Source organism: Lutra lutra, chromosome 11, assembly GCF_902655055.1.
Source record: "Lutra lutra chromosome 11, mLutLut1.2, whole genome shotgun sequence".
Lineage (NCBI taxonomy): Eukaryota > Metazoa > Chordata > Mammalia > Carnivora > Mustelidae > Lutra > Lutra lutra.
The window spans coordinates 16,429,333-16,490,280 of record NC_062288.1 but is presented as its reverse complement, the minus strand read 5'-3'; the positions used below and the strand labels follow the sequence as shown (position 1 = coordinate 16,490,280).

General features: G+C 44.4%; 2 protein-coding genes across 2 annotated transcripts; one reads left to right on the top strand and one right to left on the bottom strand.

Annotated features, from left to right (window-relative positions):
- Window positions 1-606: 606 nt before the first annotated feature.
- On the bottom strand, window positions 607-12,968 carry SFRP4 (secreted frizzled related protein 4). Its single transcript, XM_047695771.1, has 6 exons — window positions 12,130-12,968; window positions 10,777-10,857; window positions 10,613-10,678; window positions 7,767-7,965; window positions 5,223-5,286; window positions 607-3,238 (listed from the first exon to the last, which is right to left on the bottom strand). The coding sequence occupies exons 1-6, from the start codon at window positions 12,608-12,610 to the stop codon at window positions 3,053-3,055; spliced, it is 1,077 nt and encodes a 358-aa protein (XP_047551727.1). The 5' UTR covers window positions 12,611-12,968; the 3' UTR covers window positions 607-3,052.
- Window positions 12,969-16,841: 3,873 nt separating this feature from the next.
- On the top strand, window positions 16,842-39,896 carry EPDR1 (ependymin related 1). Its single transcript, XM_047695651.1, has 3 exons — window positions 16,842-17,408; window positions 36,795-37,003; window positions 38,337-39,896. Exons 1-3 carry the CDS (start codon window positions 17,110-17,112, stop codon window positions 38,531-38,533), a joined length of 705 nt encoding a protein of 234 aa, XP_047551607.1. The 5' UTR covers window positions 16,842-17,109; the 3' UTR covers window positions 38,534-39,896.
- Window positions 39,897-60,948: the final 21,052 nt, after the last annotated feature.

Below are 60,948 nucleotides of genomic sequence, written 5' to 3'. Positions count from 1 at the left end.
CTGAGGGGAAATCTATTGGCATGTCTGCTACACCCTGATTCTTTGGTGTCTCTAGCTGACCAGTTATATTAATAAATTTGATTCATTAAAAAATTGAGGAGGTTGTACAGGCTTTCCTCAGAAGTCTCTATCTTATCTATCATCTGTCTGTCCTCTCTACCCTCTTTGAGGGGCTTCATCACTGAGCCTCCAGCTTCTGAGCGTTTCCAGCATTGAGAGTGTTGTCAGGGATGGTTCACAGATGAAGAGAGAGCTTTGCCCAAGGCGACATCCAGTTCCCAGCTAAAATTTATACAGAAATACTGACAGGGTGAAACAGTCTTAGGATTTGGAAAGCCAGCATTTTCGCCCATTTATGGCCCCACACCCTGATGGATAATTGACACTATAATCAAGAACTTTCCTTGGTGGGCATATCCCTTGGCCCAGCAATGCTATTTAAACTGACTTACCCCAAAGAACTAATTCAGGCTGTGCACAGATATGAGTTATCAAGACATCGATTCAGTTATTCAGTACGTTTAGTTAAGAAACACCATGAATCCCTAATAACATCGGGGTTTGTCGAGTAAAGCACACCATAGAAAACAACAGAGCCATTATAAATGAGGTGGCATCAGCTTTATTGACACGAGAACTAGTCTGAATAAGAGGCTGAGTGGAGAAGAAAGGTTAATCAACAGTATGCATAATAAGCTCTTGGGTTTTTTCCCTCCTCAAATCATTATATAAATGCATAGGAAACATGTGGAAAATTGTATACCAAAATACAGTGATTACCTCTGCATAGCCATGCATAGGATTAGCTAGGATTTTAATTTCACTCTTTTTACTTTATGCATTTATTAAATACTTTATAGAAAATACATGTTTACCATCTTAATGAAAGGCCAACACAATTATAGAAAAAAAATGCATTTGTCCTTAATTATGAGATTTGCTGACCCACATATTGCAAAATGTTATTTTTTTCTCACTAAATAACCCAACGCTCAAACAAGTCTCATTTCAATGTTTCAGCTTTCCTTTCCATATATTTTTATTTAACTCCTCTCACATGTATTTCGATAGAGAAAATATTGAAGGGAGAGAAAGAAATTTTTGGTTCTCACACAAAGGCCACCATCATCCTTGACATGTTACTCTCAATGTGGGCTGATGTTCATTTTTGACTTTATCAAAATAAATAAACCAAGTGGCCTGGTTCATCTTTTGTCAATTAAGCAAGTGGATATATGTGCGCAGTTACATATTGTCTAACGTATAAACGTGCTTAGTTAAGAATTGTGTAAGGTGTTAATGTTCCTAATGAAGTACTACATTTCGTCTAACATTCAGTACATGATTTCAGTTAAATATTTAAAGTAAACAGTGTAGCCCTCTTCAAACTCTTAATCCCTTCAGTATTGTACTTAAAGTGTTGACTTTTTCTTACATATGTGTTTTGTCTCCACTTCCGTGGAAAGTTCCATTTCCAATTCCCCTCCCCGGAGAATCCCTACAAGGCTGAGGAGGTAGGCTAGGCTGCCAATGCGTCATAACAGCCTCAGGTGGGTTTCTTTGGTGTGGTGCTACGCTGAACCTTCTCCAGCTTTCCTTAAGGGCCAGAAAAGTTTGACCTTTAATGGAGCAGCAACATACACCGAGTATACTGTTGGTACCCTTGTGTGGGTGCCTCTCCTGGACTCCTTTAACTCCACCACCCTGCAGTGGTGACAACGGAGAGGGCAGCCCATGCCTGCATTCTTATTAACCCCATTTCTCCACTTTCTCCTGTGTTTACGCAACCCCCTCTCTTCTGTGTCCCGATGACATGAGAGGAGATTGTGTGTCTAATGATCTTGTGTGAGCACGACATGTCACTTCATGCCTTCTCTGGGAAGCAGGGACATTGGGAAAGCTAAATGAGATATTTTACTTCAGCTTTCAGATTGTTCCTCCACTTCCTCGAATGGAGAAGTGACTGTAGTTGCCTTTCCGAGCACAGAGCTGGTGTGTGGCTGGGGTACCAGCATCGGCTGAGAACCAGGGACTTTGGAGTCCGGCCCCCAATCCCCTGCCCCACCCCTGCTCCCGCATCGGGCCCACAGCACCTTTGCAAGCACCGGCTATCTGCAGACAGAATATTTTCTCAAGCTTGGCATCAAGGTACCTGAGATGTCCTGGGAGATGACATGAGCACCACATCCACGGATGTGAAATTCTTGGGGGTTGAGTCACTGGTACATAAATCATAATAGGAGAAATGAACTCTTGTTTCTGGTGCCTCATAAGCATTGCTAATGAGAAGCATCATGAAAGTGAATTCAGCACCTTTCCACCCACGGCATGGCAGCCGGGAAACAAAGATCCAGATGCACTGCGCCTGCCTTTCCCTTTTATTGACTGAGTTATCATTATTATTTTTTTAGTTTCCAAAGTTGGTGGCTAAAAATGAGCTAAAAGCATTCTTTGTAAAAAAAAAATACAATTTTCCACATTCTGCTTTTCTAGATTGTTCAAAAATTCCCTTTCATCACAATGAAATGAAATTCTTCCTCAAACAGCAAACACATAAGGCTCTTTTGGACATTCATTCCTTCTGCTTCCCTCCTTAGAATCATTGTATTTCCAATCCCATCTTAAAATACCACGAACCTTCTAACAACAAAAGTCAAAACGAAATAAAACATACTGTAAAAAAAAATGGGTATTTTGTTTGTGATATGGCATTTATTTTACAATGCACATATTAGGTCGAATGTAAGAACCAAAGCGTCTTTCCCCCACACAGAGCTCTCCCAGAGTAGGCACCGTGAAGGCCACTCTGCATGCCGCGAGAAGCTTTGTCCACCCGCGTTCAGCTTTCATATACCTTCCACACCAAAGGACATACCTACCACTACGGTTTCTGGTGGCTTGAAAAGAAAAATGGAAGCAGATCATTAAGAAAAATGCCGCAAGATGTGTCTATGGGGAGCGCTGCAGTTGTTAAGGCAAGGGGAGCGGGCCCTTTCCCAGGCTGGGCGGTGCCTGGCCTCATCCTGGGAGGCAGTTCCAGAAAGCAGCAGGCTCACACTCTTTTTGGGTTTGTTCTCTTTTGGGCACTCCTAGCTTTAATGGTCTTCTTGGGGGTGGCCGGTTTGGGAGCGGGCGGCTTTCCCTTTGGTTTTGGGGTGTTGCTACGACTGGTCCGCCCGGCTGTTCGCTTCTTGTCCTGAACAGTCCTGCGCTGTTCCTGCAGCCTCTCTTCCCACTGCTGGGAAACAATGTGCAAACATGACCATCATGTACACCTCACTGCGTAATGCTGCTGAATGGATGTCAGAACTGATGCCACTGTTTTCCCTGTAATAGCTGCGTCATGACAACAGAGATTGAGATTGCCACCCCGCCTTGCTGAGCACTTAGCATACACCAGAGGATCTGAAAAGCACTCAGGATGGGATAAAGTCCTGATACCCATTCATTTGACGGAAACTCCCAACAGCCCTGCTAGGTGGACACCATGGTCATGACCAGGAAACAGGCGCGCAGAGCTCCTTTGCAGCCGCCACACAGCTGACAAATGCCAGAGCTGGGATTCAAATTCACCAGTCTGACCCCAGGGCCTAAGTCCCCAGGCCATGCTACTTTTGTCCCATCGCCCTACAACAAGACATTCCTGTCCAGCAAGGCCTTCTAAAGAGGCTGGGACATGGCTGAGAGCAGAAGTCTATCCAGCCCCACCAGGAAGGCCAGGGGGGTCTCTTAGTGCATTTATGGGTGGGCTCACCTAATTCTCCTCCACCCAAAAGAAGACAGAAGCCCACCCACCTCTAGTCATCCACTCAAGCGTTAGCCACCCGGACCCGATGAGAGATGAGACTTTCTGGAGAGTTGTTTCCTTGACAAGAAAAGGACTTTCTGCTTTTAATATAAAGAAATACTATTCATTTAAACAGCAGCATGGAAGAAAACCTGAAAAAGTGAGTCCATTTGAATAGACAATGCCTTTTATTATAACCTAATGCCCCTGATTGGTTAGACTATATTTCATTCAGCAAAGAGTTTGAGCAAGACCACAGGCTGGGTATCATCTGAGGCACTAGAAATGCAGGGAAAGGAGAGACACGGTCCCCACCCTCCCAGGGCACAATTCTAGTCTGTTCTGGAATAATCAGCTCATCACATCTGCTGTTATGCGGTGCTTCAAATTCTCACGGAAGCATATTAGAATATTTGCGGCAAAAGTGAACGGCCCAAAGAGCTAGGATTCCTGAAAGCTTGCTTTCCTCTCCGGTCCTTATGGTGGAAGTGCTTTCTACACTGATACTTCTACTCTACTGTAGTCTTGGAAACTGGATCATGCTAGAATTTTCTGTCAAGGCTAAGTGCCCTTCTGAGCAGCTCCTGAGTTTTTCACTCAGATGTGACTGTCATGTTATTCCGAAATGCACGGAGTGGGAGAGGCTGTGTTCAAACTACCTTCTCCATAAGCCGGTATTAATGTAACCTTTTCACTTGCAAACTGAGAGGCCACAGGCCATTCTAACACCTTTTGCGAACCTGAAAACACAAATTCTCCTAGATATATCTAAACGTATTTTCAGGAGAGGGGATGCTTTAACCGTTTCCAACCAATGACCTGATTTCTTTAGTTCTGGTGTGATCTCGTACCTCTGGGCAAAAAAATTATTTTAACCCCTTTAATTGAATTACCAATATTTCAATTAATTAATTAATATGTTACCACTAAAATCATGGATTTGGCTACAAAATGATTACAATTTGTAGATAATTGATTTTGACAAACATCATTATAAATATCTTAAATACAGGGAAAGATTATGCTTTGTACAGAGATAGCATGAATTTTAGAATTGCGTATTCACACCCTTATGTGTCTATGTCTGTTTTAAGCCCTCTGGATGTTAATTCTGGTCAAGTACCTGACTGATTTTGCTAATAGTTAAATGAAATACCATAAAGAAAATTTTTAAAAAACCACCTAATTGAATCTGGAAATAACCAGTCGATCACTACTGAATGCAACCAAATCCCCTTTGAGGCTGAAGAGAGGTTCATGCTACAACTTCTAAGTCAGAATAGCTGTGCTCTTTACTTATTCAAAAGATAAATAGCACTGCTATTGCAGGCTCCCCTTAGAGTCTGGAGATGGAAGAATGTGAAGAATCCCCCAGCTTAGATAATTTCTTCACATGCCCTTAACCCCATTCTGTAGTGTTGCCAATTATACTTACTATGGATCTTTTACTGAGTTGATCTCTCCATTTTTCAACTAAACAGTTTTCGAGAAGCATCATCCTGAGAAAAAGAAATTGATCTTGAGCAATTCTGATTATGAAAGGAAAAAGTTGAAAACTACAAAAAACCTTAAAAAACCAAAATTCTTTATAACCCTTAACTCTACAATCCACATAACCACCATTCATATTTTACTAGCATTTCCTTTTATTCTTCCTTGTACCTATACATATATTTGAATCACACTGTATATTTAGATCAGACTGTACATTTTTACCATTCTATTTACACATTTTCTCACATAATTAGAATAATTTAAAAATACAGCTTTAATAACCATAAAATATTTCAACAATGATATGCATAATACACTGGGCCTGTCTCTGCTATTGAACCTCCATTTGCTTAGCTACTATTGCCAGCATTGTGTTGAATGTCCTTATGTATATATGTGTATGTGTATGTGTGTGTGTGTGTGTGTGTGCGCGCGCGCGCACGCACGTGTGTGTGCACTGACTTATTATTGCCTTAGGCCAGATTTCTGAAAGTAGAATTATTGGGTCAAAGACTATGTCTTTTTCCAAAGCTTTCCATGCACAGCGCCAAACTGTTTTCAGAACGGTTGAACTTTCATTCCAATTATTTTTTAATTTGGATTGCAGAATTAAAGAGGTAAATGTATTTACAAATTGTATTTCTTCTGGAACTTGTCTGTATAGATTTGTGTACACATTATTTATATATTGTAGTCTTAATGTATTAAATATGAACTCTTTATAGAGGAAGGTTACTATTCCTTTGTCATAATTATTGCAAGTATTTTTCTTAATATTTATTGTCCTTTTTGGGTGATTTGTATGTCCATGATATTATGTCATCAAAAGTATGTATTGACATTTTTCCCTTGTAATTTCTTCTAATTAATTTCATGTTTGCAAAGTACTTTGTCTTTCAGATTTTGCATATCTATTCACCTAATTTTATCCTCTATAGTTACATTTTAAAAATATCTCTTTAATCCATTTGAAATTTATTTTATAGTACAGCTTAAAGTGAAAATAGGTACTAGTTTTCCAAATAAAAATACTTGCAACATTTACTAAATAATATATTCATGTCCAATTGATTTGCCTTATCTCCTTCATAAGTTATTTCGTGTATTAGAATCTGTTTCAAGTCTGCTTCCTCTGTGTTATTTACCTACATGTGTACTCCTGCCCCACATGGCTTTAGCAAGTGTAGCTTTGTACCAGTTTTCTGTTTCTCCTAAGGCAGGTCTCCTTTCAAAAGGTATTTTCAATCATTTCCTTTACATGCCCTTGCCCGTTTTGTTCTTCCAAATGATCATCAGCATTATTTGTGAAGACATAACTCCCAGTCATTCAAAAGTCTTTTTACTGGTATTTTCATCAGAATTACATTAAGTCTACAAGCAAATAGAAAGGATGACAGGAAAGCGGTTATTTAATTCATTTATAATCCATTCATCTGTCCTAATAGGATTTAATGATGAGCGGTCCGGAACGTTCCCAGAATGGCATCTCATCCTGCAGCAGATACAAACACCTGGGCAAGAGACGAGCCCAGAAACATTCAGTTAACCCTCATTCACTTAGCTTCTTTAGAGAGACAAGCTATCGAGCCAAGAACAGCTTTAAAGCCAAGAACACAAGGTGGCACAGGCGGTGTGAGGAGGGTACCCAAGTACTGATAAGATACAGATTGAGGAAGTAGTCAAGTGAGGTCAGTTTCAAAAGGGATTTTGGAGAGATAGTCCATAGCTGTATCCAGAGGAAACCGATGAGCATTAATGACAGGGAATCAAAGGGAAGACAGGTTCTATAAAAAAGGAGTCACTTTGTTGGAGATATAGCCTGCAGCAGGTTATGGAGTCCTTCCTGGAACCTGGTCTGCAGAGTTCGAATTTTCCATTACAAGAAATATACCAATATATAAAAAGATGTGAAGGAAAGAGAGGTAGGGAGGCACACTTCCAGCTAGAGATAAGTGTATATGTGTGTGTGAGTGTGACTGTGTATGTGGGTGTGTGTGTAATGGTTTATCAAACAAATATTGTACATTTATATTTCATATAAGGAAAATGTGGACCTGTCATCTCAAATGGCCAATGTTACTAGATCTGTAAGTTATTAAAGAGCTTTTAAGAAATATTCATGATTTGCCACTCTAAGATTGATTCAAGGTTTGAGAAGAACTGTTTTAACTCATAGCAATTTTTCTGCTAAATTTTTGAAGTTGCTTAATGAATTCCAAAATTGATTTTTAAGGATTCCATTCAAATACTCCTATTTCGATTTTTTTCCTTCATGCCATGACAAAGTCAATGATATTTAGGATACACGATATGGCAACAGTGGCATCTATTAAAATGATTTATTTATTTATTTATTTGGTTGTCTTTTTAAAAAGAACTACGGGTGCCCCACTGCCCCCCCCCCCTTTTAAATAAACCATCCCTGCTAAACGAGATTCACGTTTCTAGAAGTAGTGTGCAGTTGCTTCTGCCCCTTCGTGCCTACCTGGAGCGCCACTCGTAACACATGATGAGAACGTCTTGGTGGGGCAGGATGTGAGGACACTGGCAGGAAGAATTTGTGATGAGCGGGACCTGCATTCGCGGGATGGGGGACAAGGACTTGAAGATCTCTTTCACGTCCACCACGGTGGTCACTTCGTTACAGCCACTCCTCTGCACAGCTTTTATCTTGGCGTGAATGACTGCAATTTAAGAAAAGTGATAGAAGCATTTGATGGCGCCTTTGGAGACAAAGAAGGATGGTGTCTTTGAGCCAACTCCTGAGCCTCTCTTAAAGAATCCCTCCTGTAATTATGGTCATGTCCAAGCTGCCCAGACGCAGGCAAGGAGCCCACACAATCACACTGTCTGCATTGTCTTTCAAGTCCCAAATCCCGCGGCGGGATGCAAGAGTGCAGGGACCAGCGGGCTCTGTCTGGGCTCTGCCTCCAGCTGGGTGACTGCTCAGATCGGGCTGCAGCTAGGACGTGAATAGAGATTCTCATGCATTGTTCCCAGGCTTAAAATCTTACAGTTAGTCTCGTTTGTTTGCTCAAGTCATATCTGGAAATTCATGTCAGGAACGTGAATGAAAATCTCACAGGAATGAGTATTTGTTGATCCTCTGCCTTGTGAGGATCTAAAGTGAAGATCATGTGTGTGAGTTCAGAAGCCGCTTTTTCAAAGACGGATTACGAGAGAGAGAGAGAGAGAGAGCATGAAGGGGGAGCAACAGAGAGAGAGGAGAGAGAATCTCAGGCAGACTCCCCACTGAGCCCAAGATCATGAGATCATGACCGAGCAGAAATCAAGAGTCAGACTCTCAACGGACTGAGCCATCCAGGCGCCCCTCAGAAGCCACTTGAAAGTTTGTTTGGTGCAACCATCAGTCTGATGCTTGAACTTCCTCTCTTCCAAAGGAAGTTATTAAAGTCATAACATTTCTGAACTGGAAGGAGTCTCTGAAGATCACCGCTCTCTATCCTTTAATTGTGCTGACTGTCAAAGCCAGGTCTGTGGTGAGCGGAAGTCTAACTCTTATTACAGATGGCTGTTAACATCACTGTCCCTGATCAAACTTTAAATTCTGGCTCTTTTGGTTCCTTGCTATTACTGCCTTCCACGGAATTGTAACCAGCCTAGCATGGCTCTGTCTTGGATTCCGTCCTAGAAAGCTGGTTTATGAAGAAGCCAAAGGACTTAAATAGAAAATGGTTTCATCATCAAAGTAGTTCAGGGAGAACAGCAAGACAGTGAAACTCGGGTAAGTAAGGAGGGCTTGTTCGTGTCAGATGAGGGACAAAGTAGATTAGATTAAGACAAAACCTACAAAGAACAGTTTTAAACAACAATAATGAAAGCTAGTGGAAAAGATCATTGCTTTTTTGTTTGTTTGTTCAGTTGAGTTACCCACATTGGCTGCGTATAATCTCAAATCTTACAATTCAAATAAGAGTTATTTTTTTCAGACTTTTATGTGGCCATGCTCTTCCTATTTACACATATAATATATCGCATAAAGTTCACGACTTAAAATTTCAGTCTGAATTACAGAAAACAAAGTTAACAAATAAAATGACCCTTTTGCCAAAACAGTTCCTGTTATTTCAGCAGAAGTAATTTAAGAGATGCAAAGGAACATAAAGGAGTCCAAACAGATATTTTAAAAGAACCTATTTGGGGGGAGACTGGTTGGCTCAGTTGTTAAGCATCTGCCTTCGGCTCAGGTCATGATCCCAGGATCCTGGGATCGAGTCCTGCATCGGGCTCCCTGCTCCATGGAAAACCTGTTTCTCCCTCTCCCACTCCCCTGCTTGTGTTCTCTCTCTCTCTGTCAAATAAATAAATAAATAAGATCTTTTTAAAAGGGAACCTATTTTTAATTAAATTTACTTTTAAATGATAATAGAATTAAATTTACTTAAAAAATTAAAAATAGCCTGATTCATCGAACAACGTGCTGACTGGTCTTTCCAGTAAGAGAACTATTTTTTAACTTCTTAATTTTATTTTATTTTCTTCAGTGTTCCAAGATTCCCTGTTTATGCACCACACCCAGTTGCTCCATGCAATACGTGCCCTCCTTAATACCCACCACCAGGGTCAACCATCCCCCCACCCCCTCCCTTCCAAAATCCTCAGTTTGTTTCTCAGAGTCAATAGTCTCTCATCCTTCATCTCCCCTTCCAACTTCCCCCAATCACCTTTCCTTTCCTTCTCCTAATGTCCTCCATGTTATTTCTATACTCCACAAGTAAGTGAAACCGTATAATTGACTTTCTCTGCTTGACTTATTTCACTCAGCATAATCTCCTCCAGTCCCGTCCATGTTGATGCAAAAGTTGGGTATTCATCCTTTCTGATGGCTGCATAATATTTCATTGTATATACAGACCACATGAGAAGAGGACATTTAAACTATGTCATTACTTGTACATATTTCCTCGCAATGCCTTTAAGATGTTAAATACTTACAGGTGTTTATAAGTAAAAAGAAACATGGGTGGGTCTTAGTTCCTGGGCCCCTGGGCCTCAGATAATGCAACCCATGGATCACGCACCCATCCTTCAGGAAACCTCGGGAAGAGAACAGGTCAGGTGGGCTGGCCTGGCTGATTGGCCCATCTCCCCAAGACAAGTAGGAACTTGATGGCAAATTTGCACTCTGACCCACATCACTGTTCCCCCTGAGTAAGCTACTTTGGTTTTTCTTAATTTACCCAGAAGAGCAAGGCACTTGACAGTTGTCTTTGTGCCATGGAGAACCCACGGAACCACTTGGTCATCATCTTTGTGGCTGGCGTTGTAACGTGCCAAGTCCCCAAGCGAACGGCTGCGTCAGTGACTTACCGTAGCTGTAGTTTTTGCTCAGATATGTCGCCAGAGTGGGCTTCACCTTCTTGCACTTGCACCGGTCTGAAGGAGATGAAAGAGAGACAAGAAGTTGGAAAAAGTGTCCCAAAAACCACTCTGGGGAGGAGACAAAGAGGGAACCTCAAGGAGAAAGAACTCACCAGGGCTTAGGCGTTTACAGTCCACGTCCAGAGGCCTTTCCTGAACCATCATGTCTGGCGTGATGTCTATCCACTTAACATCTGAAACACACACAGAGCCGCACGGGTGTGGTCAGTGACTTAGCCTGTTCACCCAGCTGGAATAAAGAACCATCTGGAAGACACACACTAGCATAGCATCACAAAAGAATAATATTACATTGTAAAAGTGGCATGTGATTTTCAGCTCTCTCTTTCATACAGACATTCCTGGGCTTAGGAAAGAAGACTTTTGAGTTAAATTTTTTGCCCATCGAGCAAACTGATGTGAATGTGCGTCCATTTGACTTGGCTGATACACACAGCTAACTTCCCTTCCAAATGCATTTTAAAATGTTGGTTTTTCCGAGTTGACAGTTGACCCTAATCAAAATATCCAGAATATTTCCAAATCACCACCTCTCCTTTTGCAGTGCAGAAACAGTCCACAGCTAAATAACCCCCCCCCCAAAAGCATAACCTTCTATCATTTACATAATGTAAGCAATAAATTTTTTTTTCCTGAAGCTTTGAATTAGAGAGGAGTTTGGATTTTCTCTTCACTTTACTTCTCCTTCATGTGTTGGGCAATACTCTGAGCTAGAACCTCAGAAACTACACTAAGGCAACACCATAATATCTTTAAATGTGCAGGAAGCTCTGTCAGGGATAAAGGCATGGAAAATATTCTTAGATTTCATTTCAAGAAATGGACTTAAGCTTGCTCCTTCATCCTAGAAAAGCAGCAAAATGACAAAATAAAAAAAAGGGGGGGGAAGCAAAAGTTGATATCCAGTTAACTAAGAGGTCACAGACATTGACCATGAAACAGACATCACAATTTTTCAGAACGACTAAATTTACAAAGGGTACTCCTGGTGGGGAGTGATGACCAGTACTGTTTTTTTCCTTAAGAGTTTTCAAGAGCTAACGCTAACTAGAGAATTTCCGTGGGACCATTTGCAGGATTCAAGGATACACGCCAAGTGCTTAACTCCGGCCCAGACCCATCCTATGCCCCCACCTATACGCGTATTTGCTGCCTCTGTTCTCTCACTGTCAATGACAATGCCCTCTATGGTTCTCTCTACAAACACCTCCTCACCCCGCACACACACATAGTCTATGGACGTGGTGTTCTTCAGTTCCCGAAATTCCCCCAGGGAAACCAGACTTTACCCCAAAGTCAGGTCACCAGCCCTTCCCACCTCCTCCAACCCTCGGAAGCAGGACGGGGGACTGACTGCCCAGCCACTGGCATCGGGAGAACCGGGCGCCCGGTTCTCATGCAGCAAGAATGCCCCTCGCCCCCTCGGTCCTTCCCGAAGGCCTCACCCTCGGGGAGGTCGGTGACGATGGCTTCCGGTGAGATGCACACGCCGCGATCGTAGACGGGCAGCTCGTCGCAGGCCAGGCTCTCGGGCCAGCTGTGGTTGTACATCTTCATGAGGGGCTCACAGTCGTCGCGCGCGCGCTGGCACACCGACTTGCACGGCTTGATGGGGTCGTGCAGGAACTCCAGCGTGCAGATGGGCGCGTACATGGCGCAGAGGAAGAAGCGCAGCACCGAGCTGCAGTTCACGTCCACCAGCTCCTCGTACTGCTCGATGGCCAGGATGGCGTTCTCCTGCGTGCTGTGGTGCAGGTGGTTGGGCATCCGCGTGATGTTCCAGGGCATGTGCCGGCACATGGGGATGCGCACCGCCTCGCAGGGCGCGCCGCGCACGCAGAGCGCCAGGCGCAGCCCCAGGCACAGCGCCGCCAGGACGGAGAGCAGCATGGCACTGCCCCGGCGCGCCGCCGCCCCGACAGGCATAAGGGGCCCCTGGCTTGCTAACCCCCTAGTCTGTCGCCCTCCCTTCCCCGGGGAGGAAGTCCTTCGGGGGCACGGGAGAGGCTCTACGCCCTCGCTGCCGTCGGTAGCGGTGCGGGGCCGCGGGGGCCGGCGGGGGATATCCGGCGTCCGGCGCACCGAGCTCGAGCAGCGCCAGCCCTCAGCCTGCGGGGCGCGGACCCGCCCGGGCAGCTCCAGTCCCGGACCCGGCAGCTCCGAGCGCAGCCGGCCTCGGCCATTGCGGGACCCTATTTATCCCGACACTTCCCCTGACGTGGGCCCGGAACGCTCCCTTGGCAGCTGCGGGCGCGGCGCGGGCTCCCCCTCGGCCGCCCCACCCCCCAGCCCTCTCTTTGCCGGAGCGGTGACATCATCTCCTCCGGGCCGCAGCCGCGGGCTGGAATCCTGCATTTCCCCAAAGTCCCTCCTTTTTTGTCTGGCCAGTCCTTTTTCTTCGCACCAAGAGATAGTCTCTGGCAGTCGTTTTGGACACCGGATCCAGGAGCGTGCAGGAGAGGATTTCAGGAGGGAGGAAGACGCTATCTGGGTAAAAGCTGAACTTTGCGCCCTCTCTGCCACATAGGTTCCCCAAGTACAGAGTTGGAGGGAAACGGGAACTTGGACGGCCCTTTAATTCTGAACATGCTTTCTGTCTCCAGTAGGGGGCACGAGAGGCGCGGAGCGGCGAGACTACTGTGAGGCGCTGGACGGACAAGTTACATAAACACATCCTCCCCCGCGCCCCCCACCAGTTGCACAGAGTTGGGTTTTGTTATTGTTGTGACTAGAAGACATGAGTTTGGGCTCAGGATTTTCCAGAATGGCATTTGGTCTGTACCTGCTCCAGGAACAGAACTGTCTGAAGATGCAATAATAGCATCTTCTAGTTGAGGAATGTTTTCCATCCGCCAACATTCCTCTTCCTTTTTCTCACTCCCTATTCCTCTCCCCAGCGTGAGTGCAACCCAGGAGAAAACACAGAGCGCCGGACTGCACAATCTGAAAGACTTTTTTTCCCTTTTCATGCCAAGTGACTTCCAACCCAGCAGCCTAGAATTTGATTTTTTTTTTTTTTAAGATTTTATTTGTCAGAGAAAGAGAGTGCAAGTGAACACAAGCAGGGGGAGCAGCAGGCAGTGGGAGAAGCAGGCTTCCTGCTGAGCAGGGAGCCCAATGTGGGACTGGATCCCAGGACCCTGGGATCATGACCTGAGCTGAAGGCAGATGCTTAACAGAATGAGCCACTCAGGTGTCCCTAGAATCTTAATTTTTCATGTGCTTGAAACATCTGGTGTGCATCTGGTGTGCTTGAATGTTAATCTTTAAAAACATAGTTCAGGGGCACCTGGGTGGCTCAGTGGGTTAAAACCTCTACCTTTGGCTTAGGTCATGATCTCAGGGTCCTGGGATCAAGCCCCCCATCGAGCCCCCCATCGGGCTTTCTGCTCAGCAGGGAGCCTGCTCCCCCCCGCCCCCCGCCCTGCCCGCCTCTCTGCTACTTGTGATCTCTGTCAAGGAAATAAAGAAACTCTTTTAAAAAAAAAAACAAAACATAGTTTAGGGGCTCCTGGGTGGTTGAGTCAGTTAAGTGGCTGCCTTCGGCTCAGGTCATGCTCTGGGGTTCCTGGGTTGGAGCCCTGCATCAGGGTCCTTGTTCAGCCTCGAGTCTCCTTTTCCCTCTGCTGCTCCCCCTGCTTATGCTCTCTCTCTTTCAAATAAATAAATAAAATCTTTTTAAAATTTATTTGAAAGAGAGATCACAAGCAGATAGAGAGGCAGGCAGAGAGAGAGAGAGGGAGAAGCAGGCTCCCTGCGAGCAGAGAGCCCAATACAGCGCTGGATCCCAGGACCCTGAGATCATGACGTGAGCCAAAGGCAGAAGCCCAACCCACTGAGCCACCCAAAAGCCCCTAAATAAAATCTTTTAAAAAACCATAAAAACATATTTCAATTAGAAATCTGAACATACGGCAGATAGATTTTTTCATTTTTGTTTTGTTTTTGCTTTTTGTTTTTATTATTATTATTTTTTACCTCCAAAGCTTAAACTTACAAGGTTAGTTTAGTTTTGACTCTGACCAGAACTAAGAATTAAAATAGCCCAAGGAACAAAAAATAGAGCTGGCATTTTATTGGGGATTTACAATGGGCTGGGATGGTGCTAAGCTCTTTAAATGCACCATCTTTTTTTTTTTTTTTTAGGAAATGTGAATTAAACATGGTAAGTTAAGAGGACAAATGACACAAATAAATTTCAGGATTTATCCAAGGAGTCAGGTTCTATTTAGGGGACTCCCAGAGCAGCCAAACACAGCCATGCCAACGCAGAGAGATAGTTCCAGTTTCAGACAGGTCTCGAGCTCCCAGGATGCCAAACCAGGCCAATGAAATATCATGCAAAGGGGATAACCCAGATGACATCCTCAGCCATTTCCAGCAGTCAAACCCAATGAGTCTAAACCCCCTGGCTGAGTGAAAAATATTTGCAGCCCCAATTCCTACAGGGGAAGAAAATACAGTTTTGAGAAACAGCGGAACCCCGGCTCCTTTTCTCTGTGAGTTGTTTGAAGAGGCAAACTTGGAGAGGGCTGTCCCTGGTGCAGCCAGCTGGAACCTGCTGCATCTGTCCCAGCAAGTACCAAGTCACAACGCTGTGGGCATTGCCCTGATGTTCCCCAGGGCATGTCCTTTAAGTAGGGGTGAGGAGAATGTAAGAGGCTCTCTGTGAAGCTCTTTGGCCCCCTCCGAGAGGGCCCCTGGGAGCCAGTCTTTAGTGGTTCTACTTGGGATGCGGCAGCAGTGAAGGAATCATCAGCAGGTTCTATCAACTGGCCTCTGTCTTCAGGCCCTGCCTTACCACTCAATCTGTTACCCTGTACTTGACATTGATTCGCCCTGCCAGGTTTCTCAACCTCCGAGCTCCCGGCCCTGGGGCTAGATAATTCTTTATTGGCTCCTGTGCATTATGGGAAGTTTAGTAGCATCTCTGACCTCCTCCTACTAGATGCCGGTGGTGGCTTAATCCCCACCCATTATGACAATCAAAAATGTCTCCAGATATTGCCAAGGGTCTCCCCTGCTGTTCTCCCCTATGGCTTCAGTTACCACCTAGATGCCGATGGCTTCCCAAACCAGCCCTCTAGCCCTGCTGCTTTCTGGAAGTGCTTATCCAACTCTCCCTGGGGTGTTTCCATCTGTGTATCCCACAGGCATCTCCGAGTCAACCAGTCCTAAACTGCTTTGTCTTCTTTCCTCATTCAGGACTGAGCTCCCACTGGCCCAAACCCAAAAGCTCTTCCTCCATCGGTACAGTCCCCATCTCTGCTCCACCCTCTCCTGCTGCCACCGTCTCAGTGCAGATGTCACTGTCCCTCATCTGGATAATAACAGCATCTCCCTCCTCCTTCTCCCTGTCCATTCTCCACACTCACACCTGACAGATCGTCGTAAGGCTTAAGCCTGATGGTGCCCCTCCCTGGCTTTCAAGGCCCTGAGTCATCTGGCTCCAGATGACTCTCCTTAAAAGTGCTACACCCACTTTCCCTTGTCCCCATGTCCTTCACCCAGGCATGTTCTCTCCCCCTTTCATCTGGCCCGCTTCTTCATTCATGAAACACACATCAACTGAAAAGGTGCTATACGTTTGGAAAGCAGGAGTCCTTCTTGTTTTTAAGTAGCTTCTTTTTTCTTGATTCTATATGGTACATCCTAATATTACAAAACATAAACCATAAACCCAATTAATTTACCTACCTCTAGGGTTGCGGTGTTGTCAGGTGATGGGTGAGGGTAACACTGTCGCTTCAAGTGTGGCCTCAAGTGTGTCGCTTTAAGTGTGTCCCTGAGTCCTATGCCCAAGGGCAAGGGCTTGTCCTCTAGTCCCCTGGCTCTATACTAGGACTGGGGGCTTGAAAATGGTCATGATGAATGATTGATATCATTTCTTCAGGAAGGGACCCTCTTTCAATTTCTAATTTGGAGGAATTTGTTTTGACAAACGGGCAAGCTGTGGGGGCACAGCAAGTGCAGGAGCATGGCCTTGCCGACCTTGAACTTGAATTGGTCTCCTAGCATTTGGTCGCCTGCTGCACGCTTCACTTAGTGGAGAAACATACTCCTTCTCACCGTCCAGCTCCCCCCTCCCCCCTTTAAAACGCGGATGCCCTTCAGGATGCTAGTGGCACCGCTGCCACTGCATTTCCTGTTGGCAGCAGAGAGCAAGTGAAAACAGAAGCCGCAGCGGGCAGCGGCCCAGGCAGAAATAGCTCCCGCGATTCACCCGAGCCTTCCCAGGCCCCGGTCCCGGCTCCCGCACCTCGCGCGCCCTCGTCCCGACCGCCGTGGAGGCGGCGGCGGGAGGCAGCGGGCTCGCCGAGACCGTACTCCCGCACCCCGCGGAAGGCTGCGCGGCGCCCGCGCGGTTCAGCGCCCCCTGCGGTCGGCGCGGGCTCTCGGCGGGGCAGCGATCGCGGCGGTCGGCGATGTCAGGGCGCGCTCGGCTCGGCGTGGCCCGGGAGGCCCTGGGCGCCTGGCTGCTGGGCGGCCTCTGCTTCTGGGCGCTGGGCGGCCTCTGCGGCCTGGGGGCGGCGGCGCCGGGGGCGGGGGTCGGGGGCGCCCCGGGGACTCCGCGCCCATGCCAGGCGCCGCAGCAGTGGGAGGGCCGCCAGGTTCTGTACCGGCAGAGCAGCGGGCGCAACAGCCGCGCCCTGCTCTCCTACGACGGGCTCAACCAGCGCGTGCGGGTGCTGGACGAGCGAAAGGCGCTGATCCCCTGCAAGAGGTACGCGGGCCGCGGGGTGGGCGGCCCGGCCGGCTTGGCGGGGCGAGGTCGCGGGGGCGACGTGGGGCCGCCCGCAATCCAACTGCTGGCGGCGCCTCCCCGTTACCGAAGAGAAACGTCGCGGGGAGGGTGGCCGGGGGCAGCCCGGTCGGGGGCTGGGTGGAGGGCTGGGCCCCCTGCACGCTGAGATCCTCAGCGGGGTGATGGCCGGTGAAGAAGGAACTCGGCAGGGGCGGGACCGCATCCCGGAGACCCCCGGGCCCAGGTTCGCCAGGGTCCAGTCCGCACGCTGCTGAGTCAGGCCCTCGGCGCTGGGAGCCCCCTTCATCCATGGGCATCTCATCTACACCATCTCATCTCTTCCAGGAACCATCTGCGCGGAGGCACGCAGAATGTATATATTTTAAGAATTCTTGTTGCATTTTTAAATAGGACAACACTGCGAAAGGTGTGGGGAATCAAGGAAAATATCGCCCACAAACTCATCACCCTGTTACAACTATTGACATTTTGGTCTACTTCCTTAAAGTTTTTAAAGCAAGTGTGACATATTGTGATCAAAAAACATCATCTTTGTTTATATACCCCATCTCTTATGCGTTCTTAATCGCCATCTTATTGGTTGGCCCCCAACCTATTTTTAATAGCTACACAACTATGCCATTTTCTTAAACCACTTGTCTCACAATTCACCTTTCCACATCTGCTACGAGAAAGGATGACCTCTTTCTGAGACCTGGTTTTTATTTCGGGATCACCACCTGTCAGCTGCACTGCTTTCCTGTGGACATTCCTACGTGTGCTCCTCTGGGGGTTATGCCTCCCTCTCTGGGTGACATTTGTGTGATTGGGACGTGCCCTGTGATGTCCATGGTTTAAGGGTCCGGTGAGCAGTAAGACCAGGGGCAAATTTTGATGTCATTTCACCTAAAAGCGTTTGTTGGAGTGTTAGGCATCTTGAAGAAAGTACTGAAGGGACAGAACCTTTCAAAGCAGTGTATTTGAGAATGGAAGCTAATGCATTTCCAAGAGTAAAATGTGTGTGCGGAGGAGGGCTGGAGCAGCCAAGTCATCATGGCTGCCTGGGAGGCTCTCTAAGGCCTCTAAAGAGCATTATGGTTCTGCCTCAAAGGACAGAGTAAGAACAGTAAACAACAACCAGTGTTTGAGCACTTACTATATACTGGGCATAGAGCTGACTAATTTCCACATATTACATGAAAATTTCACAACAGCATGACAGTGGAGGTTTTATGATCTCTGTTTCACAGAGAATCTGAAGTCCGGGGATATTCAACATTTTTTTTTCCCAGACCACACAGCTGGGACTTGAAGCTGGGTGGCTTCTGACACCTGTGCAGTTAACCATGCTCTCACGCATTCATCATGCATTTTTTTCACGGCAAGCACTTTGTGTAAACAGAGCGGGTCTTGGGCCGCAGGGAGGTCACAGTCTGAGGGTGGAGTCACATGAAGGAAAATTCCCACCCAGCGAGATGAAGGGTATGCTGAGTGTGACAAGAACATTTCACACAGGCAGCTAACCCAGGCTTCCTGGAGGCACTGAAGCAGGAGCTAGTCCCCAAGCCTTGCTCCAGTGACTGGAGGAGGGAAGGCTGCTCAGGGGGGATTCGGATCCATCACAGGACATCCTGGAGCACACAGGGCTGGGTGTATTCCAAGACCTGCAGACCAGTTGCTGTTAGGACTGAAGCATAGAGGACATGGAGAGGTTGGGCTCCACTGAAGGATTTTCAAACAGTGAAAGGTTATGAATGGATTACAGTATGGTTGTGAATAAAAGACCAAGAGACATGACCTGGGAGACGTGTGGAGGTCCAGGAGAAGGATGGGTAGTGACCATGGTCATGGTGAGAAGCGGACTCGGTTAGTGCATAAATCGAACACATTGATGGTGGAGGTGAGGGGAGGGAAGGGTCAAGGAGAGGCCCCCATTTTTGGCTTCTGGTGGCATGGAATGTTTAGTGACGCAGTTCACTGAGATAGAGTTGGTTTTTTGCACTTCTGATTGTGGGTAAACTGCTAATCTTTCTGTGCACTGGTGTGAAGGCTGGTGCCGGGGTGGATTGATGACCGGCCATGGACTGCAATGGCTCTGAGCCCACGGCTGAAGCGGAGGAGTATGGCCAGGAGAAGTGCAAGGGTCCATCCCCCAGAGGTCCTATTCTCACAGTGTAAGAGGTAAAGTGTTAGAGACGGACAAATCCGAGTCTGAGTGCAGAATCTTAGTGTGGGTCTTAGGATAAATTGCTGAAGCTTTAGTTTCCTCATTTACAACATGAAAATGCTAATAGTGTGTGATGGGTTGGATGGCAGTGGGGATTCAGTGAGTTCAAGTATGTAAAGCACATAGTGCAGGGTCTGATGCCTCGAATGTGCTCAGCGAATGGCTGCAGTTGTCCCCATGGCCACCACCGTCCTCACCATCCTGGTGAACTTACTGTGGCCCAGAGACTTGCTGCCAGCCAGTCTGTGGGCTCAGAAACTAGACTGGGCAGGGCACTCGGGGCCCTGCCTTTGGGAGCTGACTCGGAGGAAGCAGGCTTAACAGCTAAAGTGTGTATTTCAGCGAGTCCTGGGGCTGGCATGGCAGCCAGGATTTTCAGATCCACAAGACCAGATCATCCTTTCCCTGTCGGCTAAACTATGCGGGCAGCCAAATTATAATCAGGAGGTGGTGAGCAAAGAGTTGGAGCAAAGTCACTGAATCCAATGATTGCTTGCTCGAGGCCAGGCAGTATGCTCAAAGTTGAGCTTTCCATCATGAGTAAGACAGGCTAGCCCGGGGGAATGGGGTGAGATTCAGTGATGCGCTCATTTTTCACCAGAAAGATGCCTTGTTGCTGGTTCTGTTACCCCAACCCTGTGGGTCCAGACTCCCTCCACTCTGCACCAAGGCTTGGTGAGTAGGTTCAAGCTGTCTTAGCAACCCTTCTTCATCTATGACTCTGCAATCAATTCGTATAGTCTTTATATATGTGCATTATGTCTTTGGTGGGGTCACAGCCAAGTCTTGCTGGCCTAGAACTTTTTTGTCCCCATGTGGTTGGTGATTTCTCATTTCTTTGTCCTGACCTATCAAGTGTTGATTTCACAGTTCAGATTCTAGAAGGCAGTTTTATTCCCCTTCTTCTCAGTTTCTTGGCAAGATGCTGTCTCACAGTCCCATCTCTGGCCCTCACTCAGAGGTAGAAAAGAATGTTTAGTGCATAAATGCATTTTTAAGCTCTTTAAATGTAGATTTGCTGGAACTAACGTGGAAACATTTTCAGGTATCAGCAGTCTGGCCAAAAAACCAGATGTTATTTGAAGAAAATATGGATGGGTTGTCTCTTCATATTTATTAGTAAGTTGAGAAGTAAGTTTTAGAATTGGATCAACTTCTTACGATTTTTATTTTGCATCCAGATTGTTATGGAAAATCCCACTGATAGTTACTGTGGAATGACTAGGACTTTCCAGGCTCTCTTTTCCCTGAGATGATGGAAAAGATTAAACAATTTTACAAGCTTCAGATAAGACAGCCTTAGCAGAGAATGGGGAATATTAGTAATTGATACTATTTTGTTTTCTGGTTCCAACTATCTTTCCTGACTCCTTGAGTAAACTCACAAGTATTACATTTGGAAGACTGAGGAAAAGCAAAAAAAATATTTTCATATTCTTGCGAACATGTTGAACTTTGTGGGAGAAACAATACTGAATGAATTTTGAGAGGCCACCAGTAATTTCTTGCTCCCACTTACAAAATGGTGGCTTGGGGGTTGGAATTAATGGTGCTACTGACATAGAGAAGGTGCATGGGGACATTAGGGATAATATCTTAGAAGACTGATCAATTCCCAGTCCTACATGTTCGGGGATTTGGGGGGGTAAAAGGTGAAAAGAAAAAATGGGCTTTAAATGGCATGACAGGTGGTTTCTCAGTTCAAATTCTGACCAGATCATGTCTGTCTCAGTTTTCTGTGGGCATTCTATTTCTTGGAGAACAGAATATCATTTCTATTCTGCATTTTTGGAGAAAGCCACCGAGTGTAATGGCGAGAGCACAGACATGCAGTGAGTGAGTCATCAGACGTCACACATGGCTTCTAGTCCCGGCTTCACCACAGCAAGATTCTAACTTCTCAGCCTATCCGGTTTTTATCTTTGGATTTAATTTTAATGATCTACCCTGTTTATACTAAATAGCCTTTAAGCCTTCTTCCTTAAAGATGAAATGATACCACGGATGTGTTCATTGTTTCTCCCATTTCTACCATGAGGTAATGAACTTAACATGGATTCTACGTTTTTTTTCTCAGCATGTGCCTTTGTGTAGATAAAATCAAAATGCTTTTTCTGCCTTCTCCTTTTCATCTAAACTTCTGCTCCTGGGCAGAGAAACGAGGGGCCACCTTTAAGCTCTCTGGCTGCAGACTCAGAAGGCTCTGGTCTGTGGGGGGGTGGGGCAGTGGGGGAATATTCCAGGGCATGGATAGCATTGCTTACCTAGTTCCTGCACCTATCTGCTGTGGAAGATTAATTCCAACGGCTGTTATCACACTAGGCAACTTCAACCATCATTGTGTTTGAAGAGCAGGATAAGGGTGTTTTCCCCTCCAAATGTAGAGTTTTATTTTGCTGTGAAGCTATCGGACTCTTACAGAAAGTCAGGACCCAGCCGTCGCCCATCCCATCGCCCCCCTCCGAATCATTGGAGGGAGAGTTGCCAACTTGATATCCCCGCCGTCCCCAGAGATGTGGGCGTGCATTTCTTGCAAAGAGGGCTATTCCCTGGCACGAGAGCAACAGGGCCACAAAAACCCGGAAATTAACAACATGGATTCATTTCTACCATCTGAAACTCGGGTATCTTTCAAGTTCTGCCAGTTGTTCATTTATGTTCTCTATAGCGAAAGGACCCAGTTTACATTCAAGCACTGCGTTTAGGTGTCCTGACTTTTCCGTGTTTTTCTGGCTGAAACGGTTCCTCCGTCTTCCTTGCATTTGGATACTTTGGATGATTACAAACCAGTGATTTGGTAGAATGTGCCTTGATCTGGGTTTGTTTAACGTCTCCTTACGATGAGATTCTGGTTATTCACCTGTGGTAGGAATACCACAGAGGTAGTACTCTGTTCCTGCTACATTGCGATGTCCACCGTCATCACCTGGGTAACTAACTGACGGCTGCAAGGTTTTTTTGGTGTGAAGTGACACTTTTTAACTCTGTAATGAATGCGTATTTTGTAGGGAGGTGTTTTGGTTTTTTTTTTTTTTTCCCTTAGAGAGGGAGGGAGAGAATCTTAAGCAGGCTCCATGCCTAGTGGGTCGCCTGACTTGGGGCTCAACCCCAGGACCCTGAGATCATGACCTGAGCTGAAATCAAGAGTCAGGTGCTCAACTGACTGAGCTACCCAGGTGGCTCCCCTGTAGGGAGATATTTTATTTTTTATTATTTTTAGAAGATTTTATTTTTCTTTATTGGACAGCAATAGAGAGAGTGAGAGAAATCACAAGCACAGGGAGCAGCAGAGGGAGAGGGAGAAGCAGACTCCTCACTGAGCAGGGAGCCTGATACAGGACTCGATCCCAGGACCCCAAGTTCATGACCTGAGCTGAAGGTGAACATTTAACTGACTGAGCCACCCAGGCTCCCTGGTAGAGAGATCTTTTAAAACCATGTACACATCCCAGTTTTCATGACACTCAGTTTATTCATTTATTTATATCAGCAAGGACTCAAGGATTCTCACTGTATTGCATTTGTTCTATTTGTTTTGATGTTCACACTGTCCCAGATCTGGCCAGTGGGGACATCTTAAAGTTGGCTCTTATGTTCTTTAAACATGTATCTCTTATTCTCTGAGCACTTCAATGCTTTTTGCCGCAGTAAGATGTTCCAAAATCATCTATACTCTCTCTGCTAGAGTCTCAGAATGAACCATTTCTGAACCTGGAGCTCTGGTTACTTTTACTGGAGACTAATATTTGGAAGCCAAGATCTCTGCTCTAGTTGTGCTCATGGCTACTAGTGGTGTGACTCCCAGATCCTCTCAGTGGACAAAACAAGGGTATGACATAGGTTTGAACACACACACACACAGAGTTACTTACTCATATGCATACACACAAATTTACGTTTGCATACATTGCTAAGCTTCTAATTCTGATCCATATACATATTTACACCAGAAACTCCAATTCCATTCCACCTGCACAGGGTTCATTTTAGGAGGTCTCTTCTCAGAGAAAACTGGCTCCATTATTGGTTGCCATAGATAACCAGCTCTGCATCACTGTGATGTGCCCTCCCTACATGGGTGGTCCCCTCTCCCCACTTGGGCTCCGTGCCCTGGGCTAATAGACCATGCAGATGCCTACCTTGCGTGGCCCTATCTAGTGATTTTAGATTACACTGTTGAGTGAGAGGAAAGGGCAGATCAGGTTATGTTTTTTTGTATGTTTTTCTTCTTTTGGATTTCTCAGGGTTATATCGTTGTAAATCCTCAGAATCCATCTATGTGGCTGGGGGAGGTAAATTAGTATGAACTGCTCAACAAATTATTTATTTATTTATAAGATTTTATTTATTTATTTGAGAGAGTGTGCATACACAAGAGATCACAGGCAAGGGGAAGGGGCAGAAGGAGAGGGAGAAGCAGACTCCCTGCTGAGCAGGGAGCATGATGTGGGGCTCATCCCAGGACCCCGAGTTCATGACCTGAGCCAAAAGCAGATGCTTAACCCACTGAGCCACCCAGGCACCCCGCCACAAATTTATTTAATCACAACCCTGTTTTGCGTGGACTGGGCTTACATTTTAAGAAATCACAACTTTCAGAATTTTAGGAGAATGTCTCCTTTTTGCCTTTACTCCCTCCCCTTGATCTCTGATGGCTAGAGCCAGCATTTTCTTTTATTATTAGCTCAGGAAGTCTGACTGCTGGTGGCCTTTTGATCCCCGAAAGTGAATCATGCTGATTTGCAAAATTGAGTTTTTCTTCAAGAAAGAGATTTTCTTGGAAGCCCATAAAGTTTGCTTTGAGTCTTAATTTGGTGGGTCTGTTGACCCTGGATTTCACAGGGTTGATGCTGGGATGCCGAGGAGAAGCAGGCGGTGGGGAGGCTTAGTGCCAAGGAAGACAAGCCCCACAGAGTAATAGGACTGGTGGGGTGTAAGACTAACTTATAACTAGAAGCCAGAGGTGGTCGCCAAACTGCTCTGAAAACATCTTTACTTCTCTCTGTCAACCTTGAGCTGTTTCTCCCCGATTCTGCCCTCGAAGATGGCGGTCAGGGGCAGAGTGCCCAAAGATCTGAAAATATTCCACCAATTAGTGGTTTGTTTTTCCTGGAATAAATGTGATAGTGTTATATTTCCCCAATTCCAGTAAAAGTCTTCTATTTTCCCCTTCATAATTTCTTTTATTTTACACATCTTTAAAGAAAAAATTCCTCTCTTGATCCCACCAGCTGAAACCCCATTCTTCCCATCGACTTAGAGCAAATCTCACGTGAAGTCCAGTCTCCGAAGCCCACGCTCTCTCAAACCCTCTCCAGTCGATCCTTGAGTATCACAACTCCGCAGGGCCTGTCTGCTCAAGAACGATATGCTTCCCATCGTAACCGAAGGATCCTTTATCACTCCTCATTTTCCTGGGCTCACTTCCTCCATTTTGGTATCTTCACAGACCACCTTCTTCTGCTGTCCCTCCTTCCATCCGACTCCCTTTGCTTCTCAGTCCCCTTTGCTCTTACCACTCTTCTTGCGACCATCAGTGGTAGGATGTCCCAGGGCTCGGGCTGGCCATGCCTTTACTGTTCTCTTACAACCCTCAATTGGTGCCCTCAGCCCAGCACGGCTTTACCCAAAACTAATGCCTGCCCTGCAAACGCACAAACCAACAAACATCGTTCTTCTTGCAGGTTTCTGAGGTTCAGCTAATAGCAATTCCAGTTGCTCAGGATCAGCCCTTAGAGTCATCCTTGAGTTCTTCTCCCACTTCCCACAGGTAGTCTATAAGCAAATCCTGTCGACTCTCGTTCTGATATAGGCCCAGCATCTGACCCCATGTTCACTGTCATCGTGAAGACCCAAACCCTCATGGTTCTTGCTTGGGCTTCTTGTGCTAACCTCCTAACGGGTCCTCCTCCTTCCCTCTCTACCCCTTTGGTCTGTTCTCAACATAGCAGCTTGAAGGATTCCGCTAGAAATATATCATGTCACTCATCTGCTCAAAACCCTCTAATGCCTTTCTGTCTGTCGAGTGACTCTTCTTACCAGGGCCCAGCCACCCTGATGGTTCTGCTGCCATCTCGTCCCCATATCTTGTCCCTGAGCATGCAACAGCCCCTCATCGCCAGCCCCCTCCGGTCCCCAGCTCAGCAAGCTTCCCCCTGTTGGCATTTGGGTTGTTGTTTCCTGTGCATAGAAAGCCTTCTCCCTAAAAAGCTGCATGGCCCCCTCCCAAATTAGACTGTCTCTCCAGCCAGCATTCTTATATACCACACCACACCGCTTAACGTCTTTAAGACACCGACCACAATCGGACATACCATTTAGTGCCTTTTTTTTTTTAAAGATTATTTATTTATTTATTTGTCAGTGAGAGCAGGAGCACAGAGAGCTGCAGGCAGAACAGGCAGAGGGAGAAGCAGGCTCCTTGCTGAGCAGAGAGCCCCATGTGGGACTCAATCCCAGGACCCTGGGATCATGACCTGAGCTGATGGCAGACACCCAATGGACTGAGCCACCCAGGCGTCCCTCATCTCCTCTGCCTCGCCTTGCCTGAAGCAAGATTCCACCATGAGGAATTTTTATCTGGTTGTTGCTGTTATCTAGAACACCACAGAAATAGATTTTTTTTGAATAGTTGAAGAGGAAATGAGTAATAATGGTGACCTCTACTCATTGTAGAAGGATACCCAACGGCAGGTATGCACAGAGAAAGAAAATAAAAATTATCTGTCACTGCTCCACCATTATGGCTACTCGTAATGTCTTCTGAATATCCTAGGTGATTTTTTAAAAAGATTTTTTTATTCCTCTGAGAGAGATACAGTGAGGTGGGGAGGAGCAGAGGGGCAGGGAGACTCTCCGCTGAGCATGGAGCCTGACACAGGGTTCGATCCCATGACCCTGAGATCATGACCTGAGCTGAAACCAAGAGTCGGATGCTCAGCCTCTGCTCCACTGCAGACGCCCCTGTCCTAGGTAATTTTGAGACACACAGCATGAATACTGAAGCACACACTGTTTCACAATGGGCTTTTGTTCACTTAACAATATACCGTGCAAGCTTATCCATACTGACTAGTCCACTGCTATTATCTTCCAACTCCGGGCTTCTCCTTATTCAGGTCTCAGCTCACCATCCCCTCAGAGGGGCCTTCTGTGACCCTCCCTACCAGCCACTCCCCACCACATCTTGTTCTCTTTTCCTCCGGACACGATCCCTGGGTAACATCGTCTGGTCAGTGAGTGTGTCTGGTATTTATTGTCTGTCTCGCCTCCATGAGGGAGAGAATATTACCGGTTTGATTTATCACCCAAACCCCAGCACCTCGAAGGGCTTGGTACATCATAAGACTCAATAAATATGTGCTGAGTGAATAAATACCATTTTCATGGCTTTTGGACTACTAGCATTGTAGATGTTTGTGGTGGAAAATCTACATAACACAGAAGAGCAACATAAAGAGAGTAAAATTGTCTCATTGTCCTGCTATATGGGACTAAGAACTCTGATATATGTACCTATGTACCTATGGATTTCTTTCCCTATTCCTGTGTATTTCCTGTGATTTTAAAATTAAAATGGAAACATGCTCTGCATTTTTTTAATTTAACTAAATATTGTGCACATTTCTCATGCCACTAAGTACCATGCCACCATTAACAGAACCATTTCTCATGACTGTGTGGTGTTCTAGCTAATGGGTAGAACATAGCTTCTTTAAGCAGTTCCTTATTATGGGATAGTCGTATTCATTTCCTGTCTATTTCCCACTAGTATAGACTACTACACTCATAGCCTTGTATTTGTGTGCAATTAGATGCATACCACTTTTTAACGTATTTTGGATACATTGCTATATAAGAAAATGATAAAAGAGGGATTTGCACATTTTTAGGTTGTGACAACTTTGCCCTTCGGGAAGGTTGCTCCAAAGGCAGACATTTCAGCTGGCAGAATGTGATTGTTTGTGTTTCCCACACTCACGCCTATATGGAGTCTAATGATTTTTGGTCATTTCTAATATGATAAAGAAGAAATGGTAGGGCAAAATGGCGTGCCTGTGGTGAAGTCACACCCCCTTGTGATTCTCTCTCTCTTGTGACTGTCTCTAATCCTCCCCAGGTAAGTCCCCTATGGGCCATTGGTTTAAAAAAGATACTCCATCAAGTTCAGTAAATATTTTTCTGACCTATTTTGTAAAGAATTTCTTCTAATCAGGTTGGTTTTTAAGTAGTCTTTTACAAGTCTGCTTGATTTGACTCAATAACATTTTATTGAAGATTTGTTTTTAATCCATAGCCACAATTTAGCTTGTTCTTTACTTTTTATTTTTCTGCTTTCCATATTTTAATGTAGAAAAGATTTGTAAAATTATAAAAGAATTGGCAAGTCTTCAGTATGTCTCTATCCTCTCCAGACTTGAGGTTGGAAGAAATTAATTCTTGAAACCATTAGGACCTAACTCCTTTTGAAGAAGAAACTCTTTGATTTCTTTTAAGGATCAAAGATCTAAGATCTCACTAGGCCACTGTAAGGATATTTTCCTCTGGCTATTGATGATCCACTTAACTTTCTGCTTCATTCTGCGTTAGTTGGGTTATTTATATTTTCCTAGAAGATCTTCCATTTCATCAGGATTATATTTATCATCATAATAAGTTTGTACATGATATTCTCTGAACTCTGAAACAACTTCAGACCTTATCTACTAATATCCTTTTTTTTATTCCAGTTTTCTTTTTCCTCATGATTACATTTTTAACAATCAGTCTGTGAATTTATGGAATGTTTTATGGTTTATTAAGTATTTATATTCTACATTATATATCTTCTTTGCCAAGAATGGTTTCTGATATGATATGGCTCTGCCTACCCATATTTTGAAAAGCTTTTAGGCAGGCTTATAGTGGCGACCCCCTAAGAAGGCATACCATGACCTCCAGAAATGGATCCCCCAGGTTCCTTTCATCCACAAGCTACTCCCCTGCTCTTCCCTCATCAAACACTATCTTCAGTGTTTCCCTTGCTCCTCAGTCCCAGTTTTAGAAAATTTCCCCCAGTATGGCACTGGAAGTTTCCCGACTACTAATGTTTCCTTCAGAAGCAGTGCCTCTTTGAACAGAGAGGCCGTGTGAAGAATCAGACCCCCAGCAGGGTGCCTCAGTGGCCCTCAGACCCTCCAAAGGGTCCTAAGAGAAGCTCTTGGACAGATGGCCCCTAAACAGAAGGCAGCTGCCTTTGGACAAAAAGGCTGTGATGCTCCTTCATGGAAGGAGCCTTTAGTTGTGGCTAAAGTTAGACAGACTGGGAAAGTTCCAGAGTGTGAATTGTGCCAATGAGTGAGAGCCATCAGTCTGCCCTAGAAGAGGCACCAAGTAACTCCTCCAAGCTCCCCTGAGTCTGTTTAGTCTGTTGGAACAAATACCAGAGACTAGGTAGCTGGTAAGCAACAGTTCATTGCTCACAGTTCTGGAAGTTGGAAGTCTGAGAGCAGGGTGCCCGCCTGGTTGGGAAGGGCTCTCTTCTGGTCATAGACTTCTCATTGTATCTTCACATGGAGAGGCCAGCTAGCTCTCCAGGGCCTCTTGAATAAGGACACTAATCCTGTTCACAAAGGCTCCATCCTCAGGACTTAATCACCCCAGAGACCCCACTCGTAATGCCTTCACCTTGGGCATTATTTGATTTTGATTCATGTTTCAGTCAGCTAGAAAATGTATTCAATTAATTTTCTTCAGAGAGGGTATGGCTGTGGTGGTACAGCTCCAGAGATTTTGATAAAGATTTTATTCACTTATTTATTAGAGAGAGAAAGAGTGTGCACGTACGAGCACAAGTGGGGTGGGGGGGTGTGGTGCAGAGCCAGAGGAAGACCAGCAGACTCCTGGCTGAGCAGGGAGCCTGATGCGGGGCTCAATCCCAGGATGCTGGGATCATGATCTGGGCTGAAGGCAGACGCTTAATCAACTGAGCCACCCAGGCATCCCTAGAGTTACCTAGAGTTCTGGAATCATAACTTTTAATCCGCTGCTTCTGTTTCTTATTTGTTTTTTGTTTGTTTTCCATATCAAGAGCATTCTGTGCTTCCTCCACTGCATTTTCTACTTTGATAATCATGTTTTTCGTTAGAGAGCTATCTTTGTAGTCATGCGTTATTCTTTGTTTCCTAAATTCCGTGTTTTCTCAAATCCCAGTGAAAGTAAAAAATAAGATTTCTATTTTAGACTTATTAACTGTTAGCTGCAAGGGCATCTGTGTTTATATTTACACACAGTGGCAACTGATATGTTTCTCCTGAGAAGCGGGGTACTGGCTGGACGGACCTGACTAACCTCGCACCTTCCCAGACTCCTTACCACCCTGTGATATGTAGTTCTAGAAACCACTGCATACCAGGGCAACATGGGTATCCCGGTACTAATAAGGCTCTTCTTTTCGGTGGTGAGAAGAAAACAGCTTGAACTGTTGTCTCATTAGACGTTTTTTATTATCTTCCATCAGATGAAAGAGTATCTGTCTGCACGTTGCCAGTTTTTATCCTGAAACATTCTTGGAAAAAAGAAATCTCTTCAGTTTCTTGAGCAGCCTTTTCCTCTTTTGAACTAGAATCCAAGTGGTGGAAGCCCATCACCTTACAGCTCCTTAAATTGCACACGTAATTATTCTTTGATTTTACTTTTCCTAGGGCTGCGTTCTCAAGTAACTTAATTTTCCTTTTGTTATATGTGGTTGTGTCAGCCTGCACAATGAGTTTCTGTCTGACACAACAATTTTGAAATAGTGTTTTGCTTTTAAGTCTCATAATTACTGTCGGGTGTAACTCAATCTTGGTGTGGGCTAGAATGGCAAGCGGCTACCGCTCAGTTCTTCCTGCTAAGAGTAAGATTGCTGGCTTGCATTGCTGCTCTGTTATATCGCATCAGAAACAAATCCAAAGTTTGTCCAATTTCTTCCCTAAAAGCCAGAGTCCTTTTAGTGATCACAATATTATATTTGTCCACTCCCTTTTCTGCAATTTAAGATGTCCTGGATGGCCAACCAGTTATAGGTGGATGGGAAGAATCACTCCTTCCCCTTGTCGAAGGAGGGGAAGGAGCATGGTGTTGGTGAGTTAGAGCGAGTCTGGGAGGTGTTCCGACCTGGAGTCCAATCCTGGCACATTATGTACAATGTAGTTATGCTCTCAGCCTCATAGTTTCTCCTCTGTTTAAAAAAGGAGGGAAGGAGGGTGCCTGGGTGACTCAGTGGGTTAAAGCCTATGCCTTTGGCTTGGGTCATGACCTCAGGGTCCTGGGATCGAGACCCACATCGGGCTCTCTACGCAGCAGGGAGCCTGCTTCCTCCTCTCTCTCTGCCTGACTCTCTGCCTACTTGTGATCTCTGTCTGTCAAAAAAAAAAAAAAAAAAGGAAAGAAAGCTAATAATGAGTCAGGCAGCGGAATTTGCCAGTTGGTAGCCCCTGCCTCAGACTGTTTCTTTTTTTCCCCCCTTGACTGCTTTGGTTCAAGACAGAAAAACAGTTGCCTCCTGGCTACACAGGCAGTAGCTGTTTGGGTTTATCTTCACCCAGGCCAGGCTCTGATATTGTGGGTTCTGGGCTTAGCCAAGTCCTTGGGCCCTGCTCATTCTGGAATGAAAGGCTCTCAGAGAGTTGTTTAAAAGCATCCGCTAGATCAGAGCTATAAAGCAGTGGATTTTCCTTATTTAGGGCGCTTTCAGCTGCTCATGTCAGAAAATCTGACTAACAGAGGCCAAAACTATAAGGATGTTTGTAGTTTGCCTCAGAATGCTGGTGATGTGTGTTCCTAGGTCTGATTCAACAATATCATCAAGGCTCCTGCCATCATCTCCTCTGCCATTCTCAGAGAAAGTTGGCTCACAGTTGCAAGACGGCAGGCTGACTCGTTGCCTCATGGTCTCCAAGTGGCCGTCCCCACTCCAAGCATTATTTCCTTGTGTTCAAAGACAGGAAATGAAGGACGGAGAGCGGGACAGGGAGTCCGTTTTTTGGAAAGAGGAGAAATCTCCAGCAGATCTCCTCTTCCAACAGACTTCCTTTTAGATCTCCAAGGCCAGAACCAGCTATACCCCCACTACCAAGGGAAATGAAGGAAGTGAGTCAATGAGAATACTTCCTCAACCTGTGTGTTGAGAGGCAGGCAAGAGAGAAAGGGAGAGATGCCTGTGGGTCTGCTCCAGAGGGGTCCACTATAGGACCCAGGACCATTCTCTCCTTCATCCTTTCATTCTGCTGGATGAACCAGCCCTTCTTTGGTACATCACCGATCGTATCTTCTGTGCGCAGGTGAAACGCGTAGTTTCCTCATCAGACATTAACTGGTGATCGTAAACGTAACCACTGGCAGGCTTGTCTACAAAGCTACAGTCCCTTATATTTGTATAACAACTTTATATCTGCTGTATCAAATCATCTTCATAATAATGCTTGGAGCTTCAAAATTCTAGTTTCTCTTTACATATGAGAAATAGGGAGATGCTTAACTGGCTGAGCCATCCAGGCACCCTAGATTCTGATTTTTAAGAAAAAAAGAAACTTTAAAATTCACATTTGGGGGACAGTTGAATCTGGACCAGATATTAGGTGGTAGCATTAGGGAATGAATTTTCTTTTTTTTAAAGATTTTATTTATTTATTTGACAGAGAGAAATCACAAGTAGGCAGAGAGGCAGTCAGAGAGAGAGAGAGAGAGAGAGAGAGAGAGAGAGAGAGAGAGAAGAAACCAGGCTCCCTGCTGAGCAGAGAGCTCAATGCAGGGGCTCGATCCCAGGACCCTGAGATCATGACCTGAGCCGAAGGCAGAGGCTTTAACTGCTGAGCCACCCAGGCGTCCTTCTTTTTTTTTTTTTTTTAAATAAAGATTTTTATTTATTTAGTTGACAGAAAGAGATCATAAGTAGGCACAGAGGCAGGCAGAGAGGAGGGGGGAAGCAGGCTCCCTGCTGAGCAGAGAGCCCAATGCAGGGCTCAATCCCAGGACCCTGAGATCATGACCAGAGGCTTAACCCACTGAGCCACCCAAACACCCTGGGAATGAATTTTCATTTCTTAAGTATGATAGTAGTAGTGTTGTGGGGAGGCAGAAAGTATTTTTTTTTTCAAATATTTAGAAACTAGATAAAGCAAATATAGCAAAATGTCAACATTATGGTATTTAAGTGGTAGGTACAAAGGTGATATTTGGGCTAGTCCTTTAATTTCTGCATTTTAAAAATATTTCATAGTAAATTAAGAAAACTGATTCCATAAATCTCTGTTTTTTTACCTAGAAGGATATCAAGGACAAATTGTTGAACTTAAAACAATAGGTTATAAAACATAATTCACTCATTTTTGTAAAGCGTGTCTAGTACACATAATGAAAAATCGATATGATATTTGCACAGTATGTTCATAGCAGCATTACTCAAAATAGCCAAAAGGTGGCAACAACCCAGGGTCTATACACAGATGAAGAGATAAGCAAAATGTGGCCTATACATTCAGTGAAATATTAGCCTTTCAAAGGAAGGACATTCTGACATACACTGCGGCATGGATGAGCCTTGAGGACATGATGCTGAGTGAAATAAGCCAGTAGGACAACTATTGCATGATTCCCCTTATATATAGAGGCACCGAGAGAGTCAAGTTCACAGGGAGAGAAAGTAGAATGGTGGTTACTAGGAGCTGGGGCAGGGAGAAATGGGGAGGTGCTTAGTGGGCAGAGTTTCAGTTTTGCAAAATGAAAAGAATTCTGGAGATTGTTTGTACAACAATACAAATATACTTAACGCTATTGAACTACACACTTGAACATGGTTAAGATGGCAAATTTTATGTTATGTGTGTTTTGCCACAATTTAAAGAAATTTAAATAAAAATACCCATATATGTTTAGACACAGGTGTACAGAGTTGTTACTTCTGTAAGTGTGAGTTTCTGGGCAATTTTTTACTCATTTTCCATTTCTGTACTGTTGGAATTTTTTTTTTTTTCTGTTGAACATGAATCAGCTGTACAAAGCCCAGAAGATACAAAACTTCTACAGGTTTTCAGTGTTTGAGAAAACATGAGGATCATGGAGCCTAATTTTCAGGACAGTGGATTTTCAGGAACAACAGAGATGATCAGTGCAGCCTGGACATTTTGTCCAAAGCAACTGGAATCCTTGGTCCTGTGAGGAGCGAGGCAAAATGGGGGCACTGGGCACGTCTGCACTGAGGCTGGTGTGGAGAGCTCAGCCTGCTGACCCTTTGGCCGGGCCTGGCCGGCCTGACCTTGCTCGCAGCTGAGGCCTGGCAGGGCCCTCCCGGGATCTGTGCTTTGCTTGGGGTCTGGCCAGTGAGGAGGAGTTTGCCGGCTCTTGTTGACCCGGGCCTGACCTGCCCGCCTTGTCCTCCAGGCCCTTTCCAGCACCTCACCTTGCCTGCACCCCAGGGGTGTGATTTGTGACTCCTATCCTCCCAGCTTCCTCCACTTCGGAGCCAGGCTTTGATCTTGCTTCCCGGGATCGAGTTTCGGTTGAAGACGGTCAGTCCAGTCCTTCGGGTCTACGGGTTATTACCCGCACAGCATCCCAGGCAGATGATTCATTTCAACCCTGGCTGATCTCTGTGTTTTGACCTAATGACTCTATCGGGCTTCACACCCTGTATCCTCTTGGCAATGGAGAAACTTACCTCTTAACTAGGAATTATGCTCACATCAACACCCAAGTCACAACAGCATCATCAAAATCTTCTGTGTCCCAAAACTCTGTACAGAGCGGCACGAGCATTGATATCCATATGCGATTTCGAAAAACAACCAGTTATATGGTTGTATTTGGTTTCCCATTAAATGAATATTTTTGTTTTACCTAAGGCACTGTCAACATAACCTCAATATCAGATGATAGCCTCTTGCGAAAAAATTAAATATTTTGAAAACAGCCAAGTACTGAGTACACTGGAACAAACACCTGTGTTCAGACCACCCAGAATGGACAAATGGTAACAGTTTGTGAGGTTCTTTCAAGTCTAGCATTCTCACTTTAAAATTAAACTTTCCCTCTGTGGATGGGCAGAGCTGGCCCCGGGACAGTAGTGAAGCTGGCAGTGTCCCTCTCCTGCGGCTCCATCCCCTCCCCGGCTGGGGGCTGACCGGGCGACCGTGGCCCTGGGATCCACGCAGGGCCGTGCGCTGTCTCTCCTTGGAAAGCTGTGCCGGCGGCTGTCCTCCGGGGCTCTAGGTGGAACAGCGGAGTCCTCCAATTAGAAATGAGCCCTCCTTCTGAGTCACACAAAAAGTTCCAGGCAGAAAAAAAGAGAGTTTATTACAAGAAAAGAAACTTCATAACTCTGCAGGGGGATCTCCAGACACTGGGCCTCTGGAGGAGAAATGTGTCCAGCAAGTGCTCCGCTGTTGGAATCCCAGCTTGCCAGTGCTTCTCCCGGCTTCCTTCTTGACTTTCGCTCAGTTCGTGTGTCGGAAACAGCCTCCCCCAGCCTCTGAGTTTACAGGGGACATGTCCAGCTGCATAAAGAGGCTGCTCTCAGACCCCTGGGGCTTGGGAAAGCATGAGAGGATGGTGCTGATAGTGAGAATAAAAAAAGAGAGCCCCCCCCAGGACACACGGTGTTTTGGGGGGCCCACTGTCCCTGAATGGCTCATGGAAATGGATTTGTGTACAGAGTTCCATATTTATGAATGGACAGCCCTCTAACATTGCGAGTAATATGTCTGTACTCTGTGCATGAATGTTAGACTGTTCTGCACGGGACTTCACCAGGCACCAGGCAAGAGCGACAGTCCAACCCAGCTCCTGCAAAGGGCCGCAGTTCGGTGGGAACCCTGCGTGCGTGTTTTTGTAAGAGGCTGGAGGTTGGCTCCACTTTCCTGGGAGAGCGTCGCAGCAAGGGACACTTCCTCTTCTGCAGTCACTCCCACTTCTAGAAGGCGTGGGTTTGACCCTCGTAAACCATTTCAAGTGTTTGCTGGGATGAAGCAGGATGGATAATGTATCTAAATATATAAAATGAAGTCATGTTCACATTTCCATACTGGATCGTAGAAAGCGGAAGTGTAACCCTGAGAGTGGTACTATTTTGACCATGTAGACAACGATAGCTTGTAATAGTTTTTCTGAGGAAAATACTTTCTAAGCTCGGACTTGGGATGGCGAACGTTTGCCCTGGAGGCAGATGGACGCTGTGGGGTGGAGACCGTCTCACATCATTTTTTTGGGGGAAGCCCTCCTCCACCCTCAGCTCTTCCGCCCTCGAGGGTTGTGAATTTCACTGTGTGAGGTCAGAGCCACAACCTCACTCTGCTGGACCAGCAGCTGTGGCCTGAGTTTTGGATTGACAAACACAGGGAAGCCCAACTTGTTGGCTTCCCCTGACACCAAGATGGCTTAGCCTTACGATCCACACAGGACTGGGGACAACGTGGTGTGCAGGGTGATGGGGGGGCATCTGCAGACTCCCCGCCCAGCCTGGGAGTCCGTCTGACTCGCCGCACACATGGGCTGTACACGTGGGCAGGAGAGGCGGGGCCTGGAGCAAACTGTGTGGGAAACCAGTCACTCTGGGGTTCCCTCGACTTCTGTCTGCATCCAGTCTCCTCCAGGTATGGGAGAGGCCCTCATTTTCCCGCAGCTATGCCTTACCAGAACCCATGACTCATGACTGAGAGTCGAGACAATGGGGCATAGGTGTGGGCTGACCTTAGCAGCTTCTGGGTGTGCTACCTTCAGTGCACCCCAAGGACTCCTGACTTAGTGCTCCAAGGAGAACTCGGCCCAGCCAAGGATCAAATCCTCCTGGGTCCCTGTGGCTAAAAGGTCACAGTTCAGCCATTAACCCAGGGCTTCCCCACGTTCCCCGCGTTTGTAAGCCTAAACACAGGATCTGGCGGGTAATAGGTACTCCGTGATTCAATATTCAATTTCGAGCTCTGAATTTTAATGATTTCATATTTAGGTTGTCAATGTGTTGAGTGCTCATAAATAAGGAAGTGATTGCCTAGCAAGCAGAACTGTTTTTTTCTACTTGTTCTAAGAGTAATTTGTATTGAAGGGCCTTTGGACCAAATGCTGATAAGAGGCATGATGACTGTAACACAGGGTCCTGATCCGTTCTCTCTGTATCTGTCTTTCAGATTATTTGAATATATTTTGCTCTATAAGGATGGAGTGATGTTTCAGATTGAACAAGCCACCAAGCAGTGCTCCAAGATCAGCCTGACGGAGCCCTGGGACCCTCTAGACATTCCTCAGAATGCCACGTTTGAGGACCAGTACTCCATAGGGGGGCCCCAGGAGCAGATCACTGTCCAGGAGTGGTCCGACAGAAAGTCCGCTAGATCGTGTAAGCCTTCATGAAATAGCCAAGTGCTGCATCTCAGGAAGCACGATGGGGAAAAGTTTAAGTCCATTAAGGAAGGGTAGTTAGGGCAATTTGTAAGTTTATGTAAATTGTTTAATGTCCCCACACCTGCTTTGAAGTCATTCCCTGCCTCCATCTGTGTACTCTGCTGCTTGTTTAGGTCCAGATTCTAAGCATCATATTTGAAACACCTCAGACTTCTAGCACTGCCTGTGCCTTTCTGCCCCCTTGGCTGTTACAGGCTTGTCCTCAGCCCTGACACTGAGTGGTCCTGAGAACTGTGACACGGAAGACATCTGTCTGAGGTCTACTTTAGAATCCTCATGTCACTTTCTAAAGTCACAGAGACCAGATCTACTCCCGTTATTCTGAGTGTCTGCTTTTGTTTATAGCCATGAAGCTCTTCTTCGCAGTGCTCTCCTACGCCTACCCCAAAATGGTTGCAAGAACACAGGCTTTATGGTGTTTGTGGGAAATAGTACAAAACAGTGTGCAAAGAGTACCCTTCTCCCCAAGTTTAGTATAGAGTTTATTTTTTTAAAGATTTTATTTATTTATTTGACAGAGAGAGACACAGTGAGAGAGGGAACACAAGCAGAGAAAGAGGGAGAAGCAGGCTTCCCACCGAGCAGAGAACCTGATTCGGGGCTCGATCCCAGGACCCTGGGATCATGACCTGAGCCAAAAGCAGATGCTTAACGACTGAGTCACCCAGGTGTTCCCTAGCATAGAGTTATCACATGACCTGACGGTTCTACTTCTGGGTATATACCCAGAAGAGTTGAAAGCAAGGACTCAGAAGGATGAGTGTGTACCCTTGTTTCTAGCAGCATCAATCTTTATAGCCAGATGGTAGAAACAACCCAGGTGTCCATCGGGAGATAAATGAATGCCCCAAATGTGGTGTACACAAACAATGAAATATTATTCAGCCACAGGCAATATTGGCCGAAACTTTAGGACATGATGCCAAGTGAAATAAGCCAGCCACTAAAGGACAACTACTATGAAATTCCACTTCTCTGAGGTCCCTAGAGCAGTCCCGTTTGTAGAGACAGAAAGTGATGGGGGTTGCCAGGGGCTGGGGGGAGGGGGAGTGAGTCTTAGAGGGCACCGAGTTTCCACTGGAGAAGACGACAAAGTTCCAGAGATGGATGGTGGCGATGGTTTTGCGTGAACATACTTAATGCCACTGAACTGTCCTTAAAAATAGTTAAAAGGGTGAATTGTATGTGTATTTTACTACAAGAGAAAAAATACAGGCATTTTGCCTATCTTCTATGTTAAAAAAAGTCCACTTCCCTTCCTCTGACAGATGAAACCTGGATCGGCATTTATACCGCCAAAGATTGTTATCCTGTCCAGGAAACCTTCACCAAAAATTACAGTGTGATATTGTCCACGCGGTTTTTCGACATACAACTGGGCATTAAAGACCCCTCCGTGTTCATCCCACCGAGCACCTGTCAGACGGCCTGGGCCGAGAGGATGAGCGAGGACTGCTCCTGGTAGGCCTGTGAGCGCCCAATAGCTCCAGAGGGATTGGAGGCTTTTGAGAAGCGAGAACCTTCACTGGAGAGAAATACCATAATTGTAGGAAGAGAAACATCAGTCTGGGGTTCTCTGTACATAGGATTTTGACTCCTCAAGCTATGTTTACAGAGCGCTGGTGCAGCCAGTGGGGGAGATGTGTTTTCCATGCTTGCAGGTGGATCTGGGCACGGGGGCAGACGTGGGCGAGGGGCGGTAGAGAACGGAAAAGACACCTGCCTTGGCAGGGAAGAGGGTTTCATTACTGGTGTGACCAAGAATTACTGGATTGCTGCCATGTGCCACGTGATAATAAAATGCAGAACCGGTTTGGTCCCTTTCATGATAAAGTTTTCCGTTTTCTCTAGAGAGTGGCCCCAATATTGCTGGCACCAGGTGGCAACGGCTCCCCCTGCCCAGCCTCCCACCCCCTTTGCCACTGCAAAGTAGTTCCTTAAAATCCCTTCCAGACTTAAGAGCTTTATGGTATGTCCCGATTGATGTAAATTTTGGGAGGAAATGAAAGGCTCCAATACAAAATAATTATTCCTCAAAGAGACATTTTAAATAAGAGGGTTTGGAAATCTTAATGTCTCTACCTGGGTAAGCGTGAGCCGTGTATGGGTCCTTTTCTCTATGCAAGACTATTGCTGTATGTGCCGAATCATCACATATTTGTCGGGGAACCTAGAAAGACAGTATTCTAAAAATAGCGCTGCACTAGGAGTCGGGAGACTATTGTCTTCAGAATCCAGGACTGGAATTCCTCCGTACTTGATCGCCTTTGATGCACTAACTGCACTATGCTTTCCCTCACCCGAGCCTTCTGGGGCAGTCTGGCAAGCTGTCTATGTGACTTCTACTCATCCTTCCCAGGTCAGCTCACACTTGACCTTCAGAGAGCGGTTCCCAGGCCCAGGCTGGGTGCACTCTGTAGCTTAAGCATGCTGTTCTCATCATATGTATTAGGATGTGTGCGAATTCCCTGCTTACTGGACGCTGTTGCCCACGAGCCTGGCCCTGAGCAACCTGAGTACGGGTACCACGTTCTGTTTACTTGTATATGTCCAGCGCCAAGGAAGTGCCTGGCACACACTCAGTGCCCTAACCGTTTGTAGAGTGAGAACGCCAGTCTCTCCGGTCGTTAGTTGCCTCATCTATCCAAGGGTTGGGTTTGCTGGTCTCTAGGGAGACTCCTAGTAATAAAATTTATTATTCTAGATTCTTCTACTGTTGTGTTTCATCTGGCTATAATCTGTTACTAGGAGAAATGTATGACATCTATATCGCGTGGAAAACAATCTGTATGACTCACAGTTTATTTCAATAAACACGTTTGATTGCATTTCAAAGTGTTCTTTGATATATTTACTTTTGTCATATAGATGGATAATCTTGGTTATTCTGGAGTTAAAGCTCCTCTCTGATTAATAAAGTGCTTCACATGGTCTAAGCCAAGTTCATTATCCTCTCTCAAAGGCTTGCTCTTCTGCTCAAAGCCCAGTTGCCTGGGTTAGAAGCCACAGAGGTGTTCTTAGCCCATTTCTCTCCTTCAGTCCCCACAGGCCATCAGTGTCCCGAGTCTGGTCAGAGTAGCCTCTGTCCATCCCCTCAGCCACCCTCCAGGTCCAGGCTCTTAACATCGCTGTCCTTTGCAAGATCTTCAGAGCCTCTGTCTTGCCCTGGTCTTTTCTCCTCGAGGCCATCCTCTGCTCAGTCAGTCCCAAGCCGGCGCTGAGCCCCTGTGATCCCCAGGGCCCATGCCTGTTCTTGGAGTCTCAGAGCAGAGGGAAGGACAGGCAGGGCCCACATCAAGAATGCACACGTGGGGACTTTTGCAGCTGCCTTTGAGGTGGTCCAGCTGGATTAAGCCTTTTTGACAGTATTTGGCTGTGTCCTATCTCCACCCACGGGATGGCCCTCCATCCTTTCTGAACCACACAGGTCCCCTCAGCCCTGGATCTCGGTCTTTGCCTGCCTGAGTGCACATCCCTTCTTGCAGGAGAAGGAAAGGAACCCCTTTTACTTTATTCAGGGACATAGGAAGTGGGCGCCCTTTCAGTTCTCTGTTGGGCTATTTTAGCAGTTAAGTCATTTCGCAGATGGGAATAATAAGTCCCTCTCACAGACAGATTTTTCATCCGGTGGGACGTCGCCTCTGTTGGCGCCCTGCTCCTCTTGGTCCCCATTGTGTCAAAGTGAAGGGGACGCTCCTCAGCGCAGAGTCCACGGCCCTTCTGATCAGACCCCCCTCACTTCCCATCATCACTGCCCACGCTGCTCTCTCTTGTCCAACTGTCACGAGAGCCTGAGGAGTGAGGCCCAGGTTACCTCTGGGTTGCAGGAGGCCTTCCTTAGTCACCAATCTGATGTCAAAACCCTCTAGGGGACAATATAGTAAAAAACAAGAGGGCCCCCATGAATGTGTAGGAGCACCCAACGTCCCCTCATCTGCATTCAAGGCATTCCTGACGAGCCCAGAGAGAATGGGTACCACTTTGGGCCCACCCTGCCTCCTGTGTCTCTGATCTTTATGTCACATTGAAGCCACTTCTACCTCTCCCAAGACAAACAGCCAGGGCCCACACAAGTGCTGGGGTGTTCTCTATCCTTTGGCTAGAACTCTGAGGGCCCAGGCCCCGTCAGAGCCCTCCTTCCCACTCCCACTGGCCCATGCGGAGTCCAAGGGGCCCAGCCATTCTGCCCTCGGTTGCTGTCTTATCAGAGTCACTTACTTGCAGGAAGTTTTGCTATTTGAGATAATGCTGCACTTGCTAAAATTGGAACATGTTTTAAAATTATTTAAATGTTTTAAAAAGGCCAAAGAGTTTAGTTATCTGAGGAGATTTCTCACAAAGTACTCTGGATCTCCCACCAGGTGAAATTCCGCACCGTTGGAAAACTCATTTCTCACCTCTTACTGGATTTCGTTTACAGGTTCCATCCTGTCAGTGTCCCCTCTGTGATTTTAAATCACTTTGCCTGTGTATTCACTTGTAACACAAAAGTCGTTTTTCAATTTTCCCCAGTATGTAGATTTTCCTCTATCTGTGGAAAGTACTTTAAATGTCGAAATGGAGTCCTTACTTTTCTCATTGAGTTAAAAAGACTTCAGCAAGGATCTTCCTCAGCCAAAGGCTTGTGACTAAAGGTCTTGGAGGTAAACCCCTCTTTCAAAGAGAAACTTAGCTTTACATATGAATATTCTAGCATCAGTAATCTTTTCCACTAAGAACTATGCTAGGATAATAACAATTGAAATACATTTTTGTTTGTTTGTTTGTTTGTTTGTTTTTTAAAGATTTTATTTATTTATTTGAGAGAGAGACAGTGAGAGAGAGCATGAGCTAGGAGAAGGTCAGAGGGAGAAGCAGACTCCCTTTGGAGCTGGGAGCCTGATGTGGGACTCGATCCCGGGATTCCGGGATCATGACCTGAGCCGAAGGCAGTCGTTCAACCAACTGAGCCACCCAGGCGTCCCCATTTTTGTTTGTTTTAAAGCAGAATTATTAGCTTAGCTACATGTGAAGAAAAAAATTTGGGCTTACAATTTCTTGTATTTTTTTTTTTTTGAGGGAAAGCAATGCTTACTTTTATGATATCCCAATTTAAAAATTCACATTGTTTCCATTAGAGCAAAACTTCATGAATATTTACAATATCTATTTCATGCTTAAAGGTAGAAAACATAACATAGCCTTAGCAACCAAAGAGTGGGTTATAATTACTCTACAACTTAGGGATAATTTGCAGTGAATACAACATACACAGTATTCAGGTAATCTGGGCATAGATGTGTGTACCAGACTGCCGCTGTGACTCTCTTTTTCCCAGTGGCATACTGGCATGCTCTATATTTATTTTAACATATGTTTGTTCAAATCACATAGCTAAGTGTTCTTATCCTTCCTTAGGACCATTCTTACTGCAAAACAAGCACTCTTCTTACTAAAATGTGACTGCCATCATTGTAATTTTCAGTTGAGCTCTACAGTTTCAATAAAGAAAATTATCAAAAAATAAGTAATAACTCAAAGGGTGATCTTGTGAAATGGTTTTTCGAAAGTGAAATACTTCATTTGGTAACCTCTCAGTCTGGCCGATACATTTTCTCAACCTGGAGAAAGGCTGGGAAAACAATGGTATTAGTTTCTCAACCAAAAGGATGCACCGACCTATTGAAAATTATTGAAAGGTTTCCAGTTAACTAAATACACAAATCTATTTGATTAGCAGTATAGTTTTGGGCTAGACATTTGGGCAGTTATATGTGTCATAGAAATGCAGGATATCTTGGTTTTGTCCCACTCCTTGAGGTAGGAATGGTACCTTTGCTGTGCAGTCCTGGCGTATTTGTCTTACCGTAATGGAATAAGAAAAGTCAAGCTTCTCATCAAATTCCATTGTAATATGCAGAATTTCAGGAAAAACCAAGTAAAAACAAAATAACAACTTTTGATGAGAAAAAGGCTAAGATAAAAGCTATTTCTGAAACATTCTGTGATTGCCCTGGTTGGTGGGTATGTGTGATCAACAGTTCCAATCCTGTCTCTTTTTAGCAAGGCTCTTTGTTTTGGCAAAATGTTTTGATCCTAAAGTGTTAACTTACCCTTTCTTACTAGCTCCAGCCTCTTTGTGGGCTTGAGGATAGTCATAAAGTGAACACAATAGATGGATCCGTCTTGTACAAACTTGGGAAACTTTAATGACCTATGGTGTATTTTAGCACCATGAAATAACTAAAAGTGATGTCTCAAGCCCAATAAAGCTGTATGCTTTTATGAATTTTCTTTTTGGTTAAACTTCCCTTCACTTACAGGCTCCCATAATTTCCTCTCAAATCAGCAGATACACACAAGCTCTTATTGCCCACTCACATTACATGAAAAGCAAAGACTTCTGGTGCTGCAAAGGCTTCCGGTGGATCCCAGTATTCCTGAGAGCTTGACATGAAGGACATTGCTTAGATCCTTATGTGTCCTATGTAATACCATCAAATATCATAATTACAGAAATCCTATACATTCTAGCTCATAATTTGTATGTCCCAAACAGCAAAGAGAACTGAAGAATAAGCATAAGTTGAGGAGGAGAAAAGGGAAGAAGGAAGAAGAGAGGAGAGGAAGAGGAGGAAGGGGAGGAAAAAGAGGTGATGTCATTGGTTTATCATGCTAAATTCTCAATCCAAACGTTTTGATGTGTATTGAATAAACATGGGAATAGCTTGAGCCATTACTGGAGCAGCACCTGAGTGATTTTCAGTTCAGACATCTCTCCTCTAAGTTCCCTCAATATAGAGCATTTCCAAATGACTGTTATTCCTTAAACCATGACCCACTGGCCCTTACTATCTGAGATTCAGAATGGTTCCCAGGCCTATGGATTTACGCACCTCGTAATAGATGTTGCCATTTAATGGAGAAGGAAAATAGCCTGAAGGAGAAAACCTGCTGGTTTGAGGAATACTGCTTTTCTTTTTTTTTTTTTTTTTTAAGATTTTATTTATTTATTTATTTGACAGACAGAGATCACAAGCAGGCAGAGAGAGAGGAGGAAGCAGGCTCCCTGCTGAGCAGAGAGCCCGATGCGGGGCTCGATCCCAGGACCCTGAGATCATGACCCGAGCCGAAGGCAGCGGCCTAACCCACTGAGCCACCCAGGCGCCCCGGAATACTGCTTTTCAATTCAATAAATATAAAATTTTTATTTTGTCTATGAAGAACAGCTAAAGTTCAGTACTGTGGTGTGTTCAAATGTGTAGTAATTGAAACTTGCGAGACAGTTTCCAGTTTAACTTTTCTGGAAATATATTATTATGCAGATAGTTCTTGGATAACAATGGGGTTCCATGTGATTTTGACAAGTCACTCTTACTTTTGACAATTCACTATCTTACTCTTCCTTTAGCCCCTTAACTTCCCAGTTCAGGCATGAGAAGTTTGTATTTCCTATGTCAAGGGTTGGGCAGAAGGGGAAACGATTCAGATAATTCATATGGTTTGGATAACACAAGAATAATAGAGTTTATTATGGTATTTGCAGTGGATGCTTCTGGAATGGGGATACAGTTTTTCCCAGATTCTTGCTATGTATAACCATTCAGTATAAGCAGTCTATTAAAAAATAAGTTTGTTAATAAATTTTCCATTTACATGAATCCCATATGTCTCTGGAAGACTATAGTAAGATACAAATGGGCTAAACTTAGTTGCCTCCTGATTTGGAAATAAGCTTAAGCTCTGTGACTGAAAGAATAGGACCAATGAATAGATAAATGAGCTCTTCAGAGACTTAAGCCACAGAAAAAGAAGGTCTACATATTCAGGGCTGAAAAATGGAGAAATCATAAAGTTCAATTACAGCAAGATTTCCACTGCAATGCAGTCCCAACAAGGTGCTGTCCAAATGGGGTTGATACCCTGGAATATTATCATTTTGTCTAAAGATTAAGTGTTTTAGCAGAGAGAATTTAGTTTACATGGAGTTTAGTTACGAAATCTAAGACCAAGGATTTGGCAGTGTTCATCTAACTATGTCCAGGAAAGAAAATAACAGGATCTAGCAGATACGTAGAGAATGTTGGGGGCAAATATGAGATTAAAGTCCTGTGTTGTTACCTTGGCCAAGATGCAGGAATACCCAGATTGTACTTCCCCCTGTCAAGGATCCATGGAGCAGTGAGCTCAGAAGACAGAGCCAAGCAAATCATCACCAATATTGAGCTGGGGCTTTAACCTCCAAGTACCTCTGTAGAACTCTGGTGAATTAAGCTGTACTAACTGGAGGAAGTGGAAGCCAAAGAAGCTGCAGCCCAGAGTAAACTAAGTTATTAGGTCTGTCTATTCTACTGCAAATCCCAGCTCAGGTAGACCTTGCCTTTTCCAGCTGAGCAAAAGGGCACAGACAACAGACCAACTGGCACCAGAGGAAAGGATCAAGGACACAGGAAGAGAGTATTGGCCTCAGGGCCTAATGCCACCTTTCGTAGATATTGGCCATAACCAACCTGTATGAAGAACATCTACAACCAAAAGAAAGATTTGGCCAGCTCTATGGGTCAAGCAGCATTTAATAAACTTGGTGGCCTGGAATATTTTTATAGATTTGGTGGATTCCTTCCTAATTAGAAATTTACTTCTTAAGAAATGGGTCATCACAGGTGAATGTTCTCAGTGGCCAATTTAAGTATGCCACTCACCAGAAGGGTAAAAACACCATTGTACAATAATGCATTGTTGTTCTGGATTACATACCAGTCTCTTAACAAAGTTGCAGAGTACATGTCAGTTTCTGAGAAAGACTACATGGTGTAATAGAAAGGATAAGAGTTTGAAATTGTACAGGCTTGAGTTCAAAAGCTGATTAGGTCACTCATTACCTTGGACAGGTTATTAGAACTGCCCTGAGCCTCAGCTTTCCCTTACTTCTTTAAAGGGTTTTGTTAGGATTAAATGAAATCCCATTTATAAAGTGTGTAGGAGATAGCTTTGCAAGTAAGAGGCATCCAAAATGTTAGATACTTCCTATCTTTGGTGTCTTCTGTCTGAGAGTCTGACCAGTCCTCCTTGGACCAACAAAATCAAACTTTTGTGACCATGAAATTCTAAGGATTAGATCTGGGTTACGGTGACCCATGAAGGTGGTGCTCCTCTGTGGGCTCACCTTGGCCCATTAATTGGCCTGCTCTCTGAGATGTGTGTCTTTTCTCCATTGTTTCATACCCACAGTCAGAACTGTGTGCCTACTCCTAGTCATACTCGTACCATTAAGGATAAGATAACCTTAGTTCATAAAATGACAGCGACTTTCTTTTAATAAATATGGTTCCCACAGTTCTTACCATTTTGCATACAGTGCACTGAAGATAGAGAAAATAAAAATAATATCAACCTCAATCTTAGAGAACACTAACCAGCACTTACTTTTTGTCAGGGTCTCTACTGAGAATTTTATGCTGATTATCTCATTTAATCTTTACAAAAACCTTTAAGCTAGATACCATTATTATTATTATTACCTTAAGCTAATACTATTGTTGTTATTATTATTATTATTATTATTATTATTCTAATCTCATAAATGAGAAGACTGAGGTTGACATCAAATGCCTTTGACTTGGGAAGATAATTGATAACAATTTTCAACCATTATCTACTATGTGCTATTAACATGGTACTTATAAGAGTCACATTTATTAAATGAAGAGAAGGCAAATATGAATACATTAAAGCACAATTCTCTACAGCCAATTCTGAACATGGGCTGAATATACAACTATGTCAATATCATCTTTGTTTGATTGCCAGCATTGCCTGTGGACTTCTGGGTCATGGTAGCAACTTCTTACCTTTCCCCCAATTTCATGGTCAAATGTCCATTTAAACAAACAGAAAGGTATAAAGTTATAATAGTACTGGAAACAAGAAGTATCCATCAGGAGTTTGCCAAAGGTGTGCAAGATTTATTGCTAACTAGCCATCAGAGGTGTTAGCTGAGCAAGGGTTACGGCCATTTCACTTCTCAGGCTTTGAAGTACTATAGCACAAGCATGAATAAGGTAGAAGAATGTTCCTACCCATGATTACCACTTCTGCCAAAGGTCTGGCCTGATCAGTCAGAAAGCCGCAGGTGTCTCTCCTACTGGGAAAGAACTATTTCCTGAGCTCTATCACCTGTCCACATTAATTAAGCATTCATTAATCAAGCATTTCTGAGACCCTTCATTAATTAAGCACATCTAAGAGCTTCAATGTTTAAGCATTACTGAGACCCTTCTGCATCTGAGGCTCCCTTCTAGGCACTAGGATATAGTCAAGGACAAGACAGGCACTGTTCTACCTCTGGGAGCTTCATTCTGGTGGTGGTGGGTGGGCAGGCAACAGATGGGGCACACAAAAAGCCAGAGAGTGACAAGAACTACACAGAGAATGAAAAGAGGGTGATGGAGCAGAGTGAATAAATAGCTACTTCAGGTGGAGATGGTCAGGGCAGGCCTCCCTGACAAGGTACCCTTCAACTAGACATCTCAATGTCAAGAGGCAGCTGGTCAGGCAAAGATCCGGTGGTCTGTTTGCAACGGGTTCATCTTGTTTGAGGAAATGTACAAGCCCAAGTGGACGGAGTCTGTGGGCAAGAGCTTCGAACAGTGATTCTAGATGAGGCTGAAGAGACAGGCAAGGGCAAGATCCTAGATGCCGGTTGGGGGTGGGGCAGAGCAAGGAGTGTGGAATTTATTCCAAGCACAGTGGAAAGCTGATGGAAGGTTTTCAGCGAGGACTTGAAAAACCTGACCTGTATTTTGGAAAGATCCCTCTGTCCACTGTGTGGAAACAGATCATAGAGGAGTGGGAGGGAAAGCAAGAACAGGGGAGACTCTGAGCTCGCCCAAGTGGACAGATGGTGGCGGGTTGCATGAGGGTGGCCACAGTGGGCTGGGGAGAAGGGAGCACAGTAAGGATGTGTTTAAAAGTAGAGTCAGCAGAATGGGTTGATGGATTAAATGTGGAAGGTAAGCAGAAAGAAGAAATCAAGGAAATTCTGGTCAAGTGTCAGTCATGATTAAATGTACTTCAGGTTCAGAGAACTAGATAATGAAAGAGAAAATCTTCCCTCGATCTAGTGCCTGGAAGAGTGGTGTGTGTGTGTGTGTGTGTGATTAGAACTATGGGAAATTTTGATTAGTTATGAATAATGTGTATGAGTGCACGTCTATCTGTGATACCGCATAATAAGATATCAAATTGAATTTTTCTTCTTTGCATAGAATTGTGCTGAGGACAGTTAAGAGAGCTAACAGCAGTCGAAGCCAGACACCTCCTTCTTTTACCAATGGAGAATTGGTCCAATGTTTGTTTCCTCCCAAAACTCATGTTGATACACTCATTTCCAAAGTGATGACATTAGGAGGTTGCCTTTGGGACATTAGGTGAATGGGATTAGCGATCTTATAAAAAGGCCCAGGAGAGCTCCCTTGGGCCCTCCACCATGTGAGAGTACAGTGAGAAGAGGGCTGTTCATGATCCAGGAAGTGGGGCTCACCAGACACTCCAACTGCTAGTGCCTTGCTCTTGGATTTTCCAGACTCCAGTAATGTGAGAAATGAATTTCTGTTGTTTATAGGTCACCCAGGCTGCTCTATTTTCTAATAGCAGCCTGAATGGACTAAGATGTGGCCCTCCCAGCACCTTGTGCATATGTCTCCTCTCTGTCTTGTAAGATGAGGATTGTGAAGAGACAAATGTCATAGGGCATGTAGAGCTTCTGAATGAAGGCTTGGCCTTTTCCAGACCAGGGCACTTGACGTGCATTTCTCCCCTTGGCCTCTAGCTGCTCAGTGGAACATCTATTTTGATAGAAGAAATGTTGTTGGTAAATACTTTAAAAATCAACAATTTTAAAAATGTTAGACAATCACAAGTAAAATGAAAGTAAAGATTATATTCACACTAGCATCAGAAAATCAAAGACTCCTGAAATAACCCTTAGAAGAAATTCATGGAATCTATGCTCTAAAAAAACATATATGCAAACCTCATAATTGTACAGCAATATATAATGCTTTTTTTAAAAAAAATTTTTATTTTTTCAGCATAACAGTATTCATTATTTTTGCACCACAGCCAGTGCTCCATGCAATCCGTGCTCTCTCCAATACCCACTACCTGGATCCCCCAACCTCCCACCCCCTGCCGCTTCAAAACCCTCAGATTGTTTTTCAGAGTCCATAGTCTCTCATGGTTCACCTCCCCTTCCAATTTCCCTCAACTCCCTTCTCCTCTCCATCTTCCCTTGTCCTCCATGCTATTTGTTATGCTCCACAAATAAGTGAAACCATATGATAATTGACTCTCTCTGCTTGACTTATTTCACTCAGCATAATCTCTTCCAGTCCCGTCCATGTTGCTACAAAAGTTGGGTATTCATCCTTTCTGATGGAGGCATGATACTCCATAGTGTATATGGACCACATCTTCCTTATCCGTCTGTTGAAGGGCATCTTGGTTCTTTCCACAGTTTGGTGACCGTGGCCATTGCTCTCTAAACATTGGGGTACAGATGGCCCTTCTTTTCACTACATCTGTATCTTTGGGGTAAATACCCAGTAGTGCAATTGCAGAGTCACAGGGAAGTTCTATTTTTAATTTCTTGAGGAATCTCCACAGTGTTCTCCAAAGTGGCTGCACCAACTTGCATTCCCACCAACAGTGTAAGAGGGTTCCCCTTTCTCCACATCCTCTCCAACACATGTTGTTTCCTGTCTTGCTAATTTTGGCCATTCTAAGTGGTGTAAGGTGGTATCTCAATGTGGTTTTAATTTGAATCTCTCTGATGGCTAGTGATGATGAACATTTTTTCATGTGTCTGATAGCCATTTGTATGTCTTCATTGGAGAAGTGTCTGTTCATATCTTCTGCCCATTTTTTGATATGATTGTCTGTTTTGTGTGTATTGAGTTTGAGGAGTTCTTTATAGATCCTGGATATCAACCTTTTGTCTGTACTGTCATTTGCAAATATCTTCTCCCATTCTGTGGGTTGCCTCTTTGTTTTGTTGACTGTTTCCTTTGCTGTGCAGAAGCTTTTGATCTTGATGAAGTCCCAAAAGTTCATCTTCGCTTCTGTTTCCTTTGCCTTTGGAGACATATCTTGAAAGAAGTTGCTGTGGCTGATATCGAAGAGGTTACTGCCTATGTTCTCCTCTAGGATTCTGATGGGTTCCTGTCTCACATTGAAATCTTTTATCCATTTTGAGTTTATCTTTGTGTACAGTGTAAGAGAATGGCTGAGTTTCATTCTTCTGCATATAGCTGTCCAGTTTTCCCAGCACCATTTATTGAAGAGACTGTCTTTTTTCCACTGTATATTTTTTCCTGTTTTGTCGAAGATTATTTGACCGCAGAGTTGAGGGTCCATATCTGGGCTCTCTACTCTGTTCCACTGGTCTATGTGTCTGTTTTTATGCCAGTACCATGCTGTCTTGGTAAACTCTTCAGTGTTGGTCTTGGCAATGATTTTTTTGGATATGTCACCAAAAGCAAAGGCAACAAAAGCAAACAACAACAACAACAAGTGAAACTTACGTCAAAGTACAAAGCTTCTGCAGAGCGAAGGGAACCATCCATCAAATAAAAAGGAAACCTACTGAATGGGAGAAAATATTTGCAAACCAAATATCTGATAAGAGGTCAATATCTGAAATATATAAAGAATTCCTACAATTCAGTAGTAAAAATGAAGAATCTAACTAAAAAATGGGTAAAGGATCTGAATAGACATTTTTCCGAGGAATATATGCAGGTGGTCAACAGGCATATGAAAAGGTACTCAATCACCAGAGAAATACAAATCAAAACCACATTGAGATATTACTTCATACTTATTAGAATGACTATTATTAAACAGACAAAAAAAATGTGTTGGCAAGGATGTGGACAAAAGGGAACACTTGTGCACCATTAGTGGGAATGTAAATTGGTAGAGTCACTATAGAAAACAGTATGTGGGGTGAGGGGGGAGCTGGGTGGCACAGTTGGTTGAGCATCTGACTCTTGGTTTCAGCTTAGATCTGATCTCAGGGTCTTGAACCAAGCCCTGTGTAGGGCTCTGCACTCAGTGGTGTCTGCTTGGGTTTCTCTCTTCCTCACCTGCAGGCCTTCCCTCTGCTCATTCACTCTCTCTCTTTCTCTTTCTCTCAAATAAATAAATCTTAAAAAAAAAAAAGAAAGAAAGAAAACGGTATGGTGGTTCTTCAAAAAATTAATCACAGAACTACCACATTACCAGCAAATCTACTTTTTGGTTATTATCCAAAGGAAAGAAAATACTAATTTGAAAAGATACATGCACCCCCATGTTCATCACAGCACTGGTTACACTAGCTAAGATATAGAAGCAACTTAAGTGTCCATCTATGCATGAGTGGATAAAGATGTGGTACAACAGAATATTATTCAACCATAAAAAAGAAAAAAAAAACTCTTGTCATTTGTGAGAATGACAATTTTCACATGGGTGAAACTTGAGCTAAGTGAAATAAGTGAAATAAGTGAAATAAGTCAGCTAACGAAAGACAAATACCATATAATCTCATCCATATGTGGAATCCCCCCACCTAAAACCTCTTAACTCATATACAGAGAAAAGATTTATGGTTTTCAGAGGTGGGGCCTGGAGGGGTGAAATGTGTAGAGGGGTCAGAATGTATAAGCTACCAATTATAAAGTAAATAAGTCATGGATATAATACAGCATGGTGACTATAATTAATAACACCGTGTTTTATATTTGAAAGTTGTTAACAGTAAATTTCAGAAGTTCTCCTAACAAGAAAAAAATTTGTTACTATGTATGGCAATGGACATTAACTAGACTTATTGTGGGGGCCACTTTGTAATCATTAAGTTGTATGCCTGAAATGAATACAATGTTATATGTCAATTATATCTCAATTAAAAAAAGAAATTATGATGGAAGGCTTTCCATCACATTTTAGCCAGTGTCTGAGGGACATTTTGGTAATACCAAATATTTTCATCCTAATCCCTCAGGCAGACTCTGATAGTTACTTACTACTGTTTATTTGAGAGAGAGAGAAAGAGAACAAATGGGAGTGGTAGGGGAGGGGGATGGACAGAAGGAGAGGGAGAGACTCTCAAGGAGACGCCTCTCTGAGAATGGAGCCCGACATGGGCTCCATGGTCTCATGACCCCAAGATCACCACCTGAGCCAAAACCAAGAGTTGGACACTTGGCCGATTGAGCCACCCTGGTTCTTGCTACTTTTAATGTGAGCCCAGTTCATGGACTCCCTGTTGACTTCATTTTCCTCAAGTGCAATCCCTGTTTTAAATTTTTCTTAAATTCTCTGTAGTTCTTTGCAAAAGTAAAAGATCAATATAGGTTTGCTTATTGAACTAAAATCATAAAACAGCAAACTCTGAGAAGAAAGAGCCTGTAGAAAGTTCTGGGCCCATAACCACAGCTACAATTTAGGATTTAGTGCTTTGCCACATCAAGGAATGTCGCTGAATCCCCATCTTTCCATTATTCCAGTTGTAGCTGAGGATAAGCTGAATAAACTTTGAGGTTGAAGATTTTAATGACTGTAAAACTCCTTTAAAATTCTCTGGGTGTGCTTTACTTCAGGATGCCAATAATAATGGTAGATAATCATGGGACAGAGATGGCATTATTCAGTTCATCCCTGTCCTTAATGAAGTTGCGGGGAAATGGGAGGGGGTGTGAGAGACATAAATAATAGAATTAGCTTTTACTGGAAAACAATTTTTTAAAAACCAACAGTTCTCATATATCTGCCTTGGAGGTTTTCTTTTTTTTTCTTTTTTTTTTTTAAGGGAAGATGATTTCTTGGAATGAGATTTTGTGGTTGGGTATTGAATGTTGTCTTTTTTAAAAAATGTATTTATTTATGTTGATGTATTTACTTTCATCCCAGAGACCTTGGACAGTACCTTCTTTTGCCCCGATGAAGCTGAGACTTTGCTACTCTTTCTGGTTATAATAATAGTAATGGCTAACTTGTTTATAGCACTTACTAATCACTAGACACTGTCCTAAGTATTTTATAAGGAATAATTCATTTAACTCATAACAGTCCTATAAGATGGATATTCTTATTAACTATTTTATAGTTAAGGAATTGGAAGCACAACAGGAGCAAGGGGCTAGTTCAAGGCCACAGAGCCAGGAAGTGATGCAGCTGGGGTTCGTAGAGGTCAGGTTCTCACTACCATGTAGAGCTTCAGGCCTAAAGCAATCAGTTTGGACTACAATGAGGGATGGGGAACATGTACACTTCTAAGTCAAACCACCCATGTGAAATTCTGGTCCAATCTATAGACCTCTCGGGACCACATTTTCTATGAAATGAAAATGAAATTCTATGAATGAATGAATTTCATTCATTCTATGAATGAAAATGAAAATGAGAATGCTACTAATTACTTGACCGGTTTAACAGAGTAAAAGGTAATGCATGGGCAAACGACTCTAACAGTTCCATGAGCACAGCGGGTTCTCAGCACATATGAGATTCTGTTTTTTATGAAAAGAAATCTTCAGAACAAGGAGGATCTGCTTTCTCTGGTCCCCATACATCTCTGGCTTCTATTCCCGTCCTCAGAGGCCTGTGCTGGAGATGATAACATCATACATGTGACCTTAACTCTCAGGCCCATGGCACTGTACTTCCGTGACGTTTGGAAGGGCTGTCACTCTTAACCACACATATTTTGACTAAGTCTCTAAGATTGTACCTGAAGAAGACAAGAGGGAAGCTCGCACCCCAATTGAATTTTCCAGAATTTTTCTATGGCAAGTGATAATATGGCAAGGATAATAATTTTAACTATTACTTCCTGCAGGCCTCAATGAAGCAAAATCAAAAACCATTTAAGCTTTTTTAAAAGCTGCAAAATAAAGAAGAATAATGGCATAAAGATTCAGGTGCATTCAAGCGGCGAGTCTCCACCATCCCACAGTCCCAGACAAAATAAGACTTGGTGAGCTCCAAGCTGACATGGGAGGCATGGGTTTCCCTGGGCCACTGGCTCGTAGCTCACCACTGAAGGCCTCATTCCCTGGCCTCTGCCAGGTGCCCCTCCCTGACATGTTGCCTGTGGACAGCCTGCCCTTGACCCAGACCTTGTCCGTGAGCGTGGTAGAAGGAAAGGGCTCGCTCTCTGACCAATAGGACACACCTGTTGGAAAATTATGTCTGATCGAGGGGGCTGTGGGCCCCACAGCATGGCTGCACTTGCCCCTGAGGAGCAGCGCCCTGGAGACAGGTGAAAAAAAAGCATCAGGTTTGGAATAGTGAGTCCGCCAGTAACACAGGCCTCCACCAGGTCTGGCCTGTACTACTGTTGTAAGAGCTGATGCTGTGTGGGACGCTATTCTGAGGGTTGCATGGAAGCAGTCATTTATTGTTCACAATGGGCCTTATTATCTCTTGTGTTGAAGCAACTGAGACTCCGATTAACTGACTTGCTAGATTCCCACAGCCAGTAGCCCTCTCTCCAGTATTCTCTCTTCTGTTGCCCATCTGTCATGGCTTCCCACAGTTCCTGGTTTCTGGAGGAAACCAGAGACAGCTCTGTCACACAGCTACTGTCAGGAAACTTCAGGATCTAGCTCCTAAATACCCCTTCAGAGTTTACTTTTTTGCCCTTTTCATTCCACACTCAGGATGTGATGAATTGTGTTCGGGTCTTCAAATGTATTATATTTTCTGTTGCCTCAGGACATTTGCACGTGTTTCTTCTGCCTGGAACCACGTTTCTCTCTTATGTGAGGGTAATCACTACTCAGAATTTGGGGTAAACTTTGATCTACTTTTCTACCTGACTAGAGGTGGGTATTTACCACCACTATTTGCTATGTAGTACACTCATTTTTGCTTAAAACACATTTTACTTTATTGTATTGACTGATGTCACTTAGTGCCTCCATCTAGATTTAAGGCACGATGTGGCCAGAATTTGTTCACAGAACATGGAGACAGATATTGAGTGGGTGATCAATAAGATCTTTGATGAATGAGAGATTAACTTGATCTGCTGTCTCATGCATACTACTGTCCCATCTCTAAAAATCCTAAATTTCCTATTGGTAATTATCATCAGTATGACTTTGTTGTCTCTATCTTTGCCTAGCAAGAGCAAAAATCCTTCTATACCAAAATCCTTAGTTCGAAAGAAGTTGTAATGGCAAAGAATGAAAGGAAAGCATTGGCCTTTCTTTACTTTTTTTTTTTAAAGCTTTCTCCTGTTTCCCTCGAAGCCACTGACACATGTATAACCCTGGTCTCTGTAACCTCATAACCCGGGAAACCACACATCATGTGCTTCGGATATCACATATCACTCGCGCTCAGAGGCAGGGTAAGGATGGAAAAAGCATTGGTTTCAGGGTAAAACAAACTCGGGTCATATTCCCAGCACAGCCACTCTCTAGATGTGTGAATTCCTGCCTGATGTTCAGTCTCTGGGGGTCTCGATTTCCTCCTGTCGGAAATGAAGACACTAACGTCTACTTCACCAAGGGGTTATGAGGATTCAATGGAGAAACAGATGCCAAGTGCCCAGCTAAGGCCAAGCATGTAGCAAACAGTCCCTGATGCCCATATTTCACGCTGTCTTCTTTCTTTGTCCTTATCCCAGTGGGTCTGGGAGCGGGAATGTTATAGCGTGTATGCGGGAATGATTAACCTGGGCTTCTCTGGGTCTGTGAACGCCATGAAACTACATGCAGAGTTGTGTAAGACAGGGAGCTACATCAGTTTCCTCAGTACCACAAACCTGGTGAATTAAACAACAGAAATTTATTGCCTCATAGTTCTGGGGGCGAGAAGTCCCAAATCAAGGTGCCGGCAGGATTGGTTCTCACTGAGGCCTGTGAGGGAGAAACTCTTTCAAGCCTCTCTCCCAGATTCTAGGTATTCCTTGACTTATAGATGATGCTGTTGCTGTGTCTTCACATTGTTTCCCTCCATATGTGCCTCTGGGTCCAGATTTCCCCTTTATATATGGACATGAGTTATTTTAGATTAGGGCCCAGCATAATGGCTTCAGCTTAAACTTGATCATCTGCAAAGGCCCTATTTCCAAATACAATCACATTCACAGGTCCTGGGGGTTAGGACTCCAATATATCTTTTTGGAGGAGGCACAATTCAATCTTTAGCAATATCTGCAGCTTTTACTGGGTTCTTAAATCCACAACCCTTTAGAGATTAAGAACTAGTGGCTAGAAAATCTGCTTCATGGCTTATCTTGTATCAACCTAACCACCACGTTTATAGGCTTGACATGTGCCAGGGTGTATCTTAGTACTAAATCGTGGAGAAACATCATGATGATTTGGATGGGGTTACTTAGGCATACGTTAATGGCAGAGATTATATAAAGTCTCTTTCCACACCAGACTTGATTATGATTGGCAACAACTGTTGTTTGGTTGGAATGCTGATGGCTTTACTAAGGATTCCTTGAGTCTCATGCTCAAAAAGTTTATAATCCAGGGGTGAAATATTTTTACCAAATAACACAAATGAATGTATGATTATAAATTGAGATTAGTTTAGGATACAAAAAATATGATTTTATTATAGCATATAATTAAGGAATTTTACTTGGCCTGGATGGGTCAGGGAAGGCTTCATGGAGGAAATGGTACATTATCTAAATTGTAAAGACCAGGGAAAGTGCACTTTAGAGGAAAAGTATTCCAGGCAGAGGAAGAGTATTCCAGGCAGAGGAACAGCATGTACAAAGGCCCTGTGTACAAGGTACATTAGAGGAACTAAAGCCTGAAAAGGCTGGAACAGAGAGATGGAGGTAGGAAAATGAAGGAATAGTGTGAGATGAGACTGAAAGGCACTTGGGCATCGTGAGGAGTCTGGGAACTTATCCTGGGAGAAGGAGGAAACCATAGAAAGGCTTCTCCATCTTACTCAACCTGTATGTTAAACTGTACTCTTAGCCCCCATCACTTGTAATTTCTTGAAACTTTTAGCCTTGTTTCTTTAAAGATACTAGTCTATTCTGGTACATTCCTATTACTCTGGTTAGCCTTTCAGTGTCATTTTTCCCTGCCTGCTCCTGAAATGTTGCTTTCCACTCTCTCCCTGAGAGATCTCCTGTTGAATGCTTTCCGCTACCCTCTTCTGCAGCTGCTTTCAAAACATTTCCCTAGATGGAAGTTGCCCTTCCCATCTGCTTACAAAAGAAATACTGCACAATTTTGGTCACGTGGATATCAATATGGTCTGTTTGAGAACTATGTATGCTCACTTATTTTTTGAGGATGCTACCAAATCCACATCATTTGGACTATTAACATGGATTTGTCACAGGGCAAAGGGGTATGAGTTACCTTTAGGGAGGCTTGAACAGTGACCAGTGGGGTGCTCTCAGTAAGGCCTCTCCAGTCTCAGCAGAAAGAGTTGATGGGAGGTTTTCCCTTGTGCTCTCTCCTGGCATATGAAACACATGCTTTGAGTTTGCTGAGGTTTCTGTTCATCTTTCCTGAGGGACCCTGACTCAGGGTTACAATCACCCTCTGCTTACGTCCATGTGGGCATGGAGTATCACCCTCACGGAGCTGGTGTGGGAGGAAGCCAGCAGACTGATGCACTTGAAGGTCACTGTGGCAAGGTCTACGTGAGTACTGGAAGCTAAGACTGAATAGGAAGTCTTGCTGGGTCTGCTGCTCAGGGAGTGATGCTCCTAGGATGCCTACTGTGGAAGGAAACAGGAGGAATATGGGAAGAAAGGGAGAGAAGGAGGGAAGAAATCAGGGAGGCAGGAAAAGATTCAAACTAGTATTTACTGAGCGTTGCACAATCCCCTTCCACACGTACACTTTCTTTGAGCCTCACAAACAGTCTAGAAAGGTAGGTATTTCTTACCTTAATGTTTTACAGACTCAGAACTATAAAATGGGTCTCTTGAAATAAAGAACAAATAACCTGTCAGTTGAGTTGGGAATCAATCATGTTTCTTTCTTTTGTAGTTGATGTGCTTTCAACTGTACCACAAAGCCTAGGTCATGGATTTGGTGAATTAGCAAGGCTGAGTCATACTGGTTTCTGTCACTCCCCTGAGGATTCAGCCACACCATCAGGTTCTCTGGGCTCTTTCCTCAAGACACTTTGTCCTGAACCTATACATTTAAGTTGAACCAACTCAACCAGAAACACAAACCACATGGCTGACAGCAAGTACCGGCAAGCCAGGGACCCAGTGGTTTAATGGAGACAATCACCTCTGTCCCATCTCTGGAATCTGTCCCACTTTGTGCAGTCCCTCTTGATTTCCGGTCAAGTTTTTCCTCCTGATTTGGCTCAGTTCATAATTTTTGACCCTTGGATTTGTTTTTTACTGGCTGTAGCCTAGTACTAATTAAGGATTTGCTTCCTGGGCCGCTCTCTGGCCATATTAGACTTATTTAGGTCCTACCTGAAGGCATAATTCTCATACTTATCTGTCTGGGCTGATACTCTACATGCTTCAGCGCTGAACCCCTTAAAGGCAGGAAAGAGCTTACAGAGAACCACAAAGGGAAGATCTTCGAAGGGCCTGAGGCTCTTCCAACAGTAGCCTCCTTAAATAAACTGTACCTGTCCCATAGTAAGAATGTTAAGGAATTTGAAGGGAAATTCATCTAGCAGAAGCTGTCTGCTTTAGACATCATTAGTGGAATACATTGGGCAAATGCTTACTTGCCAGTATAAAGGGTGAATTCCTTTTTACTCAACTCAGTCATTCTATTCTTGGGAACTCCAAAAGGATTTTTGCAAACCCCCATTAACATTCACTCCCCAGCAGTGAGTTCCTATGTTGGGTAATCCCAGTGTATGTGTCTCTGTTTTTTTTTTTTTTTTTTTTCCCCTCCATGCTCAGCATTTTGCCTCCATTCCCTCTGCACTGTGAATTCCCGGAAGGGTTCCGTTCTTGTAGTCGCCTCCAGCCACGATGTGCAGACGCTGCTGAATTACTCTCTGCCTCTCACTTGTTGTTGCTCCTTCTTATCCATGCTTTGGCACTGATTGAGACATGGATCCAACCTTTTCCCCTCATTTCTTTTCTTTTTTTCTTTCTTTTGGTGGTAACACAAATTTATTATTCTGCCCTTCTGTCCTCAAGTCTCTGCTCCTACCAGAAGCTCTAAGGGTCAGTCTGTGTTCTTGCCTCTTCCAGTTGGGAGAACTCTCAGTGCTTTTGCTGGCTCATGGCCCCTTCCGCCACCTTCAAAACCAGCAGTGGCAGATGGAGTCCTTCTTACATGGCATTTCTCTGACTCCTGCTCTTCTGCATCCCCAATGGTACTTGTGGTCACACTGGACCTGCCCAGATAACCCAGGAGGATCCCCCATCTCAAGGTCATCTGGTTAACAACCTTACTTCCTCTGTCATGGAATGTAATAGATTCAAAAGGTTCCTGGGATTAGGACACTTTGGGAGAAATGGTTCTACTCCATCTGTGGGACGTTTGGCACTGGCCTTCTTTGGCACCGTCCCAGCCACCCTCCTTTGCTTCCCATACCTCTGCCTGTGCACTGCAGGAGCTTTGCCACAGGCCTCCCTGGATCTATTCTCCCCTTTTGTAATATAGAATTACTTTTCTAAACCATAGACCCTCCTCTGTCCCTTCTAGGCTGAGCCCTGTAACTGGTCAGCCTTGCTGAACCCTTGGAAGACTGACATAACCTAAAATGGCCATTTTTTAAACATTTATTTATTTATTATTACTTCTTTTTAAAAATTAATTTTTAAATTTTTTTTAATAAACATATAATGTATTTTTATCCCCAGGGGTACAGGTCTGTGAATCGCCAGGTTAACACATTTCACAGCACTCACCATAGCACATTCCCTCCCCAATGTCCATAACCCAACCACCCTTTCCTGACCCCCCTCCCCCCAGCAACCCTCAGTTTGTTTTATGAGGTTAAGAGTCTCTTATGATTTGTCTCCCTCCTGATCCCATCTTCTTTCATTTATTCTTTTCCTACCCCCAACCCCCCCACATTGCATCTCCACTTCCTCATATCAGGGAGATCATATGATAGTTGTCTTTCTCTGATTGACTTATTTTGCTAAGCATAATACCCTCTAGTTCCATCCACGTCATCACAAATGGCAAGATTTCATTTCTTTTGATGGCTGCATAGTATTCCATTGTGTGTGTGTGTATACATATATGTATATGTATATATATATATATATACCACATCTTCTTTATCCATTCATCTGTTGATGGACATCTAGTTTCTTTCCATAGTTTGGCTATTGTCCCCTCATTTCCACAAATTATTCAAGCTCTTTACTGCAATTTTAGGCAGATAGAAGGAATATAGAGAGCACAGAATACAGCCTAAGATTGAACATGAAAACCAAGCGTCTCTTGGAAACTGCCCCGCGGTGCTTGGCACTCTCCTTCTGCCACCGTCTCTCCTTCCATTTCTCCTCACCCCCTTCCTGGAACCCTGTCCTTTTCTAATTGAGAGTGGTTGAGCTCTCTCTTAATTTACTTCCTTTTTCTCCTAACCACTGCTCTCAGTGACTATCTCAGCTGCTATCCCAAGTGGCCTGTTAAGGTATTTTGCTAAATTAAGGCAGCTGTTTCCCTAAGACCCAGCCACTAGGATGATAGTTGTCTTTGACAGAATGTAAACACAGAGCAACTCTGGTTACTAGAGGAGTTGCACACCCGTGTGGGTGTAAACAGAACTCTACCCAACAGCAATGCTCTTTCTCCCTGCTCTGTAGGTGTTTTTGCCTTTTTTTTTTAAAAAAAAGAGATACTCTGGTCAGAGCACTCATGTCTTGTCTCTTCGCAAGAAACATATTGAAGTTACTCCATATCTTCTTCCAAG

Bases quoted from the DNA above. Each gene is read 5' to 3' on its own strand.
- SFRP4 (XM_047695771.1), bottom strand. From the start codon at position 12,610: ATGCCTGTCGGGGCGGCGGCGCGCCGGGGCAGTGCCATGCTGCTCTCC. The intron at 10,858-12,129 runs GTGAGGCCTTCG...TGTGTGTTTCAG, and splicing joins CGTCACCGACCTCCCCGAGG to ATGTTAAGTGGATAGACATC. The intron at 3,239-5,222 runs GTAAGTATAATT...ATTGTTTCCCAG, and splicing joins AACTCAGTAAAAGATCCATA to CAGTGGGAAGAGAGGCTGCA.
- EPDR1 (XM_047695651.1), top strand. From the start codon at position 17,110: ATGTCAGGGCGCGCTCGGCTCGGCGTGGCCCGGGAGGCCCTGGGCGCC. The intron at 17,409-36,794 runs GTACGCGGGCCG...TCTGTCTTTCAG, and splicing joins GCGCTGATCCCCTGCAAGAG to ATTATTTGAATATATTTTGC. The intron at 37,004-38,336 runs GTAAGCCTTCAT...TTCCTCTGACAG, and splicing joins CAGAAAGTCCGCTAGATCGT to ATGAAACCTGGATCGGCATT.